The 72,089-nt window shown below is 45.4% G+C and overlaps 2 protein-coding genes across 2 annotated transcripts; both read left to right on the forward strand.

Moving 5' to 3' along the window:
* Positions 1 to 3,483: 3,483 nt before the first annotated feature.
* Positions 3,484 to 13,484, forward strand: LOC121833615 (multidrug resistance-associated protein 1-like). The gene is made up of 4 exons (XM_042287046.1): positions 3,484 to 3,675; positions 7,020 to 7,196; positions 10,717 to 10,884; positions 13,296 to 13,484. Exons 1-4 carry the CDS (start codon positions 3,484 to 3,486, stop codon positions 13,482 to 13,484), a joined length of 726 nt encoding a protein of 241 aa, XP_042142980.1.
* A 5,474-nt stretch (positions 13,485 to 18,958) lies between these two features.
* Positions 18,959 to 51,416, forward strand: LOC8029719 (ATP-binding cassette sub-family C member 2). Its single transcript, XM_042287047.1, has 7 exons — positions 18,959 to 19,133; positions 21,206 to 21,363; positions 35,940 to 36,107; positions 40,442 to 40,600; positions 41,278 to 41,444; positions 47,868 to 48,062; positions 51,252 to 51,416. Exons 1-7 carry the CDS (start codon positions 18,959 to 18,961, stop codon positions 51,403 to 51,405), a joined length of 1,176 nt encoding a protein of 391 aa, XP_042142981.1. The 3' UTR covers positions 51,406 to 51,416.
* The last annotated feature ends 20,673 nt before the right edge of the window (positions 51,417 to 72,089 follow it).

The following is a 72,089-nucleotide window of genomic DNA, read 5'->3' on the forward strand; positions in this document are numbered from 1 at the left end:
TCCAACTTCATTCCTGAAAAAAAAAAAAAAAAAAAACGATCGCGTAAAAAAAAAAAACGATCGCGTTTTTGTGGTAAGTTTTGAGCTCTGTGCTTTTCTACAGTGCCATGATTACAACCGTAGACTGAAACTACTATACCAAATACGATGTATGACTATACTGCGTCTCATCTAAGTGCGAACGAAGAGAAAATTACAAACGCGAGAACGCACTGCAAGATCGCACATGGCAGCTATGATCAAAGCTCGGGACTCGCCCATGTAGATTTAACTTCGATCGCATTTAAAGTGAAACGGAACATAGTTTATACGGCCTCCGTGCAGTTTCGAGTCGAAATTCCTAAATATCACGTGCGAAAATGGGCTTCGGAGGATCGCGAAAACACCACATTCTCGGCTGTTTTTCGATTAATAGCGCCTATCGACTCCGCCACACAAGATTTTTACAGACCTCCTAGAAGGCAAAATCTGTTGTGTTCGTAAAGGAAGAACAAGATAAAAGGCAACTTACCGGTACAATCGGGCGGCGGTCTCGCAGTGACCGGCGCAACCGGCGTTTCAATCGCGAGGCTAGGCAAGCGCCTTCTTTTGATGCTCTTCGTCGTCTTCATCTTGGAATATTCGAAATGCTTCTAGCAGACGACGGAGGAATCGTAAGGGGCACAAAGCTGCTCGATCTTGTGGACTCGGCAAATTTTAACCGGGCTACAATAAACAAAAGACTCGCGGTCGCCGCTACAGCACGGCCGCCATGGCCGACGCCGATGTTTGTTTACCCCCCGGCCTCCCCGACATGTGCGAGGGCGGAGCTTAGCCCGAATCGTCATCAACCTCCTCTCCCGCCTTCGCGCCTCCTTTCTCATGCGCAGAAGACGAAAATGAGCCCACTTGCGAGGCGTATACGACCCGTACGCGACCCGCTGTCGAACGTTACATGTCCAGAGAGCACAGTGTCAACAGCACGTCGTATTGTGACTTACTTGACAACTTGAAAGGTTGCGATCAGATAAAAGCATCGTTTGTCTTAGGTGTGTTGCTGCAGCACGACAATGCGCGCCCCTCCACTACACGTGCGGCAGCGAAAAAAAAAGGAGAAGGGTTTAGGTTTCTAGTGCATTCTGTATCCGCCATACTCAAAGTACCTAGCACTGGGCGATTTTAATTTGATCGCGACACCCAGAGCAATTTTCGTTGGGGGGGGGGGGGGGGGGGGGGGGCAATGTTGGAATGCGGTCCATAGATTTTAGTCTTCTCTTTTTATAATTTTGCAAACGAGAAATCTATTGCGCTTAGTGATTGAGTTTGCCTCGTACATATGTTCGGAGATTACTCGGAGTGTAGTGTTAAAAACGATGCATATCTTTCCAAATAAAACAGGACCCACGGCAACAGGTGACGCACACATAGAGAACAATTCTACAGTAGGTGTTTTTTGGTTTTCTAAACCTCGGGGAACGCCAATGTGCGCAAAAAGATAGCAGATGAACATCTGACTTTATTTGTATAGTTACCTTTCAGCAGAATAAACACCTGCACACATTGTGAAGAATATTTCGCACAGAAAGTTATATTTTGATCATAGCTGTCTTAACCACTCAATGAGTGGTTAAGATATGTTAAAATACTTACCTACTGAGAAAGCATTCCATCGGGGACAGGAACAATTGTTAAAATTTCTTCGTTTGGGCAACCAGGGTTCTTTGGAGAACACCCGAATTTTATTGAAACTTCGTTTTGAGAACCCATGTTTTACAGTATGGTTTCTGAGATTGTCTATAGACTTTTTCCAAACCGGTGGCTCAAATCTTTATAAGGAGTGCTTAGAAGTATATATGCCTCGACTTCCATTGCATGTAAGGATTATCTTGGAACCTTCGATAGCATGTTTGTCAAGTCTGTATTTTATATCAGAACAAATTCGCAATGCCTTAGGAATACTATGCTTTCTTATTTTTGAAAGATTTTTCTGTCAATCAAACGCATCGTGAATTTCTGCACCGAGGAAGAGCATGACGACCAGACAGGAGGATGCGATGACAAAAAACGACCGCAGCAGAAAGGTACGTCTAAACATATTGGACAACAGGAACTACATTCAGACATTTAGCTAGCTAAGTATTCCCGAGCTCATCAATTACCTACAGCTTGGAGTTTTTAAAATTAGCAAAAACCAAGATATAAACAAATCATTCGAATTTTTGGTCAATCGACTCTGGCGAACACCTGGCGTGTTTTATACTAAAACGTGCAAGGTGTTCGCCTCGCCAGCGAGATGGAGCCACCTGCTATTCCTTCCCTTGATGGTACACATATTTATTTATTTATTTATTTTACATAGAACAATGCTATCAGAGGAGTCATACGTACTCATTAAAAACTATCCTTGAAAACGTTTCTGTGATTATTTCTTGAAGCTTCTATTTATATTTTTACCCTTGTTTATTTCTTGAAATGGGCCGTTACTGCAAGCAGAAAATAGATTTCTAAGAGATCCAATGCTGCACCGAGACATCAGTGATTCTTAGTCAAGAGAAAAATTCAGAAACTTTGCGACACACAACATGTCAGATTAAACGTCGACCTCATTGCCTACAAAACCATTTCTTTTTTTTAATAAACTTTATCAAAACCGAAGAGTACCCCTATGGCCGCCGTCTCTGCTTCTTGTTACCTTTTACTTATGTCAGCGTGGTGATTGAATCAGCATTTTGTACTAAACGTTTCCAGTACCGTAATGACTTCAAAGACACTTATATGAAAGAAATTTAAGAACCGCCCGAGCAGCTCACGATCCTGCGCGGTTTACATGTCGTCCGCTGGTCCGATAACTTATTAACACAAGTAAATCCATGAAAAAAAAAAAAAACTTTACCGAGAAGTTTTATATGACTTCTAAATGTAAAGATAAGACGCCAGCTTTTCCAAATTTTTTTTTAAGCGAGTTGACTCAAAAATTATAAGTATCCCAGCTTATGTCACCTTTTCATGATTCAGCTGCCTCGACAGAGCAGAAACACGGAGCACATTTTACGGCCACAGCTGTTAATGGGAACCTCTCGGCGAACTGCATAGTCGTCCGACGTGAAAGTTCTTGGTGACGTCATCAGTTACGCCATCAATCACGTGATCGTTCCTAGCCGCCGCACCTGGGACTCCCTGCCACTCCCGCCGCCACCGCGCTGTGGTCGGCATCCCGTTGTGCACGCGCATGTGCACGAGCATCCGAGACTGGCCACTCCCATTCTTCGGCGCTCGCTGTTCATGTTCTGGTCGGGGGGGGGGGGGGGGGGGGGGCCGCAAAGCAAGTGCACGAGGTTGTTGCTATGACACACATTACGCGACAGGGCAAATGTATTTTGATTTTCTGACAGTTGACTAACAAAACTACCCGACATCTCAGAGGTTTCAACAGGCACTTGGCTGGTGGTTGGCGCGAAGCTCCAGAATTAACTTGGGGTTGCACTGTTTACAGGAGAGGTCATCATGAGCGAATGCACTTTGTCCTGGAGCAAACCCAATAACAACAAATCAAGGGCGGGGCTCAATAACGTCACCCTCCACGTCAGTCCCGGGTCATTGGTCGGCGTCGTCGGGTTCGTGGGCAGCGGCAAGTCGTCTCTCCTTGCTGGGATCCTTGGCGACATGCACGTGTCCGGAGGCGCAGTCAAGTGCACGGTACGAGACTCTTGTCCTTCGCAACGGACCACGAAGCAAACACCATGGACATATTTAGCCGCACTCCGTGTTTCTTAAGTTGTCCCTGACTTTAGGGGATTGTAGTCGGCAAAACTCTCTTTTATTGGAGCCCTCGAAAGCTCCGAACAGGCTATGGCAACTGACATCTTAAGAAACGCCAGACGTGGTGAGCGCCGAGCAACGTTACTAAAACACTCAGATGGGAAACTCGCCGTTGAAAACTGGGCCGCTGGCGTCCGCCGAGACCGAGCTAAATACGACAACAGCGCCACTCTTTATCATTTGTTTTTACTGTGGTCACACCTTAAGCTTTTAGAAAGCATGTTTTTGCGTAAAAACAAACAAAACATATTTTCGTAGTAACTTTTATTGAAGTTTAGTACAAAATGAAGGGCGCGTGATTTTTTTTTTTTTTTAATCTTTAGTTTGCAAGGTTTTGCGGCAAAATTAATATTGTTTTTATACAGCCATGCCTCAGCGGCGATTTCAGGTAGCGCGTCCCGACCTAGGCGCATCCTATAGCTTCGGTACTACTTCTCGGCGCGTCCGCTTCGGAGACGGGGGTGGTACCCCTGAAGTTGAAACCCCTTCCACCGTGTCTATTTCGGCGCCAAACTGGCTGAATAAAGCCAAAATAGAGGTCACATGCAGTTCCTCGAGTGGCCGCTGCAGGAGAAATGACGGCGTTGCGATCGCCATTTGCTCGGTTCTCGGGTACGGATCGGTGCCACTTTTTGAGAGCAGGCTCTATGGCAGTTTCCCAACTGAGTAGTTGCAGTAACGTTGGCGCCGAGTATCTAATAGACCGCGCAATCGCCTTTTTTTTATTGATTGACCCCGTACACTGAGTATGTATTGGATACGAGGGCAGTGTCAGCGTTAGGCGAGGAGTCGGATCCAATCACACGCTTCGTATCCTAGCAATGGTGACCAATGTTGCTTGATGTACTTTTGTAAAAGGTCAATTGTCGTTCCGTAGCCGAAGAGGTTGCCGTTTCAGCCGACGAGAACGTCGTAAATGGAATCCCGGGACAAGATATGCGCGAATAAAATGCGCCACGTCATGGGTTTCGTGTGGTTTCAATGACTTAAGGTTGTATATATTTTTGTCATGAGCTGACAACAAAACGAACAGTAGAACTTGCCTTACGTATCTCCACGTCCGCCTTTGTCAAACATTTACTGCGTAATATACATAAATGAAGCTGGCTCAAAATGTTATTGATAATCGATTTGTCAAATAGTAACTGGGTTACTTGTCGTTGAGACTACCAAAATCTTTTAAATCACACCTACAGATATCCGTCTTTTTTTTTTTTTGTTATGTAATCTTAGAGTTTACCATCCAGGCATCATTTGTGCGTGTCTTCGTCTTGAACATTGAGTATGCAAGGCAGCATACAAAAGTTCTATAACAAACGTAACTGCGGTAAGTCTGGTTGGTTTGAATTCCTGGTATTATTGCACCGTGACAAATCTGTGCGGCAAGACCAGCGAAAAAAAATAAAAGCGACTAAGTTTAGTGTGTTGCTAATCGCTCAGCAAAATAACAAAAACGCGTATCGTTTTGATGTAAAAAATAAACAAACAAAAGAAGTTACATTCTCAGCAAACGAAAAAGTACATTTCCCATGTACACGATGGTTGTTTATGAATTTCAGTCTTTGAGGATGTACTAAACGTCAAACGTGCGAGCGGCTTCGAAGGCCTCCGCGGGACGTAACGGAAAAAAAAGTATGACGAGAGTTTTCTGCACACGTGTGGTGATTAATCGGCTGTTCACTAGCTATTTGTCGACAATTCCCGCTGGACCAGATAACTTTTGTGAAGTTCTTTGAGTGGGGAGACGGAAATAGCTCATTACCATTTTGGGAGACTGAGTGACAGATAGAACGAAATAAAGAGCCTTTGCTGCAACTAAGCTCAGAAATCAGTTGTAATAATGATTGCCCCACCGTGTGATCAGAGAGGTACGGGAGAACAGATGTGCTGTTCGAACACTGAATGCTGGACCAGGTGACCCAATAGGTGCTCACCATTAACCAGGCGGTGGTGCTACCACTCTTGGAAGGATAGCGCCATCTCCCGGCAAACTTTTGCTCTCCTCGGGGGCCGTAACAAACCCACTGCCACACTACTTTACCGATCTCGTGAAAAGTGCCAAGCCACACGTCCAGTAGTGTGTTATTATCACGAAAGGTTACATAATTTAGATTGCTGCTTGATGGGTATCCTCTAGCCTTAATTCTTTCATTACATGCCAGCTAGAGTCATATGTCAATATTTGTTTACTAATGAAACGGTTGCTATAGTTGATGTAGTTTGTACACTCAATGGCACTATGAGTCGGCCAAATTAAGTGGTAGTAGAATAGGGTAAAATATCTCATCGGGTGACTCCGGCATGCTAATTAAGCTATGACTTTGATTGCGAGATTGTGAAAGCAGGAAATGTGGTGGTTAATTTCGTCATCTTCGTTAACAGTCGAATACACCCGAGGCTCCCACACGACTTTTGTGCTTCCCTGACCTAAACTCTAGTGGGCCAGCTTATATTGCCGCACACTGTAGTGTTAGAGGCAGTAGGAGCTGAGACAACCAAGTGCCAGCCAGGGATTAAATACCGCATGGGGTGCCTCCAGAAGACATGGAACACACTTCTAGACCGCGACAACAGGAAACGTGGCAGACTATATTCCAAACTTCGGCTTGAAAGCTTAATGCACCCGGGGCTCCCAGCATCGGATTTCTACTAATCCAGCCTGAACGCTGCTGTACAAACTCGTTTTGCCGGACACTGTGCCATGAAGCCAGGCTGGAGGTCAAATTGCATGAGCCACACCTGCTCTCGTGTTTTGATAGAACTCGGCAAACCTTATCAAACTACTTGTTGTTCAGCGAGTTGGTAATAATGTAACTTTAGAAAGAGTTTTATATATAAAGACAGGGGACGGGACAACAGATGTGTTGTCGAGACCCCTGTCTTTATGTATAATACTCTTGCTAAAGTTACGTCATCTAAAATTAGCGCCGCTCATCGCTCAGCGATGTTTTGCTAAATAGTGCCGGGGGCCTTCGAAGCCACGTGCTTAACTTGTTTTGGCCGTAACAATTGTATTTACTACACATGGCGTCTTCGATGTAGTAAAAGGTTAGTGAAAAGGTAATAGCGGCCATATGGTATTAACGGCTGCAGTTACTAACATTGTACTCACTTTTTATGTAATAAAAAACTTGTAAAAGCTAGCAAGGGGCCTATAGTGAAAGTAAATATGAGTAGTGTATATGTTGGAGTGCCACCTCTTAAGCGTTGCTGCGTTCCAGGGCCGAGTGGCCTACGTCCCGCAGATCGCCAGCGTGCACAACATGAATGTGAGAGACAACATATTGTACGGTCAACCTATGGAGGCCAAGGACTACGACCGCGTGCTCGAGGCATGTCAGCTGCATGAGGACATCAGCACATTCCCGGCCGGAGACCTCACAGTAGTGGGAGAAAAGGTCAGCACAGGCCTCTTCGTTTTCAGTAAGGAGTTTAAAGAGCAATTTTGGCATAAAATCAAGTATACCATATTGAAGTTAAGGCACATCGGCAGTTTAGGCTCGTGTTGCCGCAAACAAAAACGTACTCCACACTTTGAGTTAAAAATTTTGCATTTTGTGTAAGACGACAAAATATTAGAATACTTTTTTTTTCCCGTTCTGCTCCTAGAAAAGCACGATGAAAGATAACAAGCACGCACCTGATCTCAACACACCGCCGTTTCCTTCCGCACAAACAAAACGTTCTTCTGCCATGGTCTCCGCAATCACGGCAACGACGTGACTGCTGAGTACACGCACGTGTGAACAACGCGGCACCTGAAGCATAGAGTTAATATGATATATTCTCGAGGGAGAGGTCCCATGTAGAGCACCATAGGGTTCCATGCATTGGGGCCGCTTGGGAACGGTGGGACATAGACACGGACATCGGGGATCCTTGTCGGTCCCAATGAGCACGTATCGCTGGTGACGCCCTAATATGCACAAAGAAGCTGCAAAACGTCACTTGTAAGGTGTGCACCTTGTTCTCTTCTGGCTTGCTTCGCAGGGAAACACCATTGAAAAATAACTTTCAACGGGAACTCTGCCAGAGTACTGGAAGATGAGTAAAATAGGTGATGGCTACGTCTGTTTTTAACTATAGATCGATTGCCTTAACGTCAACGCCATGCAAAATTCTAGAACATAGTTTTGAAACATGTCAGACAGTTTCTTTTTTGTAATAAATTTCTGAGCGAATGTCAACACGGGTTTCGTAAGGACCTATCAACAGTGACCCAGCTTGTAGAGACGGTGCATTATCTAAGTGAAGTTCTTAATAGAAAAGGACAGGTAGATATAATTTATTTAGACTTCAGAAACGCATTCCATAAGGTCAGCCGTAAAAAAACTACTAATTAAATTAAAATGGGCCTAAGGAAATAGTAACGTAGTTGACTGAATAGAGGCATTTCTCACAAATCGCAAACAATTTGTAAGTATTGACGAACACAGGTCTGACATATGTGATGCCAAATCGGGTGTGCCTCAGGGCTCGGTGCTTGGGCTCTTGTTTCTTTTGTATATTAACTACCTTATAGTTGATTCATCTATCGGAGCCAGATTGTTTGCAGACGATTGTATTATCTACACTGAATTGAAGTCTGTCGCCGATCAAGTAACGATAGCCGATATACACAATACACAAAAGAAAACGTATGTATGACCATAACTCATATACTTCCGCGTTTAGAGTTTAGCTACACACTCCAGGGTGCTACCTCGACTAACGTGACTGAATATAAGTATCTTGGCGTCACAATAACTGCAGACCTAAGGTGGACAAACCACATTTAAAATGTTATCGGTAAAGCTAATAAAAGGTTAGAAATTATCCGGCGCACCCTCAAACTTGCCTCACACGAGCGTAAGCTGATTGCATACAAGATGTTAGTTCGCCCCATGCTAGAATATGCATGCGAAGTCTGGGACCCGTATGTGAAAAAACTGCAGTTAAAACTGGAAAATGTACATCGACGCGCACTGCGTTTTATTTACTCCCGTTACCGAAAGCAGGATTCCTTTATGACAGAGCCAGTTTACCACTGCTTCAACTCCGCAGAAAAAAAAACAAAAAGTTCAGGCTTTTTTAGAGTATCAATAATTTGGTTCTTGTTAACAAGCATCGGTATATAGATGAAGAGACGTCAAGAGTAACCAAGAATAAGCATGGACGGCATGTGAAAGAAAGAAGGTTTAATAAGGAATGTTTTAGATACTCGTTTTTCTTGCAGACAGCGCGGTATTGGAACCAGTTGCCAGAAAGTTTTGTTGATGCACTCGACCCGGTTGGAGTTCGCATCACTTTTTTCTTAACGCTCGGTCGCGCTACAGGCTGTTTGTTACGTTACTATATTTTACTATCGTTGCTTTTGTTGTGATACTGTTTCTCTTGTGACTGTGTTGGTGCAGGACAGCGAAGACTGCGACTGTTGGCCAGTTCATTGTATCCCACCCGTACCTTGGTCTCCTAATTGGGACTGATAGTATGTTCAAATAAAAATAAATAACATAAAAATCCAGCGTTGGATAAAAATAAATGAAGTTGATAAGCGTTCGAGCAACTTCAACTCACTGAGAAAAAACAAACGCGCCTAACCTTTCGTCTGCTTTTTTCCCCTCTGCTCTTCTGTCGCTCTCTTTCTCATTCTTCCTCTCAGGACCGCCGATGCCAGCGCTCAACGTTTTGCCGCGTTCTTCTCCCGTCTTTGCCCCCCCCCCCCCCCCCCCCCCCTCTTCTCCCGGGTTTGAAACCAGCAACTGCCGATGCCATTTTCTGAACACCGTTCGCTAAGTGTAAAAGCGATGCGCGACTACCGTAAAATTCCGTATTAACGCCCTCCCTCAATTTACCGCTCACCTTATATTGATCATCTTTAATCTGTTCACTATTGGTGAGCATTAGTTCGTCAGTTTGCTAAGTGTTATTTTTGTAATCATTGTCACTGATCAGATAATATTCGTTTCCACTTTCAACTAATTGATTTTATTGTAGTTAGACATAAAAGGGGACCTAGACTGCTTACCGGAAGGTTTTCAGTGACTGAAGTTGTTAGCGAGGAAGAGCAGGTTCCTGGTAATACCAAGAATAGCTGAAATACAAGTAACTCTGCGAGATGTTTAGTTTGCGCACAGGCAAAGAATGCCAGGGCCGTAACCAGGGGGGGGGGGGGGGGGGGGTTAGGGGGTTCTGACCCCCCCCCCCCCCCAAAAAAAAAATTTTTTTTCTGGGTACGGCCCTGGTCGGTGCACTTGCAGCCAGCCGATTTTAATCTCCACCTCTGCGCACGCGCAGTGGCGCCGGTCGGCTACCGGGTACCAAACCGGGACCGGTTCTCCGGTTTGCTGTAACTCTCCATTATACGCCACCGATGCACATGATTCATAGGCGAAAATAGGACAATAGACACTTTCAAAATGGCCGCCGTTGTCCCCGAAACCCCCCCCCCCCCCCCCCCCCCGAAATTTTTTTCTGGGTACGGCCCTGAAGAATGCTAAGCCTTTTCTTTCGAATGAAGTGTTTGTGCGCATACGAGCTTGTGCACGGTGAAACTGAGACGTTGTTATGTTTGCCTTTTTTCATTTAACCTGCCTCGGGGTTTTAACACCAAATGAGTTTCATCAGCCGAATTCTCGGAGGAAACCGTCATGAAGAACCGTCACGAAGGACTGGGACATCAGTGACATCATGTGGCACCAACATATCACGTGACATGACGTCACGTTACATCCTGACGCCATAATGCCACGTGACGTCACAAGACACTGTGACGTCACGCAACGTTATGGTGTTACGTGACACTGTCAAGTCACAGTGACGTGACATCACACACACATAGCTCATTCACACGCATTCTGTGCTTCCCAGATTTTGTGAGCATGGTTAAGCTAGTCTAATTTCTTCAGTATTACTGCTCTCTCTCTCTTTTAATACTAGGGTGAGACTCTTAGCGGCGGGCAGAAGCAGAGGATCAGCCTGGCGCGCGCGGCCTACAACCAGGCAGACGTCTACCTCCTCGACGATCCTTTGAGCGCTCTCGACGTTGTCGTCGCGCAGAAGGTCTTCAAGGAAGTGATTGGCAAGGAGGGCATCCTCAAGAAGAAGGTTTTGCGGCTGCACTAGCCAAACTTGTCTCTTGTGTATTTGACAGGTGAAGAAAGCAATTGATGCTCAAGCTCCAGCGCGAGCTTCCTGCCTTTGATAATGCTGTGCCACACGTGTAGCTTGAACCCGGTTGAAGGCAACAAGCACGTGCTGGAGGCGGATCATCAACTGGCTTCTTAACCTGTCGCCGAGTATAGTTGCGTATAGACGCTTTCAGGCAGCTGTGCATGGGCGCCGCCATAACCGACCTTCAGTTTTTGTTTCCTCTTATTTCGTTCGATCCACTTCATCATTACCACAGCAGGACAGGTAATTGCCATTTCAGATTCTACCGTGTCCTTCTCCCCAGCATAGGCCCTTGTGGAGGCTCGTCAACGCCCGCTTCAGTCGCTCGACATCTCGGTAATACAAGAGAAGGTCGGCTATGGCGGCTGAATTTGGCGCGCGCTGAAAGCGTCTATAGGATTGTGGCACTACAAGCGGGACACACGAAAAAGTACTTTTGACTGGGGTTTGTTATTACTAGGAAAACCGTGCTTCCGGTAAGTACTGACCAAAGATTAAAGGTGCCCTGAGGAGGTTTGAGAGATTGCCTAAATATGTCGATAACTCACTTTGCAGGCTCTAAGTATCCTAGAAATTCATAAATCCTACCGATGCGCGGCCCAATTTCCTTTTAGAAAAGCAATCAAAGAACGAACACCCCGAATTCATCTCCGGCGTTGGGAGGAGCATTGTTCCGGCAACCAGGACGACATGTGACCAATGAAAACTTGATATTTCGTTGATATTGTAGTAAAAAAAAAAAATATTTTTCACGGAGAGGGAACGTAATACTGCAATCATCGACTTAAAAACTACGCACTATGTTTCTTTTCTGTCTTTTTCTTGTTTTCATTGAGAGTGATGTGCCTGGTCGTCAGCTCTCGAGAACGCGCTCGCTGAGTAGAATCGTGGTCCGGGCCCGGGTCTATGGGCAACGAGCCGCACGCGAATATTCGAGATGTCACTTCGCGGTTCCACTGGTGCGAGGTGCGAGGATCCTTCGCTTGCTATTGGCTGACAGTGGTCCTGGCTGCGAAACATGCTCCTCCCATCGCTGAAGATGACTTCGGTGTGCTGATATATTTGATTGCTCTTTTAACAGAAAACTCGGCTGCGTATCGTCGTGATTTAGGCATTTCTAGGATGCTTAGAGCCAGCAGAGTGAGTTATCGCCACATTTAGGCAATCTAAGAAACTTCCTCGGGGCACCTTTAACCCTTATGCAGATATTGTCAAAATTAAGGAATTGAAACCAAGTGAAAGGAGACAGAAACCTATATAGAAAAAGTCTAGCCTAACGTCCATTGTACATTTTGTTAAATTGACGAAACTGTATCGACGGCAAATTGGATAGCATAAAAAAAAGTTCGCAACTTATTTTATATGAGCGGTAATTTTAATATACTAAGTAGCTGACTCTTACTGTCGGGAAAATAAATAAATAAATAAATAAATAAATACAGCTGGTGATACAGTATACGCAATATTAGAGAGACACTTGAATGTTGAAACAGGCAGTAGCATGTTTACTGCTGGTTAAATTTTGAGCCACGGTCCCGGTGACACATTTTTGGTTAAAATTTGGTTTTCGACTGTGTGTATGGATTCTTAAAAGCCCGAAGAAGCATAGATAGAACCAAATTTGACCTTATTTGTCCAGGGTCTCTTGGTCTTAGTTCGTTAAATAAGTGCCAAAGTTAGGCTTTCCTGTTGGTAGTTTGACTTTCCCCTGGCAATTTTGGGACTAAATCGAAAAAAAGGAGTGTTAGAGCTAGGCTTCATTTCTGGTTGTTTGATTTTGTTTTCTCTGGCAACTTTCAGCCTCAATTGCCAAACAAGTGCCAGATTCAGGCTTCCCTGCTGGTTTGTCACTCACACGTGGACGTGGTATCTTTGGCCCAAATCTGGCACTTCGGCAATTATGTGACGAGCCAGAGAAAAGCAAATGAAACGCTAAAGAAAACTGTTCTGGCACTAACTATAACGCCTTCGAGCAAAACCTCATTAGGCCCAAGTTGGATTTCACCGAGCGTTTGGCGCATGCTTGACGCCGCGATAATTTTAATTCACAGGAGGCAGACGGCGGTAATCGAGAGGGCGCGTGACGTTTCGTGCTCTAAACGCGCCGAGCTCCACCGAGGTTGCCTTACGTGCTGAAAGACTAAAGTTCTCTCGATGCATTGCGGCAGCGGTGGCGTAGTCAAACTGGCTGGTGAGGTCGGTCTATTCTACCAACTAGGGTGTTTCCTGATGTGCTACCTGGGGAAGCTATTTCTACGTGCATCGCACTTCGCAAACTGCTCGAAAGAAACACTTCTAACACGTCTCATAATTGTTTTATAAGCTTTTATTTGCTTTCATTTTAGACCCGGATTATGGCGTGTAACCAGGGCTCTTTTCTGAGCCATATGGACAAGCTGGTCCTTCTTCACAACGGTGGCGCCTCAGTTTATGACACACTCGTGGATCTACTTAAAGATAATAACGCTCCGGAAACACTTCGGCATGAATCCGAGTCGACGCACCGGGAAAATAGGCTCATCGAGAATACGTAAGTTAATAGGATGCTCACTTATAAATAGGAGAGCTGTTTCTCGTTTCAACCTCCGATGAGCGGGTCAAACTAACAACTGATGAAAAATGTTTTAATATATACCAAACCTGGATGCGCACACTCTATACTCTTATTCACCTCAGGAAGCGTAGAAGAAAATGTCCGGCTGCTCGCGCACTTTTGTTAGCGATGGACAACCTGCCGGAGGTAATTTCTATAGAACTCGATTTGAATGTTCAGGAATCGCTCCACTTCAGTAATTACTTAATCGTCGTCCTTGAAATGCTTTCAAGTTTGTTTGGCCACACTGGAAGCGTCTGTGCCATCTAACCACACTCTGAGAAATGCCTGCGCGTCTGCTTACCCGCAAAACACTCAACGAGCCAATCTCTGCGATCCACGAAATCAGCTCAACGAGTGATGAGGCAGAACGTCCGTTTAGACTTAAAAATGAAGTCTGCGCTGTGGCATTACGCAATGCAAAGCGTCATGCTTGCATTGTCGAATGCCACAACGCAGACTTCATTTTTAGATATTTATGAATGCCCCTCGATATTTATGAATGCCCCTCGTAAATGTTCCAAGCGCCACTGAAAGCTTCGCTTTTTTTTTTTTTTTTTTTCCGCCGACAACAAAATTTTGTAAGAACTTCGGCAACGCGGAGAGAGTTCGCAAAACTTGCTCTTTTCTTGAGGCAACAAGTTATTCTCTCTGCGTGTAATTTTCGCGCAAATTAAAGATAAAATTATTATGATGTGGCGCAGGAGTTTGAATGCCCCCCTCAAAGAAGGCCGCCATCAGGATGTTCAGTCATTCCATCATGCGTTCAACCAGACCGCCGCCTGTTCTAGACGTTATTTTCTAGCCCCAGTTATTTGTACGTCTGTTCATTTTCCACCACGCGTCCAAGCAGTTTCTTCAATACACATTACACATGTGTGGCGACTGACGGCCTTATTGGCACGTGCTGCAATGTCGGAGAATTCAGCCAGCAACCTTCTATGAACAAGGCATCTAAAGGTTGTGTGACGCCATGCTAAGTGTCTAAAGTTGAGTGGTGATTCCGTCGAGAATAACTGTACTCCGTTTCACGGTAACTTAACGAACTGTAGAGGCTGCGTCCCCCCCCCCCCCCCCCCCCCCGGCCCCTTTCCCTGAGACCCAATAGGAGCGTAGGAGCAAGCACGTGACGACACTCCATCCGGGCCATGGAGGCCTCGTTATCGCAACAGCAACAGTGCCGTCCGCGACAAAGAGTAATTCTAGGCTTCTTGTTTTCTTAGTAGTGTTGCGGTCAGATTCTTCTGACACACAACACTACACGACACGGAAGAGAGACAAAGACATGTTACTTTTCAACGTAACTTAATACGGACCTACACCTTTCCGAGAACAGCATGGCTTTTAAACGATATTTCAACGATCGCGGCCATGTAATTAACCACTTCCTCTCAAAGCATTGCCCTAGCTGGTATTAGAACTCGTGCACAATAGATTCGAGGCTAAATTGAGCGTATGGTTGTCTCAAGAACTATCCACGAAGAGCTCTCTACTCTATCGGACGGCAATGTTGAGGCGGTGGACGTTCACCCGTAGTTGGTTGGTTTCTCAGCAGACGACTTTTCGCCAGCAGACGACAGTCAATCCCTCCGGGCCTCGCATTTGGCGCAGTGACACGAACGCTCCAGTGACGAGGTGTCTAAATGCCTCGCTCCGATGCTCTTATTGGGTCGCGGGGACCGTAGCCTCCACAGTTCGCCAAGTTCTCGTGAAACGAAGTATACAGTATGTCTATAAATTTAACGGATATTGAAACAGTTCTTGTGACTTTTGCTTTTCTTAACCAGCTCATCGGAAGTTGAAGCGCAAACCAGCTTTCACATGTCATGGAGGCTTCATCCGGGAAGTATCCACCTTGTCGCAACCACCTCGACACGTGACCTATAGAAGAAACATAGACCCACAAGATTTAAAATTCTATTATAATTTATTCGTTCATACCTGCATTGCGATGAATGTTCGCCGCCTCTTAAGTTCAGAGTTTAGTTATAGTAGAATTATAACAAAGGCAAAGAACCATTAACTGTCAAACGTGACTTCCAGTGTGCAGCGCTTAGCACTGCGGCCCCCTTATTTTTTTGAAACATCAGTTTATCATTATTGTGGTCACTTGTTCTTAAAACGTCCTTAATACGTCGTATGTAAGCTACGCTTTCTACTTTACTACGCTATTACTGTATTGTGTTGGACCGTGAGAGAAAGCGAAGCTGAATCTACAACCACAAGCATGCTGTCTCGGACAACGGTTTCATTTCAGGAGCGGACGTGCATAGCTGGTCCTCTGAAAGTTGTAGGGCTCTCTCCTGGAGTACCTTTTTCCGCGAATTTACGGCGAAACTTGTTTTATTTGGTTAAAACGATTGTAGCTGGACAAGTCGGCAGAAGTTATAGAAAGGAATTAAAAACAGCACGAACAACAGGAAGATTAATGGAAGAGCGTTATGCACCTGTGTCTTATACTGCTAATAGTTATTGCGTTCTTCGCGCTCTCTTTATTTCTTGCGCTTTCTAGAAGCCAAATTCTGGCTCGTTCATGTCTTTAGCGGGGTTATTTAAAGTTGCTAGCGCAAATCAGTCCAGGGGGTCACATCTTTTGTGTTGTTGCAGCGGTCATGATGTGGACCTTAGCGGGGAAGGATCAAATGGACGCGTCATCAAAGACGAGCTACCAGAATCAACCAAGGTACCGTATCGCTACTGTGCTAAAAATAATTTGCATATAAAGTGGGGTTTCTTTGTTTTTTCAATAGAAAAAAATAACGTCCTTCACAATATGCAAGATTGGATGAATAAATATGGAGGAAAAAAAACTGATGCCTTGAATTATAGTAGAGCATAAAGAAAAATAGGCGCACAATTAAAAAGAACCGCGAGACTAAGCTTTAAAAAAGGAGAGCAGAAACACAAACTCTCAAATTTGTTCTTCGTCCCTGCAATTTTATTTTTAATTTATATCGCATTTTTGAGTATGATTCGTTTTAAAATAATTAATTAAATATTTAATTCTATGTTACTGTTATTATTATATTTATTTGGCTCTGGAGGGCCGCGGCACCACGGAAAGACAGCAGCCTTACCTTATGGAGGCCAGCAATGCCGAGTCTAATGAACATTGCGTTCTTACGCAACGTTTCAATTTTCTTGATTAATACACTTTGTTACTAGTGCGTATATAGTTTAATGAGGAAGTTTTACGTTATTATTGCATCAAATGTGTGGACTTACGGTCTAACTAGAAAGTGCAGAACAGCTTGTTTTTGTTATATGTGCTCACAAAGACAATATAGACTGTAACACCCCATTCGGCTTTATTCATTTTTTTTTTTTGCACCTGAGGCTTTGTTAAGCTCCATTATCTTCTCAATTGTCTAACAGCCCGAAGTATGAGAGCTCAAATTCGCATTCCATTCTTAGTTCAAACCACAGCTCCCTCAAAATCAGGCAGGTATGGCAAAGAAGCGCGGAGGACTGTTTCAGCTCCTTTTGCCCGGGGATAGCATACATGCCCTACTCGGTCAGCTGAGCATCGGTCGCTGCCCAAGTATCCCTAACATTATAAGGAATTAAACGTTCGAGTTAGGTAGATGAATCTTAGGAAATCACCTCTCCTAATGTTTTATTAATGTTCGATGCACATAACACATTTCGTATTGAGGCCTCTGAGCTCTTCATCTACAGCGAACATTCAAATTCCCTGCGGGCAAAGTCGAACGTATCCTGACAATCTTGCAACCGTGATCAAGGCTTCAAAAATGCAAGATGACATGTTCGGTTTGTATACCGTATTTTTCGGTGTATACGACACACTTGTGTATAAGACGCACTTCCCACTTTTTACAAGTATATAGGACGCATCTGTGTATAAGAAGCACCGCCGAAAACTGTTGAAAAAAACGTGTCTTATGTACGAGGTGTGATCAGAAAGTTCCGGGACTGATTTCGTAGCGTAAAAAGAGAAGGCAGCACAGTGATGCGCGCTCAGCTGTCAAAGGAAGGGACCTTCGTGTCTGGTTATACCAAAGAGCGCCGCTCTGTGAACATTTGGAGCTGCGTTTCACGAGCTTTCGTGACCACGTGTATGGGCACAATGGCGATTTTACTACAGACTACAAACCAGAGCGAGAGCGAACATCAATGTTGCGCCAAACTCGACAAACAGAAAGCAGAAACCTTCGATATGATTCAGCAGGCTTGTGTAAAAAAAAGCAGTGACTTTCGCGAAGTTTCTTAAGTGGCACTCACGCTTCAGGAGCGGCAGAACATCGCTGGAAGACGATGAGTGGTAGGGCGGCCTTATCCGATCTCTCCTTGACTTCGGTGACGTTCTGCCATTCTTGAGGCGCGTGTGCTGCTCAAAACACCTCGCACACCTCACTTTTTTTTTTTTTTACACAAGCCTTCTAAATCATCTTAGAGGTCTCTGTTTTATGTTTGCTGAGCTTGACGTAAAATTGACGTTCGTTCTCGCCTTGGTCTGCAGTGTAGGGAAAGATCGCCATCATGCTCGTGCATGTGGTCAAACGAACCAGTGTAGCGCAGCGCAATATGTTCATAGAGCGACGCCCTTTGGTATAATGAGACACGAAAATTCTTTACTTTGACTGCTGCGCGCGCATCACTGTACATGCCCTCACTTCCTACGCTACAAAATCAGTCCCGGAACTTTTCGACCACCCCTCGTATGAGAAGCATCGTTGTATAAGAGGCACCAGCCATTTTTTCGCAAGTTTTTAGGTAAAAATTAGTATATAATACGCACCTGTGTATAAAATGCACTGCCAAAATTTTTTGAAAAATAGTTGGTCTTATTTACGAAAAAGTACGGCAATATATCACATAAAACGGACCAGTAAGAAAACAACAACGGTATTGAACTTTGGCAAGAAACCCCCAAAAAATTATAAGTTGGCAAAGTCACACTTACGCATAAAAAAAAAAAAGACGCGGTGTATGTTATGCTTTTTGTTTTTAAGCACACCAATCTGTATACATCCCCACCCGAAAGAGACGTCTGAGCTTTGCCAGCCTTTTCTTGTGCAAACGTGTTTGAACGTTAACTAATTTTGTGCCACCTCGCTTCACAAGGCAACGGTTTGATACGGATCGTAAAGCGTTTAAGCAGTGGTCGTACTGCGAATACATTATACAAAAGACAGCCTGAAAACACCGTCCTAGCCATGTCTCTTTCTTGTACGTTGATACTGTGACACTGGTCATAGAAAGCCGTCTGCAGACTTGTTAGAAGCCTACATGTGCATGAATCAAACGAGCTCTTGAGGCGTGTCCGCGGATATTTTTGTCCTCTTGTCTGCGGAGAAACTCCGTGTCCTTTGTACGATATATGAAGGGTGCGAACGCGGCTATGCTCTTCTGTGCATGCAGAGTTTCTGGCAGCTGATCCGTGCCCTGGCTAGGATGTCCGGGCCCTGCATAGGCATCGGCTTCTTGGCATGCGTGGTGAGCGCGGTTGCCCTCGGCTGGCAGCTCGACTGGGTGAGGACGTGGACTAGGGCGGAAGGCAGCATGGTGCCCATGGAGTCGCAGGAATCACCCTGGATTTGGGCTCTCGCAGCCATCTGCGCCACCGATGGTACGTTGGTGTTTCCTCCTTTTTTTGAGTCGTTGTTGAATCTCGTACGTCCTCGTCGTAGCTGAACAAGATTGTTTCTGCCGGCACTGTAGCGTTCGCGAGGCACGACTACAAAAAAGGCGTCGTCCCACGAAAAGTCCGCGAGCGACCATTTAATGACAATACAAGCGGCACTCTATGCTGGTTTATCTTAAAGGGCCTCCAAAGCCTAAAATGGGGGCTGTTAGTTTCATATAAAAACCTTGTGGCAGGTGCCCGGACCTCCTCGTGGAACTGTCCACGAAATTCCAGCTCGCGATTTGAAGAAGAAAGCGTATAAAACGCCCCTGGCAATTCCCATAACATGGTCAGGATGTCGTTTCTTAAGCGCTTTCCTTTTCCCACCCTTCTCGCAATCTTGTGGGAACCACGTCTTCCCTGCATTCCTATCGAGATCTAGTTCAGGCAGGCCGCGGGACGTCGCCATGTCTGGGCACGTCCCGGATACGAGCCGGGGCCGTACTCCCTTGTGGACGACTCTGCTTCGCCCTTCTCGGGTGGTCTGCCAAAGGCATACCCTTCGGGATCTTCATGCTTGGACGCGTCCGCCCCTCCGGCCAGCCAACCTACATCCGACCACGCCGGCCGCGTCCACTCCCGCCGGCTATATAAGACAGTCAAAACCAACGGCCAGGAGCTACACTCGCTGCGGGAGGCTCGGCTCAATGGAGCCTTCCATTTTCGTTCTTACCTTCCCCTTTCGTGATGCTGTCAATAGCGGCGGCGCTGACCCTGAGTGGTGATACTGTCAAAAGAGACAGCGGCGTCACCTCGGACTCTGTTGGCCCCCGGTCATAAGGGTAGCGTATTCGTCTATAAACACGTCATTATCCGAACCCAAGGAACCTACTGTGTTTCTACGTTATTCACCACATTCAGTGGGAGTTGATACCACGAGGGCGCCACACTATTTGGTGCCCCAGTAGACTTCCGGTAGTGTATTTATTTATTCTTCAGCAACGCACAGCGGTCGGATAAGAAGAGCATCCTTCAGGAGAAGTTTGTGTAGTATGTTTGTAAGAACATTAGTGCATTGTACAAAGTAGTGCAAATAACAAAAGGAGGAGAGACAAATGGAAAAGAAGAGGAAAACCGGAAGCGCGCAGGGGTCCGCCGATAGAGGGTGGTAGTGAGCTTGTTTGCAAACAAACATCGGTGAATACCCCAAAGGGGAAGCCCACATCTTGCGTCCCACGTTTGGCGCCAGATGTGGGTTTGCCTCTTGGGGAGGGGGGGAGGGCGGTACCAGGTAGGCACACAATATGTCTGTGGCTCCGTAGAACGACGTGTTTAATGACTGAAGTGCCAACACGTTGTGCTCTCAATAAAGTACGAAGTATCGCCGCTGTCTCGAGAAGGAGTTGTAGCAGATCGTTTTTCTCCTCCGCTAAGGTACCCGTAAAGAAAACGCCGCAGCTGTGCATGCGCGCCGCCAGCCTTGTGTGCATGCTTCAAGGCCTTGTGGCGGATTACGGAGCGCTATACGGTGCTTAGCGGGCTGCGGAAACGGTATAAAATTCCTTATTGTTACAGGATCCCCAGTTGGACTCCGCACTGTCGCAACCGACAGAATCACAGAAAGGGGACAAGCCTAAAATAGAGCTCCGTTGAGCAAGGCCCTCGACCGACGAGAGCCCCCGGCCGTTCTTTAGGGCCGACTTGTTTTGCCTCTGGGAATGGACGCTCCCGGAATGTCGGTAGATTTGCTCCTCGGAGGGGCGGACGTATCCAAATATGAAGATCCGAAAGCGTGTGCCTTTGGCAGACCACACGAGAAGGGCGAAGCAGAGCCGCCCACAAGGATGAAAGCTCTCGCCGTAAACAAATACAACAACAGCAAAAAATCTTGAATCTTTTTTTTTTTCCGTTTTGTTTTTCAGTGATTGCCAGGTGTTTAGGGAGCGTTCTTTTGGCCTCGGCAATGCGGCGACTGTCAACTTTGCTTCATAACGAGATGATCCGTGCCATTCTGGCGAGCCCCGTCACTTTCTTTGGGTCCACACCTCGTGGGAGCATTGTGAACCGGTTTTCAGTGGACCTTGATTACATCGACAATCGACTGTACCTGACCGGCAAGCAGTGCGTCCAGCACACTCTGTTCGCAGTCTCCAGGCTGGTCATCATCGGCACCCAATCAAAGTTCGTCTTGGCCGTTGGCGTTGCGTCCAGTGTTCTTCTCATCTTCCTTCTGGTAAGAAGCCTTTTAACTTCCGGGAAGTGGACGTCTTTGGGTAGCGGACGTTTCAGCGACGAAAGTTTCGAAGGTAGAAGTGTCGGTGGCGGACGTTTCGGTGGTGGGTGTTTCTGTGCTAGAAGTTTCGGTGGCGGACGTTTCGATGGCGGAGATTTCGGTGGCGGAGATTTCGGTGGCGGAGATTTCGGTGGCGGAGATTTCGGTGGCGGAAGTTTCGGTGCTGAAAGTTCCGGTGGCGAACATTTCGGTAGCGGACGTTTTAGTACCAACCGTTGGAGACTTTGAGCAAACCGGTACCGGGTTCCACGCACCGCACTTCCGGAGCCTTTGAAGCATGCTTTTAAGCGCGCGCCCGGGTGATACCGTGACCCCGAGGCGCGCGCTTAAAGGCATGCTTCAAAGGCTACGGTATTGCGGTACGCAAAACATGGTAACGGATTGCTAAAAGTCCCCATTGCGGTACTAAACCTTCCGGTACCGGCCCGCCACAAATTCAAATGCGTAATTATTTTGTATTGATAACTCTGCGAAACTCTACACCCTCAATCGATAATTTACCGAAACAACTTAGTGCGTACCGAAATACCCGGTACGAAAGCTACCGGATAACGGAAAAATCGCGTACCGACACGACCACATACCAAAAATGACCGCGCACAAAAACGCCCAGGACCGAAACGTCCCACCCTAAATAAACTAAAAAGAAAAAAAAAAGAAGAAAAGAACAACAACATGTTTTTGTTTTAACGTTTTTTGCTTTCATTATTTGGATAAGAGTCAAGCACAAAGCAAAGTGTCGGACATTCGTTATCAGGATTAGTTTTCCGTTTGTTTTGATACTAATCGCAGTAACAAACGCCGAAAGAGGTTGAGTACTGCCCACTTTCGTCTGTTACAGCGAGGGTTTGTTCTTTCAATTTGGTACAGTCCAAGCGGCCGAAATATTTGGGCAATAGACCTGTTCGAAACGTACAGCGCCGCGACGGCGGTGGATATCGGGAACCCTCGGTACAGATCACGCGCTTTCTCGTTGAGACTGCACCTCAGTCGCGGCAGCTATGCCGCCAGCAGCCATGGCACAATTAATTTAGTCCGTTATTGCGGACTAAACCAATTATGTACAGTGAAAGCGCCATAATTCGGCGTTTTTCTCCGAGTGCGATTGCTTTAGCCGTTCGGTTTAATCGCTACCCTTATTACGTTTACTTCACTTCATCACCATAGGCCAGGCTATTGCCAACTGAGATCCAATAGACATATTGCTATATTACCCAAGCATCAAAAAGAATGCAGGGATTGGTGTTCCACGCGCCACACGCGCACGCCTTCCCCGTATAAAAGATTAAAAGTAAATATCCAAAACAAAGCGTTGACGAACGGGCGTGCAAGATGCAATTTGTTTTAGGTATTCGCTTTAGAAAAGTTACTACTGCTGAGGCCAGTACGTGCGCCGCGTGGAACACCAATTCCTGCATTCTCCTTGGTAATATAGACGCTTTACACACGCGCCAGAATACAGCCGCCATTGCTGACCTTCTCTTGTTTTACCGAGATACCGAGCCACTGAAATTGGTGTGGACGAGCCTTGACAAAGGCCAATGCTGGGGAGAAAGACAGAAAAAAATCTAGGATGGCAATGACCTAGCCTGCTATGGTAATAATGAAGTTAAGTAAACATAGTGAGAGGAAACAAAAACTGAAGGTCAGTTATAGCGGCGCCCATGCACAGCTGCTGCAAAGCGTCTATAGCAAACGGTCTATTGTGTACTTCTCCCCAGCATTGGCCTTTGTGGAGGCTCGTGAACGCCCGTTTCAGTGACTTAGTACCTCGGTAAGACGCGATAAGATCAGCAAAAACTGCTGCTATCTTACGCGTTTTTTTTTTTTTTTTAATGCGTGTACAGTTATCGATTTTTCTTCTAGCGGCTGGCGGGAAGAGCATCGAAGCTACCAAAGTTGCGCGAGAGCCTGCACACGTCCCGCTTATTGTCCCACGTGACCGAGACCATGGACTCCCTGAGCAGCATTCGAGCGTACGGCGTTTTGGAACGCTTTTCATACCACTTGTGCCGCCTGGTGGACGACGTCGTACGAGCCTACTGGGCCTTCGTCAGCGTGTACCGCTTCGTGCGCCTGGCGGCGGTCTTCTGCGGCTTCGTGACACTTTTCTGCACGATGCTGTTCGCCGTCTGGCTTCTTCCTGAGGACTCGGCGGTGGACCCGAGTACCATCGGACTCTCCCTAAGTGCTGCGTCGCTGGTAAGATGGCCAGTGCGCATGACCACAAGGTTCTTTGGGAGAATTTGGGCTTTTTCTTTCAATTTCTAAAAACACGGTTCAGTCAAGGCTATAGACCAACACACTGTTTAAGAACAAGCCCGCGTTTGCTCATAGATCGTGTGGGCGCTGCGCGTGCGCAGGAATCAGGTTTTTGTCAAGTGATACGTTTGCGCGTGCGCCGCGCCGACAGGAGCGCCACCGTAACTGCGTAACGTCAACCGCGTGCTGATGTATACGAAAAAGAAAAGAAGAAAGAACAGGGAGAGGAGGAGCGCCGATCTCTGATGAGAAGGATTCGTGAGTAGACATAAAGGCTAGTTATTTTTGTCTCTAGACTCTCCACCCACACATTGTCTCCCTCCAATCAGAGCGAACAAGAGCATCATCTGCTCTTTCGCGCAGTGTCTTTGCGTTTGAAAGTCAGACGCTGGCGTTCGGCATTCGAAAGCGTTCCAGGAGTGAATAGAAACAAAGGCGCCTAGCCTTTGCGTCTACCCACTTGTTCCTTCCAATCAGAGGTCGGCGCTCTGACGCCCCAGCGCGCTCTGAACTCCTCCTATCCCTCAGTCTCTTTCCTAACACTGTGCGACCGCATGTTGATGCTACAAATCAATGGATTCAATAAGAAAACACCAAAAGTGCACCGTCACGGCACTCTTTGCTTTTCTGGGTATACCCTATCACCTGCTTCACCTAACACACACACACACACAGAAGCGCGGTGCCGTGGCGCATTCACTGCGAGTGATTGGTGTCGTCGGTGATAGCAAGAGACGCACAAGTACGATGAGCGCCATGACAATGCATTATTGTCGCATCTTGATTGGCCTTTGCTCGATTGTGGCATCGGCTGTGGACGGATCTAAAGCGAAACGCAGTATACGCCTTTCCAGTGTTTATTACCCAGGGCTAAAAGGCCGAGTCATTGGGTCATGGAGACGTGTGCGGCGTCTGGTACCCGGTAGAAGAGAGCTACTGCGCATGCCCAGATCGCGTTCCACAGTCCGGTTGAAAAATATGGCAGCTCGCAGAAGGGGTTTTTTGGGACGGTCTGTAGGTTAATTTCATCACCCGTTTAAAGAGACCGTCATTGTACGTGTCATGCCTACGCAGAAAACAGCAACTAAACGGCACGAAGTTTCGGAGACTGCAGACCGACGTCCATGATTATGGATGTCAGGGAAGAATGTCGTAGAACACGTGACGGAATGAGTGACATCCCAGGCGGTAACCATCATTGAGGAAGGCATGAAGGCTCGTGCTACGCTATGACTAGTGATAAAATCTGTGCGACGACGACGTGGAGAAGATACTATCAAATACGATATAGCTTCGCCAATACTGGAAACTCCTCCGAAAACCTATGGGAGCGGCGGCGAACGTGACAGTGGCGCCTCTAGCGGACTCGGAGTCTACGGAAGCAGTCGACGCAATGGAAAAGTATAGGCTCCGCGACGTCCTCGAGCTTTACGAGCCCCGTTTCGTCACCCTAACAGCAGAAACAATTTATTACGGTCAGTCCGCTTGCAAAGCGGAATCCACTGATCGCAACTGCAACGACAATCGAATAACAACGCGCGCATAAACAAAGATAGAGCAGTTTATTTAGCGGTCTCAAACGCCTCTCAGGGGATCACACGCGTTTGAAACGTGTCTGGGAAGCGGAAAAAAGGCGTTTAGCTACTCGAACTACGTCGTAACCATTAAAACATGCAAAAACGACATGTTAATATTACCAGAGCAAGCGCACGAGCTGCTGGAGCATAAAAACAAAACAAAAAGTAAGGATAAAAATGACCGTGCAAACACTTACCGAACTTTGCAGAAAAAATGGTGTCGCCATTTTTGACGAAAATAAAAAGAAACGGGGAAAAGAAGCGAACAACGGCGAATAAAACAAAGAAGCTAGCAAAAAACTATTTCAACGACGACGATCGTTGCGGCGCTTGTAGAAAAAAGGAAAGAAAAATAGAAAGCAGCAAATGAATAGCTGGTGGTCGCCACCGGTGTTGAGTTCACGACAAACAAAGCGGAAGCAACAGACGAAACTAATGAAGAAAGAAGAAAGCGTCCCTTTTTTTTCAGCTGGTTGTTGTACATTTCTTTATTTGCTTTCGCGGCGTAGGTACGAACTAAAAACAAAACAGGGGAAATAAATAACGTAGTGCAGCTCACACTGACCGGTACAAAAGAGTCGCAGAAATGTTTTGGTCGCAGGCAGCAATCTCCCATATGTGCTAGCAGTGAGTAACCTTTTTTTGCTTTCGAATTTCTTTATCCAGTGACTTTGGCGGGTTGTTCGTTCGCTCGCTTGACGAAGCAGTTTAAAAGTGCATTCAAGTACTTGACGTAGGTGTCAGTAGGTTGACGTAGGAAGCAGAAGAAAGATTTTCCACCACATCGCACAAACTTGTTCTTGCAATGGTAGGCAGCACATAGCATGCCTGCCATCTCTAAGTATGGTGTATGCTCGAATGCGGCCGGTTGATCAACAAATGATGACCCGTAGCAGACGTGCCGGCCGGAGTACACAAATAAAATTCGAATAAAAATGTATAACGAGCTTACACTTCTTAATATATTTAATAAATATCAAAAAGCACGTATGACAAATTTTGGATTAGAAACTTAATCGAAGGCGAAAATAGGAGGTTATCGCAGACGACAGTGGAAGAAAACAACAACAACAACAGCAAAGTTGCAGACGGCCCTCAAAATGCCCGGGCCTAGCGCAGACGAACCGGGGGAAGTAAGCGCCGAAGCGAAGGAAAGGGAATAAAAACTAAGCCAAACAAAGCAAGGATAGGCGATGGTTTACACATCGGACAAAAAAAGCAAAAAGCAAACAAAAAATATACACAGCAACATATAAGCAGGAGGAAGAAACAACGCGGCAGAGTGGCGTCGCCTCAAAAATATAAAAGAAAGAAGACTCCAAAATGGAAAGGGTGGAGACGGTTCAACGGGGTGTCGGCCTTTATCGTAGAAGTAAAGATGCAGCGAAGCAGATGTTGGTCGTCCCCGCGCTAACAACAATCGGAATTTGTGCACTGTAAATAACGTGACTGAAATCACCTTTTTTCTGAGGGCTACGACGCTCTCCCCTTCTTTCTTTGCAAGCGCGAGAAGTCTGCTTTTTCCGTAACTCCGCTTTTGTTAATCTATAATCGCGTCAGATTTGCATATGCACAACGACTTCTTTCGGGATACGGCCCATTCGTCACATGCCGATTCGTCATAGGGCAACTGGTAACAGGCCCGTTCGTCACAGCGGAACATTGGTCATAGGGTGATTCGTCACGCTGGCAGTTCGTCACACAATAACTTCAAGATCGTTAAACGTTTTTGTTTTCTATCTTGTTTTCTTAGGAAAGTTACGAAAGGGGGCCGCTTAATTAAATCCGTACAAGGCCAGTGAGGTTGACTACGAGAAACAAAAGCATGTCCCAATGATCCCACCCAAGTTAAGGCAGCATGCAGCCTTTAGCCTGCATGTTGTCTTATCGGGGTCACCTTTCTTACAAAAGAACTTCGAGAACATAAAGTTCACAATAGAAAAAAGCCCACCAAAAGCGATTCTTTTTTTTTTTTTTTTTTTCTGCCCCGTTTCAGGGCTTATTATGCCGGTTGCCCTCCGGTTATAAATATATCACTCTCGATTTCTAAATAGAGGCAGTTACTACTAAGAGATTTGGCGATATGCTTCTTCACGAAGGACATTCCTACACTTGGGTTTACGAAACTACGTTGTATTGGGCCTGCCGGCGAAGAGCAGTTTGTAAAACTAAAATAGTCACCGATCACGCCAAGACTCGTGTAATCTCTTATTCAGGAGACCATAGGCATGCATTTGACAACACCAAGATAAACGTGCTTGGGTTCGTCATCAGATGAAGGAAAAAGCTGGTATGTACCAAAATCTCTTCCTGCTCTATATATTCCCAAAACAATGTCACTAATGTCCTTTATTCCAGTGGAAGGCCGTCTAGCACCAGACCAAATACTTCTGGTTGCGGTTGCCTGTGTCAGTGACGACACTGCTTTGCAGATTCCCGCACCGCTAACACTTCGGCGCACCATCCGCAAGCAAAGGCAGCGGGCGAATTTCGAGTACAGCGTATCATCTTGCAGAGCCGACATACGATCGAATGCCCACAGAGTTCAAAGTAAAGTGTATTGCAGCGCAAAATCACAGTGCGCGACATATTATGATAATAATGACTGTTTTACCTGCATGCAGACCACAGCCAAAGGAGACTCCTTTCTCCTCCACGATAGCGGAGATGGCGACGGCGAAAGAATCCTGATCTTTGCTACCGAGCGCAACTTGAGCTGTCTGGCTCAGGCGACTACGTGGTTCGCGGACGGGACCTTTAACGTGACCCCGGCACAGTTCTACTAACTGTACACGGAGCATGCCACAGTCGACGGCGTGGTAAAGCCAATGGTTTACGGCTTGCTGCCCAACAAATCTGAAGCTACCTACAAAAGGTGAGCATTCAAGAGATAAACGTATCAAACGAAACGCTTGGTGGTCCTATTATTGGATATGTGTTCAAGCACCTCAAAATATGTTAGCTCGTTTTAAGGTTTTTTGACGTCGTTCTGAGTCACATGGGGGGCCAACTGCCTTGAGGTGGCTTACACGGGCTTCAAGATAGCGGCAATCAACGATACAGGAATGCTTTTTTCACTTATCCCAGTCGGTGTATAGGAAGGTCACCAGTGGTCACCAGTGGTTACGAGAGTCGCCACAATTTAAATGACGAGTTTGCTGTTCTGGTATGCGGCATTCTATTTATATGTCTTATTGTTGTCTTCAGGTAAGCCAATGGGTTACTTTATTTCTTATTTATTTTTATTTTATTTTTTTTTTATTTTATTTAGAGGATACTACAAGCCATCGAAGGCCCAAGTAGGTGTGGGATACAACATATACATTCACACATAAAACGAAAGCAAATAACACGACATTAAAAGGTTTACAACTAGCTAGCAAATATACAGGATATATTATTTTTAAAAAAAGGGGTTGATCTTCAAATGGGAATGCATCCAGCATTGGCCTTCTTGCCTATCGCCGACATTCCCGAGGCCTTCAAGGGAGTTCTCGAGATTTTCCCCACCGATGCCTCACTCGTGGCGGACTACTTCGAGGACGTGTATATCGGGAGACCCCGTCGAAACGGCTTGTCGGCGGCCACCTCCCCTTCTCTGGTTTGATCAATCAGAGAATCAACACTAGCAGAAAGGCCAAAAAGGACGAACAACAGCATCGAAGCGTGGCTCCGGGGAATGCACGTAAGAACTGACCTAATCCTCTGAGAACTTGGACGTTTTCTGCAGTACATTTTTGCATTTGTGGCTCAAATTTTCAGTACGGTACCCACTCAAAAAGCTTTCTCCACGAGTGCGTGTGTTCTTTTTTCTTTTTATCCTTAACAGAGATGAAGCTGGCTCAAGTAGAGGGCGGCACGACATCTTCGAGGGTGTCCAAGAAGCATGACGACAGCAACCGGCGTCTTCAAATCATTGTGAGCCGCTACAATGGTTGCAATCGTCTAGAAACCATGAGGGTGGCAGCTCGGAATATCGCTTTTTAGTTGTTTTTTTTTATTTCGCTCAATAAATTTGTGTTGTTTTTTAAGTACAACGATGACTTGTTTGGATGTTCCCTCTCTTTAGTAAAATTAAATATACCGTACTAATCTTTATTGCATGCTCAGCCAGGTGAATATATGTTGGGCAAATTCAAATATCCGGTTCGCACAGTGACAAACGTTCCTAGAGACAAATTCCCCTATGACGAATGTTCCGCTGTGACGAACGGGCCTATTACCAGTTGGCCTATGACAAATGCGCACATGACAAACGGGCCTACACCCCTTCTTTCGGAGCATACTGACATCGCCGTAACGTACGTGGTTCGAAATTGACTTCTGGTTCTTCATCCGGAGACGATCTTAACGGGATTAGCCAGCTCGCCTGTTCGACGAAACGGTTATAAGCAAGACATTCATGAGAAATGGGAATTGCAACGACAAAACGAATTGATTGATAAGAACAATAAAGTTGAAACAAAGCTATGTTCTGAAATGTTTGTACATTTCCCTTTTTCACGAAACAGCGCGAAGGCATACATTCGTGTTTTGCTTGGCTTACATAAGTTGTGACAGAATGTTTTCTTCGGGAGAACTCCGAAATTGCACCTAGAAAGCTGTAACATATTTCCACGCGAAGAGAATGTCCTTCACTCATGATCTGGCACCCATTTTTTAACTTTCAAAGCAGCGAATGTCCGTGACAATTTTTTTTCGTTGGTCACCTCGCATGGAGATAGGCAAAACCAATGTATTTTGGAGAATTTGTCTGCTAGTGGAGACTCCGAGCTCACCAGGGGCGCTGCAATCACTTTTCGCCCGTTTTCCGCGGGAGTTGCCAGTATTGGCTTCTACGGTATTTGATACTATTCGCAACTCCCACACCCTATAGATGGCGGTGTGGTATCTCCGAGATGGCGGAAGAGACGGGGACAGATGTTCCGTTCACCCGCTCACTCAGCAACTTGGTGAATTAGGTCAGTTGGTATTGAGACCACAAGATGAAAAGCAACGCACAAAAGACAGCAGGAGAACACACAGCGCTTGTTTGTTTCTCTTATGTTGTCCTATCTTTGTGCGCTGTTTTTCGTCATGTCTTCTCGCTGAGTGTGACTAAATTATTTTTATATGGCTACAAATGCAACATGGTAAGGGCGGGGGCGCACACAGGTAACGAAGACGGTGACGTACGTTAAAAAAAACAAAAAAAAACAGCATGCTTTTTTTCTGTTGAGGAGAAATCACAAGACTGTTGACGCTTTGTGGAAGGCGAGCGCGTTTTGGGTGCCGGTCACGTCATTGTGAGTGGAAAAATATTTTTGGGTGGTGAGAACAGCGTGGTGTCTGTGTCAGTGGCTCACAGCTCACTGCATGCCACTGCGATTTTAGTGCATTGCAACATCTAATCAACCTGCGCCATGGTTACTAACAGGCAGTTTTAGCACAGCGTAGTCGCAGGCTGCTGTACGGAGAGGTGTTGCGACCAGAAGTTCGCGCTGTATCTGTATCAATCGGACGTCTGCATCCTTTGGGATCCAGCTCAGTGCAACCGGCTCGTGCTTTTATTCAAGACCACGCGCCCTTACAATGAAGCTGCTCCGGGATCATGAGTACAGAGCCTTTGAAGCATGGTTTTCAGCGCGCGCCAGGTGTATTACAGTGCCTGCAGTAGCCTGTGGTAACGCTATGCTAGAACTACATAATAGCGACCTTTAGCAAACCGTGGCCGTGCTCCGCGTACCGCACTCCCGGAGCCTTTAAAGCATGCTTTTAAGCGCGCGCCCAGGTGCTACCGTGACCTCGCGGTGCGCGCTTAAAAGCATGCTATAAGGGCTCCGGCAGTACGGCACGCGGAGCACGCGTCAACGGTTTGCTAAAAGTTCAGAATATAAACTTTTAGCAGACCGTTACCGTGTTTTGCGTACCGCACATTCGGAGCCTTTAAAGCGTTCTTTTAAGCGAGTGCCCGCGTGGGATACCATGATCATGACCTTCAAAGGCTCTGGTAGTGCGATACGCGGAATACGGTAAAGATTTCCGAAAAGTCTCCACTAACGCCATTGGCATGTTTAGGTTTCTTATGTATTGCTCTGTCAAAAGAAATGTCAAGATATACGGTAATGTACACGTGTATACCATGTTATTCGCATTGTTGAGACCCACCTCGCCAAAAACTGCCCGTATTAAGCACACCTCACGATCTGCACACAGATGCGTTTTAAAATGCTACAATAAATGCTTTATTTGTCTTTGTGATTAAAGATGGGGGGGGGGGGGGGGCGCAAGAATTTGTCTACTTTCAATAAATACCAATTAGAATCATTCCTTGACATTTATGACCTATGAAACACACGTTGCTTTTTCCCTCTACGAAATGTCAGTTGCGGAAAAAAGTCGAGAAAAACGAACACCTTTTACCACCCAACTAGTAGCAAAAAAAAAAGCGGACACGTGATTTGCAGTAGATTATATGTCGTTAATGTTTTTCACATAGCCACGCGCTGGGGTTGGTATAGCGCAGAGCGCGCGCTGAGCTCCACGCATTGTTAGGGTACGACTATTCGCATACTCTCAGCGATTGGGCACGAGCCACTACCCGAATGCATGTCGAGGCATTGATTCACACGAGGCAGAACTGATTGCCTTCGAAGTCTTTGTGTCCACTGCATGAGCAGCATTTAAATATCCCAACAGCAGGGATCGCAAAGCTTGATGACGCACTCCAGGGGACCGAATTGTTGGCGTTGTCCGCACAGATCCGTCATCAAATTTTGCGAGAGAGAGACTGAAAGATAAAGTTCACTCTTATCCTTGGAATTCCACAACGACGAAGACGCTTTTTGGTAAGCGGCGTGGCGTTCGAGTATTCGTGGGTTCCGCTAGGGCCAGTAAGCTGGTGTAAATTGAGAATCCTTCCTACCCAATATCGTTGCACAGCCCCTTTAACTGAAAGCAGCTACACGTAGTTTGCTTTTTTGAACTGCTTGGGAGAAACTGTCATGTTTCTTGTCACGGTCTTTCGGTGCATAAATTACAAACTCATTCCCGATGTTTATCGTTTCACACACCGCTGCGCGAGCAGTTATCTTATACTTTCTGAAAATAATATTTTTTGTTTTACATCGTACGCAAGAGATTTGCACTACTAGCAAAGCTCTTGCCGTCACGTTGAGCACAGAGTGCTGGCGACTGCAGGACCCGGAATCCACAGCGTAGGCGGTCTACGAAAAGTTTCCAAGTGAGACAGCTTGGTCCCTGTGTGCAATGCTGTTGTGAAGCGAATTACAATTCCTATTTTCACGCACAACCTTTATGCGTGAAAACTGCATGATTCGCGAACACACCGACCAGAACAGCAGCACCAAGGCCGACAGATCCCTGCCACCATCTCCGCCGCCGTTCCCGCTCCTCTAATTCTTCGTTCGTCCGCGAGAGGGCGAGCGACGGGCTCGAGTTGCGAATAGTACAAATCTAGATTGTTTTTTTATATATTAAAGATTTTTGATCGCTATTTTGTTTAGCACGGAATGCATAAAAAGACTGGCACCTAACCATCGCGCTGATTCTTACTCCAGTGACGGAACAACCAAACGCGAGTTCCAGTAGAACTCGGACGCATCGCGCTTCTCTTCACTGATTAAACATGACTGCTAGCCGGGCGCTGGCGCAGCGCTTCTCTCGGATAGACGAATGTTGGATGGATGATGTCAATGGCTATACCCTTCGTAATGGGCGTCAGCTTGCGCTACCTAGCGTAAGTCTCCTCACTGATTAAACAGCGTTGTAGGGGTTACCAAAAAAAAAAAGTAACAAAATACTTGCAAACAAAAGGAAAACATTACCAGCCTACGTTACCTCAAAATAAAATAAACGTGTTGCTGTTACCGTTACCAAGTGAAGCACGTTACTTTTGTGTTACTTTTTTTAAAATTATGAATTAACACGTTTTATTGTTTTTTCGGTACAGGCCTTCATCAGCGCCATGTTTCAAGAAACGTTATGTTCCTACAGAAACTGAACATAATACCTTTATATTTTTTACGGTTTCATCTCAATACTCACGAGAAAAACCACACAAAAAAGTAAAAAGAAGCTCAGAAATTCTCATGACTGGGCGCCTTAGAACTCTAAAAAAATTGGAGTGTATTTTTTTAGGTCTCGGGAACAAGTAACGAGTAACTTTACTACGTAAACCCGTTACTGTTTTGACAATGTAACAAGTACGTTACTACGCTACTCAAAAAGTAATGCGTTACCGATAACGCCGTTAATTGTAATGAGTTTCCGCCAACACTGATTAGACGCGAGTAAATGCCGAACGTCTTGCTCGAGTAGCTGCTTATTACTCCCATGGGTGACATTACGTGGTAACACAGAGGGACGCCAGTGACACGCTTTTGGTTTTGTAGCGTCAGCGACGGGTAAACGCTGAGAGCAACAGTCGTGGCTCCTTTACTAGCGTAATTATAACAATATATTGATCCTTTTCTTTTTTTTTTTCGCAGCTTATACAAACACTGGCTATCGCATGCCCCATGATGTACTCATGCCTTCACTCTATGTCTGGATTCGAGCGTTGCATCGAGTACACCGAACTGCCACAAGAAGTAAGCAGCGAATTGCTGATTATCATTTCTGACACAACTGTCATATCCACTTCGTCGACTGCTGTCATTCTGAATGAACTGCGAGGCTCTTTTCAGAATATATATCTTCCAAAGGATACAAGACATCTGTGCTAATGGTTATCTGAAAAGAGTAGGATGATTTTCAGTTTTTTTACAGTAAGATATTTACAAAACAATATTATGACTAACACAAAAAATTATCAGGATATATTCAGTCTGTTCTTTTTTTCATATTCAAAATGTCGGGTGAGAAAAGATATGTACTGCTCTCTGGCAATTTTTTTAACTGCATTGTTCAGTGTTACCTTCCAAGGTGCGGCTGCGGGAGAGGGCATATTTGTGCCGTAGTCAGAGAACCGTTCATTAGGCAGGACGTCTGAAATAATTAAGCACGTGCTTGTCCACTCCTGCGTTATTAATGCGAAAACATTTACTGTCCTCTGGAGTGAACCAGCGTTATCAGCTTTCGAAGACGCAAAAAACGGCACCTAAACTCTCCTCTCCGATGTCTGTAGCACCGAAACAAAGAAGGAATTCCCATTGGCTCCGACGCATTGTAGTTCCAAGGAACGCCACCCCACAGAGAAGCCCTCTCCACGGCGCTGCGACTCATGCGCCAGTAAAAGGGAGAGGGTGCCGGGCGCGAGGCCGCCCCTCTCCCTCCTTTCGGGTCACGTGTCAGGCGTGACCGGAGATTCAGAAAAGGGGGGGGGGGGAGCGGGAAATTTTCACTCCTCACATGTTCTGCGCTCTGCTTTCAGCCATGTTGCGCCGCAGGGGAAAGGGGCGCGCTGCCCGCTGTCCTCCGCACCGCGGACAGCGGGGCGCGCTGCATGTAGGAATACTTTCGCATTCCTACATGTAAGCAGTTTTAACTGTCTTGTAATTTTTCTGGACGTTCTGCAGCTCGATGTAACAAAAAGATATAAATGTATTAGAACTTATTTTCTTTATTTTCATTCCGTTTTTTATCGAACGCCTTTCTTATCACGTAAGATATGCATCATACAACACGTGTTAAGTTTACCTTGAGGTTAGAAACAAGGCCTCGTACGCGAACACTGTTCGATTTCATTGCATTTCTTCGTAACCCGCATAAAAAAACGCGTATAATACTTAAGCAGGAGTTCCTGACTGGATAGATTTGTTCAATGGTTTTCTCCATCACAAAGACACTTGACGAAACAACTGACATTGATCCACGCTGTGAGAAGAACCCGCAGTATAAGTTAGACTTTTCGTAATTTCAGCTTAACGAACGCGATGAAAAATCCGAACTTATATTTGCCCAAACTTCTTTGCGTGCCGAAAATAATTACCACGATTGGAAACCGAAATGGCAGTTATTTGAAAGACACCACCGACCCCCATTCATGCTCTCGAAACTTCACTCAGTACAATTCGCTTGCCGCTTTTTTCCTCTGAATAAGCGTAAACACGACAGAAAGGCCGACTTTTATTGTTATTATAATACCTATCTTTTGAAGACCCGTTTTAATAGGAGACGTGTTTTTTTTTTTAGTTTGTGCGGGTTCCACAGCTTTGCTCTTTCCAAAATCTATTTTGCCCGACATGTAATCTTGGAAAGATAAAATAACGGTAACATTAGCCCGTTGGGAAGGTTCAATATTTTTTTAGCATCGCTAAGATATAACCCAAACTTACAAAGATCTTGCGCACGAATGATTTATTTTGCCCTAATAAAAGCATTCACCCAAAAAAATGTATCTCTTTTTATAGCCTTTTAAATTGTATAGAGAAAAAATAATTATACACCAGTTAATATTATTTTGCTCAAGTCTTGGTGGACAGGGCGCGAAACAGCGTTCTGATTTTGTCCATATGACTTGTTTGTCTATATGAGATTAGTTTGTCTATACGACTTGAACAGGGTCATAGATTCTTAGAAAGGGAAAACAAAAAAATCAGGACGAAATATGCACAGGACACGTGTCAGCCATTTGTTCTTCTTAAAAATGTTAAAATGCAGAATTGTTTCCTTTTTACTTATGTTTGTTTGTCCTCCAAACAGGCTATTTAAAGTGATCGCTTCTTATTTTGTCAGAGTGAAGTTGAGCCTGGTGTGAAGAAGTATGACTTTAGCGTAGAGTTCTTGGATGAGTGGCCAAAAAAAGGAAAAGTGGAGTTTGTCTCCTATTCGGCATCATACAAGCCAGGAATACTACCGGACGTGCTCAAAGATATCACCTTCACGGTGCATCCTACCGAAAAGGTAAGGCCAGGAACCAAGACAAAAAAGGACAATGTCTCAATCCGCCAATGCTTACGATTCTTTTGCTAATTGACGGGCTTAAGACAAAAGTTTTTTTCTGCCAAAAATAAACGGAACTTTGCGATTACCATATCTAGGCCAAGCTCCGTTTTTTCGAATGCACACTACCCACTATGTTGCGTAACAACCTTCAGCATTTTTTAAACATTGTAAACTCTTCTAAGAGACCTGGCGTAGTGCTAAACAACAATGATGATAAAATTGCAGCGGCGAATGAGTGCGCCTCTGTGCTAAACGAATAATTCGCAAAGTCATTTTTAGGGCTGGGCAATTGATCGATTAACCTACCGATTAATCGATTAATACTTTAATCGCGATTAAATTTTTTAACTGGTTAATCGGTAAAATTTAGACGAACCAAAGAACTCAAAATTAAACACTTCCATAACGCAGACGTGGACGAGTACGTCTGTACGAAGGGCGAACTTTAGGTCAAATTTTAGAATAAGATAAACTGTATAAAGGCGATATATTTTTAGCATCATATTTAGGGCAGAGGTTACGCCAGTCCCCGGCCATTTCAATGTCGCTCGAGTGTCTGTTTAGCGCAGTAGAGACTATTGTGAACAATGAAAGGAAGTCGCTCTTTTTAGAGAATATCAACGAACATCTTTGCCTCACGCAGCAAACGTAATATTTTGTGAAAGATCTCTGATAGTGATCTTGATTAATTCATAATCCACGTTGTACATTGCACCGTTTATCATAGATTCAGCAAAAAAAAAAAACTTTTTTTTAATATTTTGCAATGAAATAAACGAGACCGATTAATCAATTAATTAATCGATTAAAGGGTGACGATTAATCGGGTTAAAACTTTTAATCGACGCCCAGCCCTAGTCATTTTTGAATTTCACCAATCCTTCCTATGCGGATTTTCCTCAACGCAATTTTTGTGCTATAAATTCTATTACCATAGAATGTGCCGGTATCGTGACTATCATCGCCAACCTTAAGCAATCGTCATCGTGTGGAATTTATAATGTTAACTAGAAGTTAAAAAAAAAAAACACTACTATGTTTTCCAGCGTTATTCTAACAAAACTATTTCTTCAATCACTCGAACTCGGTATCTTTCCAGAAGACTGGAACGTGAGGAAGGTGATTCCTATCCATAAAGGTGGGGACAAATCCAGCCCAAGTAATTTTCGGCCAAATTTCCCTAAAAAGTTTTCTTGCAAAATTCCAGAACATATAATCTCTTCTCATCTCTTGAATTTTTTTAGTATCCATACATTTTTTCCTCCTGCTCAACATGGCTTCAGAAGACTATTTTGGTGCGAAACCCAGCTATTAACACTTACGCATAACCTTCATTCATCCATTGATCGTTCATTTTCTGTTGACTGCATCTTTTTTAATTTCTCTAAAGCATTTGGTAAGATTTCATACAGGATCCTATTGTACAAACTCTGTACTTTGAGCATTGACTGTCGTGTTTTGAGTTGAATCAACTCGTTTTTAACTAACCGTTTTCAATTTGTTCACGTTAATTTCACTAACTTTCATCCCGCTCCTCTGACTTTTGGTGTCACCCAAGGTTCTGTACCTGGCCCTCTTTTATTTTTAAATAAACATTATTAACCTCCATTCGAATATGTCATACTCAGTTGGTCTGTTCGCAGACGACTGTGTCATATATTCTAAAGTAACAAACGATTTGAAGTTCGTTCACTCCAATCTGACGTTGACAATGTTTCCCGTTGATGTGAACAACGACAAATGGAACTCAATATTAGCAAGTGTAAATCCATGAGAGTATCACGTCAAAAAAATACCTGTCCGTCGTATCATATAAAAAAATTCGCACTGGAATTTGTTTCTTCGTAAAAATATCTTGGTGCTCATATCCCTAACATTGAATATATAATTAAAAATGCTAACCTTAAGTTAGGCTCCCTGAAAAAGGAACTTTCTAGTCCCACTGTCCTTAAATGTATGTACAAAATATTGGTCCGCAGTAAACTTGAGTATCCTTCCGCTGTCTGGGACCCCGGCGTAGCGCTTGCATCATCACTAGAAGCTGCTCAAAACGGGTCTGTTTGATTCATACTACATAACTATCATCGCACACCCAGTGTAACAGCAATGAAAACCACCCTAAGCTTGCCTGAAATCTCCCTCCGTAGAAAAATATATCGCCTGAGCTTACTTAATAAGATCTATCAGCTACTCAAAGCCTCCGTCAGCATATATTAACACAACCATCTTAAGTCTCATTGTGTGTTGATCATCAATAAAGTTGGCATCCCCTACTGTCGCACCTCACACTTTTAACAATCTTTCGTACCCATCGCATCGTTGGACTGGAATTGCCTTCCCGCACCTATTGCCAGCATAGCCGGTAGCGCCACAGTCAAAGCTGCACTTAGCGAATATCTCTGAGCTTGATTAACAAAGTTTTGATTTGATTAACAATGTTCTGTTTGGAATGCAGGCTTACTTGCCTAACTTCTGTTTATACTTGAGTGCAATTAGGTATGTATATCCACTCCCCTCTATAATAGCTTCGAGCCCTGAGGAAATAAATAAATAAATAAATAAAATTTGATATTATCTTCTAGGGAAATCGAAAATTGCCGCATTACAGAATACATCACAGTAGGAGTTATACGATGTTCTCTCCCAAGTTTCGAGACATGCCTGGTTGGGGAAGAGTGAATGCGCGTCAAAACCAGCTTGGTTAAACTTCTCAAGCGAACTTTCGAGAGCGCTGAATTGATGCCGGTTCTTGGTCGAGTCCGACACAACCGCTCAGAAGGGTGTCGATTCTCGGCGTTGTGGATTAAACTCTGCTGCGACGACGTCTCGTGCTTACCCCTTGTGTCCGTGCAAGTGAAAAAAAAATGAAAAAATAAAAAGTTCACACAACTTTTTTTTGAAAAAAAGCATTGTCTGGTCATTTAAAATTATTAAATATTTAAGTCGCGGTCCCACAGCTTTTACATCGTACAAAAGAAGACACTCTGCTCTGCAGTCACTGCCTGAGGTCTTTCTTGGAGGACGGTCTTGTCACAGTGGGGATACAAAAACAGCCGGCAGACATATTCGAAGCATAGATACGTTTAGAGCGAACAAGCCTCAAGAGTGTCCGCAGGCTATTTTCTGTCATCATATCTGCGGAGAAACTCCGTGTCTTCTGTATGATGTACGGGCAGAATGACTGCGGCCTAAAGGTCGCGCTGAAGCCGGGGATTTGAGAATTTTCGGTCGCCTTCAATAAATTAGCATTTATTAAAAAAATCCTATTTAACTGTTATTTATTTAAGTCACACCGGCTTAAGAAAGGCAAAAAACGTAACAGGACATGTACCTTTTTAATCTTACGCCTCGTGATATTAAAGGGGACGCTAGAGAGAAAAAAAAAATTCTGCAAAAAGTTGTTTATTTAAAAAAGAATGCCATATTTACATCCAGCAACTCTGAAAAGTATTGCCAGAGAGTTTCATTTGCTTACACAGCATGGTTAATTTTTTTTTATAAATTATTTTCTGTCCACCGACGCTACAGAAAAGGTAGAGGTATACGAGCATTTTAAACTCGTTTTTCTCCGTTCTATTTTTTGGCATAAATTTCAATTTAGGAAAATTATCGTTTGGTAATGATACAAAAAGAAAGGCTCACTCAGTTTTTTTTTTTCTAACTGAAATTTAATGAGCAATAAAACTGGGGCATTTTTTTTTACTTCGTGAATGTCTTTTATGTAGTAGGTTAAGTTTTTGTCAACGACAAAAAGCAAAAAAATTATTAGATTTTTGCCGCAATATTATTATAAAAGAAATTGCTTTTGGAAATTAGTTGCACCCTCCTAACATTCTGCTGCGTACCTAGTGAAGAAAGACGTTGAATATTTGGTTAGTTTTCTAACGATAGTTAGGCTAATCAATGTCCTTGTGTTCCTGATAAAAGCGACTATAATTTATTTCACAATTCCCATCCACAGATGAAAGTTTGCACTACATTCTGCCTCGCAACTGCCAGTATACACTGCAAATTTCATTAATATTATGCCAAAGCGTCAAAAGTTGACCCTTTTGGGTGTTGTACCCCCAAGGCACTATTTCCAACCAAGTAAATTTTTCAAATAACAAAATTTTTATTTGGGCTTTACCTTTCAAGGCCACTAGAGCGAGAGGTCTTCAAGAAATTTCATTGTTTTTTCATCCAAATTCAGCACCGCACTAATCGGCAAGCCTATGTATTGTAAAACGTTTTTAGAAGTATCATTTAATAAAATTAATAGTGCCATATCATCTTTCACACCATGAATACAGGTAGGTGTGGTTGGTCGCACTGGTGCTGGGAAGTCGTCTCTGGTCATGGCTCTGCTGCGAGTTCTGAAGAGTTCCCAAGGGTCTATTCTCATCGACGGCGTCGACATTGCTCGTGTTCCGTTGCAGAAACTACGCACCTGTGTCACCGTCATTCCACAGGCATGTTGTCATTTAACCTGCGTCATTGTGCTTTCAAAGGCTCGTTTGGCTGATGGTTGTCGTACAGTCAACACTATTAAGAACTTGCCGTAATAGGGCATACAATGTGTCAGTGATTAAGAGAGAGCGATTCATTTTTCCTACACAATCTTTTTAAAAGTGGATAAAGAAAAAAACAAAAAGGCTATGTAAAGTTTATTTCAGCTCTCAATAATTATCAAGGCTGGTTCCGATATTTGTGTTTGATTGTGATCAAATTAGTTACAACATTTTCGATCCGCGTACAGATATATTATGAGACGCCATTTTTTCGCCACAAACACAAATCAATTCGGACAATGTCAAGGCGATCATTTCTTATAGATAGCGCGCAGACTTGATCTAAAAAAATACTGCAAAATATGCTGTCTAGTTATTCACAGATCGCAAGTGTTTACTGGACTACCTGATCGATGGCGCTAGTGTGTCAGTGTGTTTTTTAGTGGGCTCTGGTCATAAGTGGTCACAAGTCATCGTAGCGCACTCAATCACACTCAAAGTTACATGTGAGAACCAGCATTTATGGTGTACCGATTCACGGTAAATTAAATTTTGGCCAGCGAGTTTGTCGAAGATTTTCTTTCGTGACAGAGCAAGCTTGGTTCATTTCAAAGTATTACTCGGTTTCTGATGTCTAGGACCCAAGCCTGGTGCGGGGCACCCTACGCGAAAACCTGGATCCAACGAACTCGCATACTGACAAGGAAATCTGGGCCGCCCTCGAGCAAGCTCATCTCAGCGACGTTGTGTCGAGAGACCCTAAGCAGCTGCTTCTCGACACTGGGGATGGTGGCTCCAGCTTCAGGTGGGCACTGACTACTGTTTATGGCAGGTTCAGTACCCACTAGATCCTTTGCCTCGAGAGCGAGCTCTCTGGTTTAAATGATACGCGCAGCAAAATCAATTAGGAAGGTATCGAGAGCGTGTCAGAAACGTATCTTCTATGAACAGTTGCGTGCCTGGCGCCTTGACTGGTTTCCTATGCGTGCAAGCACGCGCAACGTGTGCGTTATAAGAACTTTGGCAAGATTCAAATTGGACGGGATTTCCCGCACGAACAGAGACTTGACGGCGACCAGGTGCCTTGCTCGCAATCGTCTATACTCCGTTCATACTTAAAGGGACGATGCAAAAATTTTTGTACTTTGCGCAAATACCGCTTCCGATTCCTGACGTTAATGACCTGTTAAGCACCTGTTCGTTTCTCACCACACGCAATCGAAGTCGCAGAAAAAAACTTATTAAAGAAAAACGAGCAGCGTTCATCCCCTCAACTCGCAGCTAGAACAAGCAGCCACGTGATCTGGAGCCGATTATACACCGCCAATCTTGATCATAGCTACGCCCCGAGCTTGGCAAGGCACACGACACGCGCCGAGTTCCAGACATTGCTATGGTTCGGCTATTGTTGTCCATGTAGCAATTGGACATGGGCCACTACCCGAATGCTCCTCGAGTTATCGATTATCACGAGCCCAAATCGAGTGCCCACGCAATACTCGGGTCCAATCTATGAGCCACATTCAAATGTTGTCACTGGGCGATACTGCGAGCGCCCAGCTACGTCATGAAGATTTGCGGAGAGATTGAATGAAAGCGCTCGATTTTGTCCTTGAAATTACGCCGCAACAAATTAGTTTCTTGGCTATACTCGGCGACAACTTTTCTTGGCAATGCAGCGGAAGGTACGTCCCGCGTCCCCTCTGCCATTTTGAGTGTACGCAGGCTTTCCTCCTCTCCCCGGAAAAGGGGAAGGAGGAGAGCCTGCGTACACTCAAAATGGGAGAGGGGACGCAGGACGTACCTTCCACTGCATTGCCAAAAAAAGTTGTCACCGAGTATAGTGGCGTTGCGTGTGAGTAGCCTGGAGTCCCACTAGTTACACTAAGCTCGTGTAAAGTGGAAAACATTCCAATCGAATATCGTTGCACCAACCCTTTAAAGTGGTCATGAAACGATATTGGGTTGGTATGTTTATGAATTTGCAGAGGTGTACTGGTCACAGTATGGCCCAGGTATACTCGCGCAGACCGGTTTCTTGTCGCAGTGAAATTTTGAAGAGAAAAGGGGACTATTTATTTCAGTCTTGCCTTCGCAAAGCTTGACGGCATAACTGTGTGATCGAAACCACCTGCCTGACGTCAGTCGAGCGCGGTTCATGGATTGGGCACTAGAACTGCGTGAGCACTCGACTTTGGCTCGTAACAATCAATGCCTCGGCGGTCACTCGGGTAGTGGCTCGTGTCCAACCACTTCGGTGATGAGAACAGCCAAACTCTAACAATGCACGCGTTTTCTATTTTGCCAACCGCTGCGCGTATCTACGATTAACGTTGGCGGCATAGGATGGGCACCAGGCTACGTGGCCGCTTGTTTTGGCTCCGAGTTAAGGGGATGAACGATGCTCATTGATTCATTGCCCAGAAAGAAAAACTAAGTCTACTTTATTCAGTTATTTACGTTAGGGAGTGATTCTAAGTAATTTCGCGAAAGTAGATACATAATTTCCTGGCCCTTTTAAGCTGAGACTGCAGCCAATGCGAAGAACACGAGAGCACAAGACCGCTGCTTTGAAACGTTCTTCTGCAGAACGAGTTTTCGGGTCGGAATGTGCATCTCAAAGCCTGCAGGAAGCGAGGGCCAGCTTGCGCTTGTAGCTTTTACTTCAGTCTCTGCTGAAGGGTGAACAGGGTATAAAGGGGTCTTTTACCCTAGTTATACCCTATTTATACTACACGCTTTCAAATGTAATTAAGCAAACAATCGGTGACTTCTCCAAGCTGTCACTGAACTATACTAAGTTGTCCGGTGTTATACGGTACATAAGCTTAACAACCCAATTGAGACGCGCGTCAAGGGACACAGTTGAAACCGAAGCGAAACCAAAACTGATGCCCCATTAAGTTTTCAGAAACAATAGCGACGCAGATGATTTATATGCACACTTTTCATTCAGTATAAACGCTGAAAACAATATAAAAGAAACTTTTTGTTTGTTTTTAGAGTAAAGGAGCGACAATCAAAACGTTTCACCCGTATTAAAGCAAGAGAGACACAAGTCTTATCGGCACCGACATTACAATGGCCGCCATCACCGAGCTTTGGCTTCCACGACGAGCCGTGATCGTTCTAGCGGCAGCTCCGACCCCGAATCATACCTTTTCAGACAATTTTTGCTGCTACGATACATTCCAGATACGTCCACAATCTTCCGAAACAGTAAGCAGGGGGGGGGGGGGGGGGGGGGGGGAAGAGGGAAAGGGAACGCGGCGCAAAACGGAGGCTGCCATATTAAAACCGCTCACGTTGCCAGCATAGGTTTTGCAGCGAAGAAGTTGCTGCCATATACGGCGGACTGAGTTTTACTTTTTTTTTTTTCGTTTTGGAAAGAGGATGTATTTTTGTGTTACATAAGTCCTCCTGCATACAGACAACGAAGTTTAAATATATTTGTCTCGTTTACTTAGTTTGAAACCCTAAAAACGGGTTTTTGACGACTTATTGCTTCCATCATTTTGGAGTACGCAAGACAGTTATCTCGCTGTTCTGGTTGCGGTTACGAAAGCAAGGCAGAACGCTCGTAGTTCCCGCCCTCAGTACACGTTGGACACCTTCCACTCTTTAACACGGGATAACTGGATGAACAAAGATTTACATTTACTTCAGAGTTCACTTTCGCCGCTTCCTCATCGTCGAGCAGCCGGATCAGCTGGCGGCAAGCCGCGGATGAAAGGCTTCAGCATCAACAGCCTAGAGCCACTACAATAGCCCAAGTGCACTCAGTGCCGATGCGGGCGACGCGGGCTTCTGTCAACCCAGGGGCGGACCCAAGGGAGGCGGGGGGAGGCGGGGGGCGACGGGGACCCCCCCCCCTTCCTGCCCCCTTCTCGGAGAGCGATTTGACATGGGTGGATCTCCCGAAATGAAATCGACTACCGGCCTGCCAGGAGGTAGAAGGCCCGGTACTCAAGGACGAGGGTTCGAAATAGGGTAGGTTGTACCCTAGCAGGCACACTTGTACTATCGGGGAAAAATGAAATGCGAACAGAGGAGCGCGTGGCTCGCGGTACAGGCTGCGCCGCCTAGAAGTGAGCCTAGGGGCGAGGGTGCGTGGCCTACTTCGATGTGTTCATGCCCCTCGATTGGCGCTCCCCCAGCTTCGGCAGTGCGCCTCTCAGTGCGCTGAAAGCTGTCACCGTTATCTTTGCCTGCTCGGCGAGTGCGGCGAGCTTCTTTGGACCGCACGCGCTGAGCCAGCAAAGATAGCGGTGATAGCTTTCAGCGCACTAAGAGGCGCACTGCTGAAGCTTGGGGAGCGCAAAGGGAGGGTCGTGAACACGTCGGAGTAGGCCACGCACCCTCGCTCCTAAGCTCACTTCCAGGCGGCGCTGCCTGTACCGCGAGCCACGCGCTCCTCTGTTCGCATTTCATTTTTCCCCGATAGTACTCTGAACTTGGAGAACCACTCCGTCGCTTCAACCGAGACTGAAGTTCGCGGCGGCGGTTTCAAAGCACGGCTTAAAACCAAAAGTCGGCGCAGCAGCGCACGTCTAGGGGCCGTCGGCGCAGTCTGGTTCTGCGGCGGTTAAAACAAAAGGCGCGACCGGAGTCCTGTTTATCTTGCTCTAAATTTTCCCTCCCCCCTCTCCCCCCCCCCCCGAAAAAAAACAAACAAAAAACTCAGTTCTGGATTCGCTTCTGGGTCAACCGGTAGCCCAGTACAAACCGTGAACGTTCCAGCTCTTCGTCATGACCCGGTGTTGCAGAAAGCAGGGTAAAATACAACTACACGGACCACCGAATCAAATGCACTGTTATCGTAAATCTTGGCTTGTAATTGCGCCTTTGTAGTTCATCTTATTCGTTTTGCTGGAAAGACGCAACTAGTTCATCTTATTCGTTTTGCTGGAAAGACGCAACCGACGGGCATAAAGAAATCGTTTGCGTATTCCGCATACCTCGCAAAAGCGCTTACCCAGCCACCTTGCGAAAAGCGCGAAACACGGGGTCCGCACCGTCCAGACTCACTAGTCTTTTACCTGCTTTAGAGCAGTTTGTACCTGCAAGTAGGTATGTCTACTGAAACTGCAACTTGAAAGTAGGGGCGATGCCAGAGAGAAGAGACAAAGTTGGGAAAGCATGCTCGCTCTCTCCAATTTCTGAACTCTCAAGTGATTGTACCATAATAAAGTCACCAACACCTCTTTCCAAAATAAAGAAAAAAAAACGCTATGTTCCCTACGTAAGTTATGGTCTCAGTTCATGCATCCATAGGCACGTAGGAAACGTTGCCCTAATTTATTCACACCGCATTATGAGCGCAACAAACTCACACGAGATTTACAAGAAAATATCGGTGGTGACTTAAGTTTCCCTTAAATTCTGTATGACCGGTCGTTTGCAGGACCGAATCATCTACTCGGGCGGTGTGCGTCGCTGTGCAAATAAAAACAAAACGAAGCATAAAAACGGCAGGTCTAGGACAACAATCCGGAGTCCATTGTTCAATTAAAACGATGTAATTTTGTTGAAAACGCCCGCAGCTTTTTACTCACGGTATGCGTCAAGAATCTTCCACATTTTGAAACGGGACGAAGGAAGATTTACTTTTAAAAGCGCTCGCTCCGTCCTCCCGGACCAGCTGGACCGGATCAGCTGACGACGACGGGACTGAACCCGTGGAATTGCAGCCCCACAATAACCAATTTGTGCTTCGTGTTAGTATGGGCTTCTAACTCCAAGCACCGCACCACACACCACGAACGTTTCATTCAACTCTTTGTCGCGTCGCCGTGTTACACCAAACCTGTCTCTACGCACTAAACAGAACGAGATCACCGTAGTCAACGGAGCGCTGTCGTGAACATTGGCTCGAGGTTGCGACCCTGTGACTCCCTTCGCTTTCAAAGCACACACGACGATTACTTTCCGTGTTCCGGGACCATCACAGGGGCACTTCTCCGGTCGCGTCTTCGCTACATGTGCTCGCAAACCGCGTCAAACGTGGTCAAACCGAAGCAATACCGGCGCCATGTTGAACGTGCGTTGTTGCTAGATTTTCTCCGACCAAACAAAAACAACGAAAGCAAACCGGCTCTAGCTTCCAGCGTACATCGGCGTTGCGCCGTGGCCAGATTCTCTCCGTCAGCTCTAACTTAAAGATGACCTAGAGATGCAGCAACACTGGTATCAAGTTTTAACATGGCGGCCCCCACGGAGCGCCGTGAATTCTGAGGAGGGTGCATTGGAAGCGGCGGCACCTTTCCCCCCCTGACAGTAAGTGCTTCGTTGGCACTTTCCATGGGCGGCGATGCGACGGACGCCGCCATCTTTAGCTCTGTTGGGGCGAATTCCGATCAGTTATACTCTGTTTTACCTTAAGTTGTACTACGTCTGTTGTACCGCAGCGAAGGCTAGAAGCGCAAGCTCATAGCGTTGGCAGCTGCCCTTAATGCACGAGATTTTATGCCGCCGAGATCTGCCGCATAGCAAGGATATTGGGTTTGTAGCTTTTTTTTTGCGGTACATCGTAGTGTGAAATAGACATAGTGAAATATAATTAAGGTAGGCCAGCTCAGTTTAACGCAATGATCGTTAGCGGCTTAATGACAGTTGGCGCCGCCGTGTTACTCCGGTTGATCGCGATTAAGTCAACTGGCGTTGGCTTAATGACAGTTAAAAGTGCTAGTGTAACTAGGTACAGTATTAGTCTTTCACCTACTATAGCCGATTCTTAGTCAAGTGATTAGACTTAGTGTAGTGGTGGTGGTGAATGCCACTCGATTGCTTTAAGCTCGAACAGCGCGTTTCTTTTCTCGACGCTCTATTTTCTCTCTGCCTAGCTGTCCTGCACAGGGTTTCCTACACCCACTTTGTAGAATATTGACCACATCCCTGAACACTACGCACAATGGTTTGAAAGACTTCTCACTCATAAAACTATAAAAAAAGTTTTCAAAATGTTCAGACGGATACTTAATTCACGCGCTCTCATCCTACACCTGTTGGAGTCAACGTGAACGATCAAGAGGCGCAGTTGTACGGCATCAAAAGGGCAGCCACCCTATACGTCCTTGCACACTAGCAGATGTGCCAAAAGATGCCATTATTTACACACGGTTCTTAGGCAGATTTGTTCTGGGACCGCCTGCACTTCTTTTCTTTTCTGCAAGCGAGTGATGTCACCCCCCCGCAGCTGCCTTTAATTTCGTCGTTGTTTCTGGTGCAGCGTGGGTGAGCGTCAGCTTTTGTGTCTCGCTCGCGCTTTGCTGCGGAGACCCCGGTTGCTGTTGTTGGACGAGGCCACGTCCCAGATGGACGGCGACACGGATCAGCTGATACAGGCCACGCTTCGGGAAGCCTTTGCGACGTGCACCCAACTCACCATTGCACACCGATTACACACTATCATCGACTACGACAAGTGAGTCCAGAACAGGGGGTAAGATAGACAGGTGGGGAAACGAGAGCCAAATGAGTGACCGCATTGTGTCCACCTCGGTTTTCTCTTTTTCTGTGGCGCCATCTATGTGGAGCACCGCGAACTCTCACTCCGGGTGGGCGATCGGTGGCGACCGGCTAAACTGACGGAGATGATTTCTCGTGGATTTTTAATGAAAGACTGTCGTGCTCTCGGTTTATTTTGCGCTGTCTCCCATAAAGTTCCACGCAAATCCGATTCCGATTTTTTTCCTCTCGCCGCAGCGCCATCTGTCGCAAGTCGGGGGTACCCGCAAGCAGACAAGTACACAATCCGGTCACGGCGCTGCGGTAGGCTTCTATGGGCCGTTTCCCCACCTGTCTATCTTACACCCTGGTCCAGAACGTGTTTTTTTGTTTTTGTTTTCAGATTTCTAGTAAAATGAAGATGGCTGATAGCAGGACTATATGCAGTTAGTAAACTATTGACTTGGTGAACGTAGCGTATCTAGTGGCGTAAATGATAAAATAGATTAAAAAAAATGATTATAGAAAATAAAAACGTTGGGAATTTAAGGCAAAGCTTAGTCACTGACAGCATGAGAAACGCATAGCGAAACAAGTTCCCGAGCAAATTATTACCGATGTAGAACGAATAGAATTGTGACATTAGCCTTTAAGAACGCTGAAGAATGAATCGCGAAGAAACGAGCATGAATATGAGAAGCCGTAACCTGTTCTTTTTTTCTTTTTTTTTTAGGTTGTCAGCGACTATGGTGACTTCTGCCAAAGTTTCTTTTGATCCTTGTAGTGTTTCTTGAAGAAAACGTTTAGTTTCAACTTAAATGGTGTTTTTGTACACTTGGATGAAAGTAACTTTGGCGGCTCACTTTATCCTCCATTTGGTCTATTTGCCCCTTTCTTTGAGTAGCATAGCACACTTGCATAATATTCGCATTATTTATTTATTTATTTATTTATGAATACTATACTAATCTTCATATGAGGATTTTCGCAGGCTGGTTAGAAATGCGGGATGCTTCACCACAGTAAAATATAGAAATTGTTATACATTAATGTAAACATTTGTATAGAGAATAGAACTGTTAGAGATTGTTTACATATCAGTAAAAACCAGAAAAGAAATAATTCATCATGTCCTTAGCGCTTCGACATCATTCGAAAGTTGCGATAGTGAGCTCGCGTGGACAGCATGTTCCGGCAGCTTATTCCACTCTTCAATGGCAAAATGGAAAAAATGGAAAAAAAAATGAAAGTAAATATTTTGGGATGAAATTCTTTAAGTAGTTTCTCATCGTTTTAGCGGGTCGTTGTTCTATCAATCACAGTTAGGTACTTAGAGTAATTTACGTTAGTCATATTCTGAGCAATTTAGAATAATAATTTTAGTATGAAGAACTTGGCTCTTTTTTCGAGTGATTGGATTCCTAGCCGTCGGCTAAGTTCTGTAGGCGAGCCATACAAGCTAAACCTATTGGTAATGAAGCCAACAGGAATGCCTTTTTACTCTACCTAAATTATGAATGTGAATTTTCGTGAAAGGAAACCAAACAGGAGAAGTATATTCAAGCAGAGCCTTAATTTGTTCAGTATTTGCTAGGTGTTTAGTGTCACGTGATTCATACCTTAGCCGTCTTCGAAGACACCGCAGTTTTGTTATGGCTTTTTAGTTAGTGATTCTATATGCACACTCCAGTTACGATCACCTGGGAATGTTAGCCCTAGATACTTATATTCGCTGACGTTTTTTATAACGTTTCCGTCGATCTCGTATGGCTAGCTCATTTTTTTTATACTTATCGTCATGGCAATTGTTTTATTTAAATTTATTTGCATGTGCCATTCCTCACACAAAAAAAGATTTGGTTTATAGCAGTTTGGAGCCTTAAGTGGCCTGGAGGGTTTGTTAATTCTGAATAAAGTATGCAGTCATCGGCAAACTCTTTTTCTTTTCTGCATTAATGACTCTTATTATGTCATTAATATACAAGAGAAAAAGGATCAGGGAAAGCACTGAGCCCTGGGGGACACCGGAGAGCACAGGTTTATTTGCTGAATAACTACTGTTTATTTCTACATATTTAGTACGGTTACTCAGGAAGTTCTTAATCCAGTTAACAACTTCTCCGTTGCCTAGGGCTCTAGTTAATTTGAGAAGTTTCGTATGAGAAACTCTGTCGAAGGCCATCGATAAATAAAAAAAAATATGACATCCACCTGGTTCCTACGATTGATTAATGAAGACAGATAGTGTACAGCTTCAATTCGCTGAGTTACAGTCGATAAACCAGAGCGGAGACCATGTTGATAGAGACTTGAAATTTCGTTTTCTTTGTTATACGTTTTAAAATTTAATGTTCTAATAATTTGCAACAGGCAGACGTTCGTGAGGTGGGTCTGGAGTTCGCGACGATGTTTCTATCACCCGTTTCGCAAATTAGAGTTATTTTCGCTCGCTTCCAGTCCGGTGGGATTACAGGTTCGTCGAGCGATTTCTTAAATATCAGTTATTAGTATTTTAAGCACCATTCCGCATACCTATCAAGAACGTATTAGAAATGTTCTCTTGGCCAACGCTTTTTTGAGGGTAAAGTTTAGAGGGTTGCCAGCTTGTGATATGGTTATGCCTTGTAAGATTGACTACGCTGAGCTGTCAGTTGTAGTCGGCAAAATAGCTTTATCTTGAGTAAACACGGAAATAAAGTAGTCGTTGAAGTTGTTAGCCTTAGTCGCACTTCCTTCGGGTGTAGTATGATGGCCTGGTTTTACACGCGGATTAATGTGCCGCCAAAGGTTTTCTCGTACATTTCGAATGAATGAGGAAAGGGTCCCGTTGTACAAAATGTTTCCTTGGCAGTTTTTTTTTTTTAATGAAGCTCTTTATTTAGTTTCGTTATTTTGCGGTCATTTAATTGCGCATTTCTTAATATTCTTTTTTTAACAAATACGCTTCAACATATGAGAACATCAAAAATTTTACATCTTGCTTAAACGTTTGAAGATAAAATATTATTCGCAATTGAGTGATATAGATTCCAAAGATAGTTTATAGCGCAGTTTGCGTTGTAAAAGGAGAAAGAAGGAGACATCCCTTTTTCCGTATATTCTTTTGACGAGTATTAGCATACATACTCTTTAAGTTGATGTGTGTTTTTGTTGTGCTTTCTTTCAGGATCCTCGTGATGGGTGACGGCCGCATTCTGGAATTCGGAACTGTGCAAGAGTTAATCTGCAATCCATCCTCAGTGTTCAAACAGATGGCCAAGGAGACGCTGTTGAAAACAGCGCACAGAAGAAGCAGACCGACAGAACATCATCACTTTTAAAGTAAAATTAAAGCGAAACTGAAGAAATTTTATATTAAAGAGAAAAAAACACATTTCAATCGTCATTTGGCCTACATCATCGCGAATATCAAAATAATAATTCAGATGGATACACCAAGTAGTTACACCACGCTTTCAATATAGCGCTGAAGTCCTTCCCAGCGCGTTACCTTACCCTAGCAGTCAAACGCGTTAGGCGGGATCCCTCACAAGCAGCACACTCAAGGCAGCTGTAACCTCTAGGTATGACGTCGCACTGAGCGGTTGATTTTTTTTATTTTTTTTTATCTCGTGTCTATTTTTACGTTTGAGTCAAATGTTCGTGGTATTCAATTTCACGGTACCAAAATACACTAAAATTCACCACTAACCATTTTTTTTTAAAACTGGACTAGGTTTGATATTTTGCAGTGATTCCGTGGCTGTGTTCAAAAATTCACTCGATACGACTCCAGAGAAAATAGGGAGTTGTAGTAGATCGTTTTTAAAGGCCCGCTACCGCTACGGGCAAGCGCTTCAGAGCATGCATCGAAGTGGCAGCGCGAACTCCCGCAACAATTAGCGTGGCTTGAAAGCGCGATCTACTAAAACTCCCTATTGTTTTGTACCGCGGGGTTCCAAAACTTGCTCGTGCTTCTTCGATGACGTCCTAACTTGTGTTCGAGAAGCGGGTTTGTTTACTCCGGTGTAATTACTCACGCTACCCTCCTTCTCCGATAGGTGGGTAACGTCGGATGAAATAGAGTAAAGGCGTCACGTGGCATGTTCGCCATGTGCTCGTTGTCCGCTTTGCGCTCACAGCCGTCAAAGCTCGTCTGCTTCGTTGGCTTTTGTGGCAGACGTTCGATATTGCAGAGAATGAGGGGCAACCATTTATGAGTGGTATTTGCAATTTGTTGCTTTCAACGCACAAATTGGTTATGCACCAGATCGAGGCCGTGCACCTTCCGCAAGAAGGCTTTGCTCTTATTGGAGCGTGTGTGTGGAACCGTATACGTTTAGTTGGTCAAGAAGGATCACTCGGGTTCCGATCAAACGTCATCGTGTCGTGGCGAAGCCTATATTTGTAACAGTAAAAAGGGTCGAGATACACTGAAGCACTTCTTATGAGTTGTAAATGCGAAAGCATGTACTATCGAGGAAAAATGAAATGGAACAGAGCAGCGCGTGGCTCGCGGTACAGGCGGCGCAGCCTGTACTGCGAGCCACGCGCTCCGCTGTTCGCATTTCATTTTTCCTCGATAGTACATCATTCTTCCGCTCTGCCGGCGAGGGCTCTTACCTTGGACGTTTCGTGTTGGTGCGCTGACGGACCCACAGCGCCATGGGGTGGCCAACCGTTGAGGCTGACGTGCAGCGTCAGTTTCTACGGCCGGCCACCGCACATCAGATAAAGAGCTGAGCGGGACTTCGTCGAGTGAGTCTCACTCTCGCTTGCTCTTACGCCGCCAGATCGCCGCCCACTTTTCTTCTGTCTCGACGCTCGATCTTTCTTTCGTCTGGCACAAGTTCGCCGTTAAACCTTTATTTTCAGTTTGCTGTTCATCCACCCATCGCCTTCATCCGTGACCATATGTTACTAACATGGCAGTAACCGCACTTAGTAGCTCGAGTGTTGGTAGCAGTTACTAACCTAGAAGTAGGCCCTTTCCAAAACCCCATCAAGCGGCATTGGAATTCGCCATTTTTCGGGAACAAAGAGTGTGGTCAAATCCGTCCTCGGATCGTATCAGCATGCGGCATGAGCCATGCTCATGCCGAATGCTGATACGTGCCCGGGCCGACTGAGATAACTCGCACGGCTGTTAACCTTTTTGAAAAGGGTCTATTGAGCTAGTGCCGCCTAGCCCGAAAAGCTAGTTGAGGCCGTCGCCATTCTATTGAAAGGCCACGAAAAATATTTGATTTGCTCTCGCGGCTGCAGGGCTTCAGGAATTGCGTCTCCTAGATTTTAAATTACACACAATGCACGCGTCAAATTTGCTAAACACATCATAAACATAGATCACGTACACAAACGTAGAACAAGAAAAAAAGTACTGACATGAAAGCGCGCTGCATGGGCTACTGGCTGCGGCTGCTGCTCTTTCGCCTTTTATTCCCATCATTTTGAAGACACGTCTGGCCTCGATGACTACCTCAGCAATAATTGGCTTTACGAGAATGTTGCTTTTCTCTTACTAGTGTTATTCCTCAAAATTAATTTTAAACAGTTCAAAGCATGAATCTTTTAGAAAACAAGAAAACGATTATGCTGTAATTCTCTAACAACCTTTTCCTTCTAGCGGGCATGTTTTTGCTTCACCCCAGAGCTACGCAACATCAGTAGTAATTATTACTTGCTGGACTTCCTTGGCTATTAATGATTACTACCAAAAATTTCTTGGCTAATAGCAGCCGCAGTTACTACCTTTGGCGCCATTGATGTAGTAAACACCTAGTAGAAATTGGCAGTAATGGCCACGAAGGGGTAGTAGCTGCTGTATTTACTAACTTTTGAAGCACGAAATGCTTTTTAACGCTACCGCCTATCCGTAAACTTCTCCGTCCGTCGTCCCGTCTGTGAATTTTTCGCTAAATTTAGCGGCAATTTGATATCACAACCTATACACGAATTTAGTTTCTCACCTAAATGCAGTCGGAATACTGACGTTAGATGACCTGACGTCACGGGACATACAAAAAAATTTTGTTTCCCCCTAAATTTAGCGGGAAAATTGACGTCACGTGACTTATACAGCAATTCACTTTCCCCGCCAAATTCGGCGGCAAAGTGGCGTCCCGTGACGTCACTTGACGTCACGTGACCTATACACCTCGGACAAATTGTCGGCACGAGTCCTTTACGAAAATTCAGTTTCCCGCTAAATTTAGCGGGAATTTACGTCACGTGACATATACACCATTTCAGTTACCTGCTAAATTTAGCGGAAAAAATACACGTCCTCTGAAGTAGACGCCAATCCATTTTCCCCGTTACATTTAGCGGGATGAATCAACGTCAATGAATCAACCTGACGTCACGTGACGATTCAGTTTCCCCGCTAAATTTGGCGGGAAAATATACGTCACGTGGCACACCAATGCCCTTCATCAATTCCCTCTAATACATTCCATGAACTGTGGGCCTTTGAAGGTAACAGTCGCTGCCAATTTGTGTTTACTAACGTTTTTTTAAGAATGTATAACAATAGTGATTAATTACAGCTTAAAAGAAATTCCTGATAAAAGCCAATTATATCAAAGGAGGTCTTTATGCGTGTTAATCACACAGAGTTTCTTCGAGGCATTGTTTAGCTGCATCTGATTATAAGCGTACCGAAAATCGGTTGTTCAAGCACTTCCTGCCGTTTCCCACGGACAGGTGAAACTGTACAACCGCATGTGCTGTGTTTAAGCTGGCTTTAATATCGCCACAGATTCTTTCTTTGTCGTCTTTTCTGGGCGCTGGTACTATGAGGTTCTCTAATTGTGAGTGAGTGGCCGGCAAGTGCACGCCAAGAGAGGTTAATATATAGCAGATTACCATGAGGCATGCTGCTTCAGTCGTAGGCTGTCTGGATGTCCCTCGATGAGTCCCAAGTCTGTACAGAAAACATCTTGGTAGTCACAGAAAATGTTGCTGACTGTGGTGCTGTTGCCCTGGTTTCTAACTGCGGAGTCTTGCGTAGCCAATGCACAACAAAACCCTCAGTGCTGTTCAGCCGAGACAACAGATCACGACCGCTTAGGCTTAGTCCCGAGATGTCCAGCACCGCAAGTGAACACTTCACGATCGTGTTTTTGTAGCGCACCCAAGGTTAAAGCTCACACAGCACCGGCAGTCTTCCTGAGCGTCTTAACTTTGACCAACGTTTGCGACGCTCATCGAACCGCCAGGGCCCTAGTCGCGCTAAATACTAAAGCTGCGGTCGAAGTTTACAATGTGTGTCGATTGGACTCTTTCGACGATGACGCTGCACTTTTGTCGCCGAAGCCCCTGCTGAGATAAGACACGCACAGGCGATGCACTGTCAGCTTCCATCGATAGTCCAGCGCCGTCCGCACGCGAACATCTGGCAAAATACTTGCTCTGTACTTCGTTTCACCTCAAACACCCAGCCGGGTACGAGCGGAGAGCCGATCAAGCAGGGCCGAAAGCGCAACGTCATGCCTTTCGTGCATCTTGTGCGTGCTCATCCACTGGCTCATCCAATCAAGCCCAGCGTGTTTTTTTTTTTTTTTTTTTCTTTTCTTGTAGACAACAAGGTCAAAATGAGTGTTCCATTACTGCTTTCGTCGTATGACGTTGCTTTCGCCGCCGTCAATCATCTGGCATCTGATGAAGATGTCCCTGGGTTTTCTTGTGTGGTACGGCTTCGACGTTTCTTTGCCAGGTGACCGTGGCGTTCGTAATGAAAACAATGAAACTTGGCACAGCTATATACGGCTGTTCTCATTGTGTTTCAGGCTGCTTCCACATCTCCCGCACTCTTATAAAAAAAGGATGACGGGCTAAGCGCAAGCTTTTGACATTTGATAACAATCCATGGCACGCGCCGCTGAGCATACCGGCGTAAGCATCGAGTGCATGCGGGAGGAGCTAGGAGGAGCTTATATTCGATTCTCAGCCTGTCACGGAGTGTAGATGCGTGGAGAAATATACTTTGACCGTTCTTCAATAAAACTATATGACAGTTCTAAGAAAAATCTGAAAATTAGGGAGTTTTATAACTGGACTTTACAATCTGTAATGGCTCGAAAAGTGCTCACATATCTTGTATTACACACGTATTACACAGGTAAACACACACACAAAATACTGTGGGCTGCTGAGCGCCCACATCAATTTATTTAAAAATAACTTTTTTTTTGCAGATGAATAAAAACACGTGGAAAAAAATCATAGAATTTATGTTGCATCTGACAGGTGATAAAAGGTAGACAACCTAGCCATACATCAACGTGAACTGTGCAATCTTAATTGAAAGAAAAAATTATATAACATGTTCTTTCTTGTGGTTTTATGCTATCTTGTTCATATGATTCATCTGCATTTTTTTTATGTGGGCAGTACTTTTCCAACACTTTGAAATTATACACATTTGGGGCTACCGTATGACAGCTATTTCAATTCTGGCCATGTCGGATTAGCACACTTTTTATCATTGGAATAACACAACGTATCTCGTGACAGCGCTTCGTGGCAGGCACTGCGGCAAGCACGACCGCTCACGTGGTTCCTGAAGGAGAGCTACTTTCTGTAGAGCTCAGAACTAATGAAAACTGTGGCGCCCTGCGCAACATTTTGCGATGAGCGTCCAGCATGAATCAGGCGTCACCACCACTCTTTGTCTGACGGCGCCGACTACCGCAATATTTTTGCAGGGTCGGCGCGCCAACAAAGCCCACCGCCTACCGCGCCACCAACATCGCGAAAGCACCAGGCCACACCGTGTGATCACCGTCGCTGGTTTATCCTAGCTAGGAACATCTTTCGATAGTATTTTGCACTGTTGGGGCGTTAGCTGAATTGACGCAGCGCGGCGCAGCTTGTAATATAAACGTCTAGTATGCTGGAGTTGGCTGGAGACCCATAAGAGGATATCTTGGGAAGCCAAAAAAATTTTTAGGTGACGTCGTGTAGTTATGGCGTGAAGAAACGCTGCGGCGTGGACTATTAAGTGCAAGGTATACGCGCTCTCACTTTACTAGGAACCAGCGAGGGTCATAAATAAATTAAAATACAGTAGGTTATGAAAGCGAGCCGTATACATCCCTCGTTTGGTATCTATATATTTTCCCGTAATATACGGGGTGGTAAATATTGCAGCGTTTGTCTAACTGTAAAAAGAAATTACGCACCAAAGAACATTTATTCGCCACCCAAATGTAGCGCTGGCGGTTCAAACCAGATGAGACTTCGTCCCTGGCGTTCTGTGTTTTGTCCCTTGTCCGTATCCCCAGTCTCGGGTTACAACTATGCTCAATTTACACCAGCTAGCCTGCACCCTCACCATTGCTTCATCAGATGCCAAAGTTTTAGAGATAACCGTTATATTAGTAAAAAAGATAAGCGATTTTGTGACACTTTAAAGCGATACCTTTATGCAGCTCGTGCCGCAGAAAAGCCGGCGTCCGTGTCGGTAGAACGGGAAAATCCTGATCCTTCAATAAGAAATCCATTTGCATCAAAGAAAAAAATTCGTGGAATTTTAGGCGGAGCGGGATCGAACCCACACTCGCCTCACCGGATTCCGTGCAAGCGTAGGTCCTCAGACAGTTTTTAATTCTTTCTGTAGTTATTCGTTCACCCTGTAACCGAGCAATGGTGTCCCGATGACAGGGGGACTGTCGCCATCGATGCACCTGGCTCTAATTAAGTTTGGGAGTTTAAAACAGAGTTGAAAGCGCGAACAAAGTTCCGGAAATGCAGACACCCAACACCGGCGAGGGCTCTCATCCAGGACTTTCACTCTAACACTCCAGTGAGGGGGAAAGTGCCAGTGGCCCTTTACCCTTTTCTCTCTCGCTCTCAAGATGGCGCTACCCACGAAAAAAACGGTTTAATCGAAGCGCCCTCTCTTTGTCGTCTTTCCAAGCGCTTGCGTGCTTAGCTCCTTCCGCTCTCCCCAGGTGGCGGTCTCGCCGCGCGGTCTATGGCTAAGGTTCCGTGGATTTTTCTATTATTGAAACACGAACCAACACTGGCGCGACAGGTGGGGACTTCTCAGAGAGGGCTTCCCGCGAGGGAGCTTGTGTGTGCGGCGTTTCAAGCCAGACGCATCCACTCCAGAAACTTCGTTTAATGCTTTTCGCCAAATGGTATTGCTGCTAAAACAATGCTGAAATCGATCGGAAGCCACATTTGTCATGTTATCCAAGCAGGAACCAACACTGCCTGTGTTAACGAGAGCAGAGAGGCGCCTACCGTTGGCCTACCCCAAATGGGGACTCCTCAGAAAAAACTTCTTGCGAGCGTGAGAGAACGGTGTTTCGATCCAGACGCATACACGCTAAAAACTTCGTTTGACGTTAGTCGCCATATGGTATTGCTCCTAAAACAATGCTGAAATTGATCGGAAGCCATATTTTTCGTTTATGTCAACCAAAACTCGCATTGCCCTCTCTTTGTCGTCGTCTTTCCAAGCGCTTGCGTGCCTTGTTCCTTCCGCTCTCCCGGGCTTTTGGTCCCGTCGCGCGGTCTATGGTTAAGGTTCCGTGGATTTTTCGTGTACGTGAAAAAACAATCGCACCGCCCTCTCTTTGTCGACGTTCCAAGCGCTTGCGTGCCTGTCGCGCGTGTCTACTTTCAGCCGGGTGGCGGTCCCGTTGCGCGTGTCTATACTCTATTTCACCTTATGATGTACCGCAGGAAAGGCTACAAGCGCGAGCTTTTTGCTCTAGGGCACATCTTGGCGGCACAAGCTCTCGTGCACTAAGGGCAGCTGTCAAAGCTATGAGCTCGCGCTTCTAGCCCTCGCTGCGGTACAACATAAGGTGAAACGGAGTATAGGGTGTATTCACTGGCGGCCATATCCGTGCACGCTGCTGCTGAGCGCGTGCTGACGGCGAGCTTCCGCAGTCCTTTTGGAGCGTGCATTAAGCACCATCAAGGTTGCCGGTCTTAGCAGGCTATTAATGTGTGCTCGTTCTGAGCATGCGCTCTAAACATCGCCCTCAAATATGGCGTCCAGTGCCGAGATGTTTCGGTGGCTCCCTCTTGCGGTTTCCCTCCGTGACGAAACGATAAGGATTTGCCTCGCCGTGACGTCACCAGTAGTTATTCTGGCTACTTACCATCGGTTGCGACGACGAATTTGATGGTGTGTTTAAAAAGCAAAGTAGAAGCTAGGAGCCATCGCAATCCGAAACTAACACCGTCAAAGTTGACAATCTGACAGTGCTCATATGTCAATTGTTTAGCCAATCGTGGAAAGCTGACCACAGCGACGCTTTTGGCCGCGCACATCGCTAATAGCAGCGCGCCTACGAAGAGCAACAGCAGGAACGGCAACGAGAATGTCATCGGCGGCGGCGGCCGGCAAACATCACCGTGTGTGTCGTGTGCTAAACAGCTTCGCTAGTCCTCCACCTTTACAGAGTGGAATGGCTTGTCATTTTTTTTTCCTTTCGGGCAAGCCCAACGCATGCACTGCGTGAGTGTAAATAGGTTGTCCTCTAATAGGCGTTCCCGTCTAAAGGCGCCCTGAAGTTCAGTAACGCGCCGACCCTGCACTGCGCACGCTGACATCCGTTCCTTTGAGGATGTAGGCAAAAACTGTAAAGCGTGCTCGTAACTATCAGGGGTCAGTAGTTGCACAGATGCTGAAAGTTGCCTCCCTTCTTCTTGATCAAGACTACCCGGCTGAGTCTCCAGTCTTGCCGAATGGGCACTGTCCCGCTGAGAATATCTTTGAGGGTCGACGCCAACTGCTGTCTGGCATATTTTCCCAACGCCTTCAGAACTGTTGCCGGGATATTATCTAATCCCTGAGTGTTTCTTTTCAGGTTGGCTATAGCGCGGGTCACACTCACTTCACCGTTTTCCCACTGGATGGCATCAAGAGGGTCATCGGTTGTGTCGTGGCCTTCCTTAGCAATGGAGAAGCTCCGGAGGAAACATCTCTAAAATGTGCCGTTAGGTGTGCCCCCAAGTTTTCCACTTCCCCCCGTGCGCTCGTCGAAGATGAGTGGTCTCACCTCGGCCCTCCAGTGTGCACCCCCGATGTGTATCCAAAACCTCCTCGCAGCGTCTTTTCCACTGGAGCGGATGTCATGAATTGGATGTGCGTCAGTTGTTATCATTTTCTCCTGCGTCAGTTGCTTAGCGTACTGCTTATGGGCTTGATATATCTGACACTTTGGAAGTATTGAGTCCCGAGGGCCTTCCCGAAGCGACTGGCGATAGATCCTGTTTGCGGACTGCCTGTCATGTACGGCTGCTTTTACTTCAGCGTCCCACAACCGTTTTCTTCGCCTTCGTTCAGTGCGTCGGGTCTTCGAATACTGAATAATAAGCTTTTTAAGCGCAGCCCCATACTCCGCGTGCCCTGATGCACACTTTCTTTCATGGCTATGCTCAAATTGTTCCGCAACCATTGTGGCCGCGCATTCAGTCAGGGAGGGGCGCACGGGGCCTGGAAGTCTGACTTCCTCTCACTTCCATGTGGATTTGTTGAACTCCATCTTTAATCGATTGTGATCGGTTTCGATGCTGTACTGGCCATCTACGTCTATATGTACTCCTTCAAGGAAGCGTCCCATGCCCGGCGAAGCCAGACAATAGTCCATGCACGTTCGACTACCCCTAGCACACCAGTATACAGTCTCGCGTATATTTCCAGGGGGTTCACCACTTCCAGCTGCACCGGCTCTCCTAGTTTCTGTAGCCGCCGCCCATTGCAGTCTTCCCACCCATCGAGTTCATGAATATGACCGTTATAGCAGCTCCCTTCCTTGTCCAACCTCCTGCGCATCCCTTACAGCACTGTCCATGATGTTTTCGTACTCTTTGTCACACTGCCTACAGAGAGATGCACAACATATCTAGCTACTGGGCCCTGTACCAGTTCGCTCATCAGCCATACGTGATCCTCGCACCATCTGGGATCCCGGTGCCACGTACGTGTCCGTGCGACGCCACAATATTCCTACACCCCCTCGTCCCGGCTCACCCTCTTCAAGGTTGCACTCCTCCCACCACCAATACAGGTGTACCCGCGGTCCTTCAAGGTCCCGGAGGTGCGTTTCAGCCCCACCAAAAACGTTCATGCCCTCAGTCTTTATCACGCTGTACACCTCTTGCCATTTTTGTTCCCTCCGTGCTCTCTGGAGGTTTACAGAGCCCACTCTGACGGTCAGCTAGCTTTCACGTTTGCGCGCCTTCGTCAGCGCCTTATTCCACGACGCGCGTCCCCCTGTTTCCCATTGCCATCCGCTTGGCCCTCAGGTGTACTTATGCCCGCGTTCATCGCTACTGGTCTCTCAGCTGTTGACGCAATATCTTCACTACCATAGCCTGCAGGGCGGCCGAGGGCAGCATAGGCATACCTACTTGCGTGACACGTTGCATCACTGGCACCTGTGGCGGTACCGGTGTCAGGTACCCCGGGCATTCACCTCCCGTTTCTCGTCTCAACATTCTTGGCGAGTATACCGGCCTCTCATGGTCCATCAGCACCATGTGGACCATGAGTAGGCTGGATCGCGGACCGCGGTCTCGGCAGCTGGGGCCGAGTGTCGCCACCGGCGGCCATTGATTGACACCATCAAATGCATAGGACTTCATGGGAAAAACGAGAAAAAGTGCCGTTTCCTTCGTTTCTAAGTTGTTGCCGGCACTGAAACTTTTTGGTTGCTTTTCAGGAAGCCAGTCAAGTAGCATGTGTACAAAACATTAAAACTGACAGCTCTCGCAGTTCTTATTAATATATGTTTTGTGGTCGAGAGTGACTCCGCTGGGCGAGAAATGTAGTGCAGATCAATGGGACGAGAGTTACGTGGAGTCACCGTGGAGTATGTGGCGGTTTCGGCAAGTTGGGTTTAGCGGACGACAAGTGTGAAGTCTGCTACGCGGAATTCGCTCGCCCCCGGAAAGGCGCTGTCAACATGGAACTTTTTCGATATCCATCAACTTGTGGGCTTCCCCGAGGACGGTCTTATTGACGGCAAGTTCATTTGTTTACTTCACAAGAGCAGGTTGCCAGCTCAGCCGTAGGTGCTGCGGCACGTTTTATCTTTTTTAATTGGCATTTGAACGCTTGACAAATACCGATTAGACCTCCAAACACCCGACATAATGATCGCATCACATCATAGCATACTCGCCTTCAAGCACAACATACAAGCTTCAAAATTCATACAATTGTGCGTTTCTCCCTTACACTTGCGTGTATCGGCTGGTGTCAAGTAATGACCTTCAGTGGTGCCATCGGCGGGCTGGCGATCTGCGATCCAGCCTGTTACAATAGAGATCAGTGAGCATACCAGCCTCACCATAGTCCACCAGCATCCATCACACTTTTCAAAAGTGCGCGCCACCTAGAAGCCGCTACACCAATTTCGAGTCCACCATTATTTCGGCAGGTACTCTGAGGAGCATGTATTGGACAAGAGGCCTGCGTCAACGTTTGACATCGCGCCCCCCAAGGAATGCCAACCGCCAATGTGGCTTGACGGTGTTTTGAAAAAAAGTATATTGCAGCCGAAGCAACATGTTACCATAATTTATTTTTCCAGGAAATAATTTATACTTACTTTCGTATTATGTCCGACTATAGACAGTGACATACGACCCGACGGAGCGAATAAATGAACGCAAAAAAGTGTCTAGTCACGGCGCTCGTTTTCCTCGCGCGTCTGCAACACTGGCTAAAGTAATCGTGCACAGTAAAAACGGCGTAAAGTCGGAATTTTTTTCTGTTTTGTTGAAAGCGTTTGGTTTAGTTGGGGATTTGAAACGCACAAAGACGACGGGCGCCATGACGACGCGTTTATGGCGCTGCTAGAACGAGGCCCCTGATTGTTGTTTATTTTTTATAAGTGGCGTTAAACGCTTATGCCTCGTGCGGCTGTTGGAAGCGAACGGCGGCGCAGCACAGACACAGGCGGTCCTAGAAAGCAAATGAAGGTATACTCGTAAGAAAAGCGACGCGTGAATTTTACCAAGGAGCTTTAGGTTCCAGCGGATCACAGCCTTGACCGGGGTTGGACGTTGTGAAACGGAATGTATAGTTGCGGCAGTTCGGGAATTCGTTGCTCGCACATCAAGCACCCTTCTACGCTTTCACAGGCCAAATTGAGGCGTGCTACTATACACGCAACGTCTCATGATAAAGTTTATTAAAACCGAAGGTTCAGAGCTTGCATGACGTAAAACCGGGTGCCGACAAATTTCGCGGTTTAAGGACTTGTGGTATATACCTTTCATGTAGGATTGGCGAACCATCTGCGTAAGTGTGTTAAAAGTTTTTAATGTCACTGTTTACAAACTAATTGAGTTACACAAAAAGCGTATACATTACAAGAGTGGCGGCGCCTTTTGTTTTTCGAACGTATCCTTGCAAACACAAACAGGCACACATGCTTGTAGTCAGGAGATAAGGTAGTAAGAGCCGTTTTGGTGGAGACAGGTCACTCCGCGAGCTCCTGTCGAGGATGTACCTGCAAAGTAGAAGCAAAAGACAGCCAGTTAGCTCGCTTGAGATGATTACAAACGTGGGAATTCAAGTAATCAGGACCTATCAAGCATTCGTCAAACCACCTTCTGGCTTTAAGTCTCCAACGCTATAACGCGGGAGGAGACAGGGAGAGCTTTATTTTTGAGTCTTTTTTTTTTTTTTTTGTCGCCACCACAACTCAAAATCTGCCATCTTTCCCTACTCGACAGAGAAACATGTTCTGGGCATGCGCACAAACTCTCTGCCACGGAATATCAGAGTCAGCGTATGCGTCCAAAGTTCAGGGACTTTGAATTTTTTGAAAGCGGAAGGTGTGTAGAAAAGCTCACTGTTTATATAAAATTAAAAAAAGAAACCCGTCTATTGCAGATGGAAACGTCTGCTTATATGCAGGTCAGAAATGTATTGATATGACATCTACCCTCCACTAGATCCGTTCAATAAATAGGGAGTTTTAGGGAACCCTTTTTGCACATCCAATTCGGCACATCCAAACGGCGCATCAAGACTCATAATTAGCTCGTTATTTTTCAGATAAATTAACCCGTTAATTTTGTACGGGAATAAAGCTTTCCCTTTGAATATCATCAACAATTAACTTACGTAGTTACTTTTTTTAGAGTGATAACGTGTAACGGTATTCAGTAAAAATGTTTCTTTCAGTAACGTGTACAAGTTTGGTTACGACGCCGCAACGCTTTGTGAATTCATGCACATGGTTCAAGAACTGAAACCATTTCAATCTTCTCGAAGCTGTTGCCAGCTTTTTACCTGCGCGAATGCTGGTGAAAGGAAGTCATTTCCCAGAAAAGCACTCGCGCTTGCGTATTTGATGGTACCGCACAAAACTTATTAGTAAAGCGGTTTACTTATGGGACGAAGTACGCTGAGCCTCCGCCCAAAATATAGCACTAGCTGCAGAACCCAGGGATCCTGAGTTCGAGCCCCACCCCTGCCCGTTTCGATCTGGATGAGCATCGTACCGGCGTGCGGTCGTGTATCACTACTGCGTGGTGCACGTTAAAGACCCCAGGCTAGCGGTTCTACCGCACTGGCCAAATTGCTCATCTACAGCGAGTGACTCGTCGCACTTTAAATGGCAGACCAACAACACGCTGTATAAATATCCCCACAACCCAATTATTAGGGTGCCAAAGGTTAAGAACCAACCGTTCTCTTATTAAAGAAAAAAAATGGTTAGACCCAGCAGACGTTTTAGGCCCTCATTGATTTTGTCGAAAATAGCGTGTATTAGTGGTTACGCAAAGGTACGTTTTTCAAGATTGTTTTTGGTATGAATTTTTGTTTATTCCGTTGAGGACACCCTCAATTTTGAATAAAACGAAATAAACACAGTTTTTAGTAAGTTATTTAGTCTTCTAAATTACGAAATTGTTATTTCCATTTATTTATGAGTGTGTTTTTAAGGCTGGAGATGCATTAAAATTTTACAAAAAGCTTGTATATTCACGTTTATCTTTAAAAACATGCTACGTTAATAATACTTAAGATTTTTGAGGTGCTAGTAGCAAATGGCACAAGAAATATTGAAAAGTATATTCTTGAGAATAAAATTTTTTTTATATGCTCAAATAAATTAACAAAATTGAAGGTACAGCAAATATAGCAAAATATAGGTGAAAAAAAAGAAAGAAAAATACAAGCATATAGATGCAAATATAGCATAAATATGATCGATCTAAAAATAAATATATATATATATATATAGTGTGAAGTCCAGGGGTTGGCTGCCGAAAGTTTGTATAGAATAAAGAGCCACTTCAAAAGCTTAACTCCATTACCTAGACGTTTCGACCAGACACGGGGATTCATCAGTATGACAGCAATTCAGCAAAGCAGTCTGGGAAATCCCGATGCTTGCAAAAAAAAAAAACAAGAAAAAAAAAACAAGGAGTAGTAGGCAAACAGACACAACATTGTATACGCGCACACAAAATGAAAAAAAACAAAAAAACAAAAACAAAGGCGGGTCGGGGGGGGGGGGGGGGGGGAGGGAAAAAGAGGTGTCCAGATTGTCGCGGGACTCAACCAGGTGAGTGTCCGAAGGCGCTCGTCTCTCCGGGCTCTAACGCACAGAGTCGTTAAAATCATGTTCGCGGACAAGGCCACAAACGGAACAACCAAGCGATGGAAAAAAAAAAGAAGGAGTTAAGTTTTTGAAGTGGCTCTTTATTATATTTATATATATATATATAACGAAAGTGGAGGAGTTCCAGAAAAGGCCTTTCTTTACTGCACAAACGTTCCAAGCGGGGACCCTGAAGAAAAGCGGTCCCCGCTTGAAACGTTGGTGCAGTAAAGAAAGGCCTTTTCTGAAACTTCTCAACTTTCGTTTTACGTCCTACCGGCCCGTTGAACCTCCTCACCGTATATATATATATATATATATATATAGGGTGTTTCAGAGAACGCAGGCCAAATCGCTCCTGCGAAAACTACTCATTGCAAAAAAAAAAAGGCTTGTGGCGTTTTGGTCCTGGGCCAGGGGCTCATTTAGGAAAATTATTGAAGTCCGGGATAATTAAGTTGTGATTTATTACTGCGTAATTAACTTTTTTAACATTGTGTTTAAGGGCAAGGTTTAAGATATAGAATTGCTCAGTATCATCGAAAAACACTAAATCCTCAAATTGCAGAACGATAGAAGGCACGCGAAGCATTTTACGGCTTTCTGAAAAACTGCAGGAAATCGACGGTTTTTTAAGTTTCGGTTTGCTATCGGAGCGCATCTCAGCCCCCGCGGCACCGCGCCCCGTGGAGACATAGTGCAACCAGCCTGTGCTGCGTCGCGCGATGACAGCAAAACAATCAAGAAAAATTAGAAGAAAAATTTATTCTTTTTGAAATGAGAGTGGTTTTTTTTGTTTCTTTTTGCTTTGTTCCATTGCAAACAATAAAAATACTGGAAAATATTCCTTTTTCAGAACAAAACACACAAGGGTCTTTTGCCTAAAATTATATACTTTACGCTTATATGCAGTCTCTAACATAAACAAGGAAGGGACAAAGATAAAAAAAAGTGAGTTTTAAAAGCTAGAAAATAATTTTAAAACTTTGTCCCAATGGGACCCTGTGGCGGCCATCAGTCTCTCGTTATGCAGGTGGCCCTCATAAGCCCCGAGGAGGGCGATTTAAGATGGCTTTCTGAAACAAGAAATATATATAATAAAATTTGAAAACAAAAGTTTGCATTTCTGTCGTGCGTCTCTTATTTTTCTGGCAGTTTCAATCAATCGATCTTCTCCAATCAAAAACTGTTTTATTTTGATAGAACTGTATGAGGATAGGGCATAAGGCGATTAGAGAGCCATCTTCCTTAGTGTTAGCTCTTGCATTTCGCTTAGCAAACGTACAACAATATAGAGAAGGTTGCATAAACCTTGCCGCGATACTGTCGGGCAATCTCAGGATCCGGTTTCATGGATTAATAATGAAGGTCCCGTGAAAGCCCCTTTCAGAAAAAAAGTGAACCCGAGCCGATGAGAGATAGATGCGAAGACGTCGACGGCAGCACTGCCACCTGCTATCGTCATCTGCTTTGTATATATCTGCTTGAAGTCATTGTCAAAACGAAAACGGCAAAGAGGAGCGAGCTTCCGTTGTCCCGCCTCCAGCGCGAGCTTCGTCGGACGCTCCCGCTTTACGCTCGCGAGTCGCGCTTTCTCGTACTTGATTTGCGACTAGGATTTCGATCAACTGAAGCTTTTTTTTACAAATCAATCCATTCCAATCCAGTTCGAGTAGCCGCAAGCCATCGTCATCATCGCCCACAACAAAAAGTGTTACGATAACAAAGAGTGTGCATGTGCTTCGCACCTGTGACCAATACTCCCGTTGATCTCTACTCTATGACGATTGCTGGATCGCGCTTTCCGCTCCCGAGAGTCAAGCCACCGGACCATCTTGCTCCTACACGAACTGCGGTTTTGTAGCGTTGCAGAGGCTGGTGGCAGCGTGCTGAAGACACGTTTTCTACTCGTTCGACGTCATTCGCCGATGAAGTTGTTTTTTTAGATTCTGTATAAGCGTTGAGACTCGGCGTTGAGAACATGTGAAAAATTTTACGAAAGCGCAGTGCCGCAAGAGAAAGGCAAAACTCGTAGAAAGCAGGCTTCGCCGATCTAGCGGCATGATCTAAGCTTCCTTGGCACGCCGAAATGCTGCGCCTCTGTGCGTTCACACGCTTGGATACCGATCAAGAATCGTCGCCGGGACAAAGTTTTGAAGGTGTGTCGCGCGCGATTATGCTTTTGCATTAGATATGTCAGCCGCGAAGTTCTGGATCGTCCAGCTGTTCCGCCGATTTTGTTTATTTATTTGTTTATTTACTTAAAAGTTCCCTCAGGGCCCGAAGGCATTACAGAGGGGAGCGGGTTACATCACTGGAATTGAACAACATACAATAAATAGCAACCTATATGAATGCAAAACAATATGTAGATATTAGTGAAACGCTGAAATGTGAACATTGTTAAGGCAATTTTTCAAAGCAACGCTGTCAGATATTGACACCACAAACATTGGAAGGTGGTTTCACAACACTATGGTTCGAGGTATGGATGAATTGTAAAAAGTAGTAGTGCTACATGAAGGCACGCCCATCTTGTGTCGGTGATTGAGACGTGGTGATATGTAAAAAGGAGATGCTAATAGCTTGTCACGTAAAGTATAATTGTGGTAGCAGATTTTTTTAAACAGGCACAAACGGAAAACTTCTCTGCGCGATGCAAGATTAGGCAGGTTCAAACATGATTTCATGGATGTTACGCTGGCAGTGCGGTGATAATTAGTAGGTATGAATCGAACAGATCTATTTTGAATTGCTTCAATTGCAGATGTTAATACATCAGTTCCGGGGTCCCAAATTGAAGAGGCATATTCTAGTTTAGTGCAAACAAGCGTTTTGTTAAGAAGTAGTGTAAGCGATGAAAAGGCCGCTGAAAAATTTCGTTTTAAGAAACCCAGCATACGATTGGCGTTTATTAATAAAGGGAATAAAACAATCTGTACGCTTGCTCTTATGCACTATTAACCATTCCTACGTTCCAAATCTACTTTAATGGATCACATGGCAGCACAAATGGAGCAACGTTGTGGAGGTTTTCGAAGGCAAAAGTACAGGACGGCGAGATTGAAAATCTTTGAGGCGCGGCCCATATGGTCCTGTAGACCAATCACAATTAGGCGAGCCCTGCTCAAACTTGATGTCACGTGCAATTGTTGATAATGAGCCAGACCACTCATCAGTGATGAGGAGTTGTGTGCGCGGCATTCTGTGAACCGGCTAACAACTTAAAAAAAAGACATACCTTCAATTCCCTCCCTCTTTCGTGGCCACTGGGCGCTGAATCAAGCTCGTTTCTGGACTGCGAGAGCCGCAAGTTACAAATGTACAGCTCGTCAGAATAAAGTAAAACGCTGCTCCAGAGGCACATACGCCTTCACGCTCATTACACTCGCAAAACACATCCACACGGCGTTGAAACTTGATCGATATCCAAGCATGCGAAGGCGCAGAGACGCAGCACTTCTGCGTGCCAATAACGCTTTAATGACGCCGCGAGACTGGCGAAACTTGCTTTCGACGAGTTGTGCCTTTTTCCTGCGGTACTGCGCTTTCGTAAACATTTCCACGTGTTCTCAACGGCAAGTCTCAGCGCTTACAAAGGGATTAAAAAAAAACTTCTTTGGCGAATGACGACGAACGAATAGAAAACTTCAGCACGCTTCCGCCATCCTCTGCAACGCTAGCAAAACCGAAATTTGCCTATGAGCAAGATGGCCGTCCGGTGGCTTTAATCGCGCTGCAGCGATCAAGAGGGAAAGTGAGATCCAGCAATTGTCATAGAGATCAGTGAACACTCCCGTGGGATATTATTATCCTATATGTAGCAGACCTACAAAAGGGTAGTCTATAGTTGTGGTATACGTGGTTGGCACGTGACGTCAAAGCAGTCCTCCTTGCTGGTGGTAGAATGCTGAGATGACCCGTTGCCAGTTTGTAGAATTAGTGCGGCACCGAATCTGCATTTTCAGGGTCAGTAATGGGTAAACAACCGCAAGCTGTTCGGCAGTGCTCGTTCCTTGTCGGTATTTTTACGTCAGCAGATGCATGTAAAGGAACGTTGCATCATGCAAGCGTAAAAATCGGTAGGCAGGAGCGGTGTCCCGCCGATCCTTTTTCACATATTGCATGCTTTGTACGTTAGTACGAAACGAAACTTCGACCGCCAGAGAAGGAAACGGCCGGAAACGGCATACGACGGTTCATGTTTCGTCAGTTTCATAATCTTTCTCAGGCATAGCTCTTGAAACTCATGAAACGAAACTTCGACCGCCAGAGAAGGAAACGGTCGGAAACGGCACAGGACGTTCTATGTCCCGTCAGTTTCGCACTCTTTTTTGAACATTGCTCTCGAAACTCGACAGTTCAGCCGGTTGAGTCCGTTGAGCTCGGGGTCGGCGACACATACGGTTGTTGCCCCGAACACCCGAATGCAAATCGCGGCTACGCCCACAGACTCAAGGTCCCGGATACGTCCGATGTATCTTTAGACATTCTGGATACGTCCGACCTATCTTTAGACACAGCGCTTTTCTTTTCTTTGGTAAACTGAGCATTTTACAATTTATTCAATACTGGCAATGAACAGAAATCCAATATCAAAAAAGTACTTCTTGTATCTTTTAAACAGTATTACTTGGATCAAAGATTGTTCGTTTGTTTTCTTAGTTGTGAACTACATATATTCGTAAAGTAATATTTTTAGACCAAACACCTTTATTTCTCACTTTGAAAACTGAATGTTCCGCCATATTTTCAACACAGTTAATGTATACCAAAGATTATTTTTCTTGATTTTCGAAGAGCAATACCATTTTCCAAAGTTTTCTCATTTGTTGTCTTACAAGCTACACATTACCGTAAAGTATGCAATTTGATATAGCTCATCTCTTTTTTTTGCTCTTTTGAAAACTGAGTATTTTGCAATAGTTTTAATACTGTGAGGTTGTGGAACGTGCAAAAAGACTCAAGTTTCCTCGACGCGTTGCGGCAGCGGTGACGTACCCAAACTTGCTGGTGAGATCAGTCTATTTGCGGGGAAACTGTCTTTGTACATAGGGCACGTGACATCCATTTGCCCACCATATTTAGCGAGAAACTGAATTGGTGTAAAGATCACGTGACGTCAAGACACGTGACATCAATTTCCCCGCCAACTTCAGCGAGGAAACTGAATTGGTGTTCAGGTCATGTGGTGTCAGGTCACGTGATATCGATTTCGCCGGCAAAATGAGCAGGCAAACTGAATTTGTGAATAGGTCACGTGATGTCACTTTCCGCGCCAAATTTAGCGGAGAAACAGACTTTGCGTATAAGTTACGTGACGTCAATTTTCCCCCTAAATTTAGCGGGGCAAATGAATCGATGTATTTCATAATCGTAACGTCACATTAACACATCAAGTTTCCGGCTAAATTGTGCGGAAAATGCACTAAGGGACGGACCGGCAGGTGAGCGAACGGACGGACAAGATTTTGGGATTGGGGTCGCGGTTAAATCAATTATTTCTTCAAAACTTTTCCCCTTAACTCAAACACTCCCACGAACAGGCGTCCATGTATGTTCAGACACCGATTCAATTTAGCGTGAGGTCTCGTGCGCCAGAGCGGACGGCCCGATTTCTGCACCGGTTGGCCGGCTGCGAAATACGACCCGCAGTTTTTGAACTGGCAGATCCACCTTCCGAGGATCATGCGGAGTTAATGGAAAACACTGCCGCCTCTATGTGTTTTGCTTGGACCTATGCGTTGCTCAAGACCAAACGGTTCACTGACTGAAACCAAGACCCGCATTCTCTTCGGTGCAAGGGCCCCGCGCACACTCTACAACCTCAAACTTTCAACTCCTTGTCCATCCGCTTAAACGAGTTATCCCGCTTGTGCAATGTTACGCCTTTTTAATCTTAATATTTTTTTTTTCATAAGCGAATTATGCTGTTGTTCAGAATGCTTCTGTGTGCTATTCGGGCATGAATGAGTGAAAACTTGACATTTAATGGCGTGACCCGTCTTTTGCCTAGCGGCATCAAGTGGAAGGGGAAGAGAGTTAGGCGCAGTCCTGGAGACCCGCCTTCTGCGTGGGCTCAGGTAGCTGAGCCCACGCGGCGTCCCGACTTTCCTGCAGCATCGCGCATTCTAAAAGAAAATGCCGAAAGTTGGCAGTTTGAGCCTCTCGCCCTTCTGGAATACACCGAATGCAGTGACCCCCTTCGGGTAGCTGCACTCGCTCGGGTCGTTGCGAAAAATTGACGAAGTCTGCCCGGCGGTTTTTGCTCTGCACCTGGCATCAGCACAGTGGCTGCTACGTCGAGCGTAAAACGAGCGTGCTATCTCGCGAAGTTCGTCAGTTATACCTGATGAACCTCGTCCGACGGCATATTGCCGCGCGCGCAGCTGGCCGCGTAGGCAGCGCGCGCGTGGCCTAACGGTTATCGCGCT

Source organism: Ixodes scapularis, unplaced genomic scaffold (genome assembly GCF_016920785.2).
Source record: "Ixodes scapularis isolate PalLabHiFi unplaced genomic scaffold, ASM1692078v2 PGA_scaffold8__174_contigs__length_109621045, whole genome shotgun sequence".
NCBI lineage: Eukaryota > Metazoa > Arthropoda > Arachnida > Ixodida > Ixodidae > Ixodes > Ixodes scapularis.

Excerpts from the sequence above, each read along its gene's own strand:
- LOC8029719 (XM_042287047.1), top strand. The coding sequence starts at position 18,959 with ATGTCCGGGCCCTGCATAGGCATCGGCTTCTTGGCATGCGTGGTGAGC. Across the intron at positions 19,134-21,205 it reads AGCCATCTGCGCCACCGATG|TGGACCTTGATTACATCGAC; the intron begins GTACGTTGGTGT and ends ACCGGTTTTCAG. Across the intron at positions 21,364-35,939 it reads TTCTTCTCATCTTCCTTCTG|AGTGAAGTTGAGCCTGGTGT; the intron begins GTAAGAAGCCTT and ends TTATTTTGTCAG.
- LOC121833615 (XM_042287046.1), top strand. The coding sequence starts at position 3,484 with ATGAGCGAATGCACTTTGTCCTGGAGCAAACCCAATAACAACAAATCA. Across the intron at positions 3,676-7,019 it reads GAGGCGCAGTCAAGTGCACG|GGCCGAGTGGCCTACGTCCC; the intron begins GTACGAGACTCT and ends GCTGCGTTCCAG. Across the intron at positions 7,197-10,716 it reads TCACAGTAGTGGGAGAAAAG|GGTGAGACTCTTAGCGGCGG; the intron begins GTCAGCACAGGC and ends TTTTAATACTAG.